The 60,642-nt window shown below is 42.8% G+C and overlaps 8 protein-coding genes and 1 long non-coding RNA gene across 12 annotated transcripts; 5 read left to right on the top strand and 4 right to left on the bottom strand.

The window, feature by feature from the left end:
* The first annotated feature begins 425 nt into the window (after positions 1-425).
* On the top strand, positions 426-2,958 carry LOC4328080 (transcription factor ILR3). The gene is made up of 5 exons (XM_015770880.3): positions 426-667; positions 1,343-1,405; positions 1,611-1,691; positions 1,814-1,976; positions 2,303-2,958. The coding sequence occupies exons 1-5, from the start codon at positions 558-560 to the stop codon at positions 2,594-2,596; spliced, it is 711 nt and encodes a 236-aa protein (XP_015626366.1). The 5' UTR covers positions 426-557; the 3' UTR covers positions 2,597-2,958.
* Positions 2,959-3,121: 163 nt separating this feature from the next.
* Positions 3,122-8,064, bottom strand: LOC4328079 (dehydrogenase/reductase SDR family member FEY). The gene is made up of 8 exons (XM_015770879.3): positions 7,710-8,064; positions 6,234-6,354; positions 5,821-5,938; positions 5,559-5,695; positions 5,229-5,330; positions 4,959-5,051; positions 3,794-3,866; positions 3,122-3,700 (listed from the first exon to the last, which is right to left on the bottom strand). The coding sequence occupies exons 1-8, from the start codon at positions 8,000-8,002 to the stop codon at positions 3,435-3,437; spliced, it is 1,203 nt and encodes a 400-aa protein (XP_015626365.1). The 5' UTR covers positions 8,003-8,064; the 3' UTR covers positions 3,122-3,434.
* Positions 8,065-9,620: 1,556 nt separating this feature from the next.
* On the top strand, positions 9,621-12,906 carry LOC4328078 (probable metal-nicotianamine transporter YSL8). Its single transcript, NM_001401751.1, has 2 exons — positions 9,621-11,429; positions 12,023-12,906. The coding sequence occupies exons 1-2, from the start codon at positions 9,900-9,902 to the stop codon at positions 12,575-12,577; spliced, it is 2,085 nt and encodes a 694-aa protein (NP_001388680.1). The 5' UTR covers positions 9,621-9,899; the 3' UTR covers positions 12,578-12,906.
* Positions 12,907-13,973: 1,067 nt separating this feature from the next.
* LOC4328077 (probable metal-nicotianamine transporter YSL7) lies at positions 13,974-16,638 on the bottom strand. Its single transcript, NM_001401750.1, has 4 exons — positions 16,179-16,638; positions 15,835-16,090; positions 15,602-15,736; positions 13,974-15,518 (listed from the first exon to the last, which is right to left on the bottom strand). The coding sequence occupies exons 1-4, from the start codon at positions 16,510-16,512 to the stop codon at positions 14,192-14,194; spliced, it is 2,052 nt and encodes a 683-aa protein (NP_001388679.1). The 5' UTR covers positions 16,513-16,638; the 3' UTR covers positions 13,974-14,191.
* Positions 16,639-16,939: 301 nt separating this feature from the next.
* Positions 16,940-18,848, bottom strand: LOC136355181 (uncharacterized). The gene is made up of 3 exons (XR_010739364.1): positions 18,750-18,848; positions 17,213-17,348; positions 16,940-17,105 (listed from the first exon to the last, which is right to left on the bottom strand). It is a non-coding gene; the product is annotated as an uncharacterized lncRNA (long non-coding RNA).
* Positions 18,849-19,032: 184 nt separating this feature from the next.
* Positions 19,033-25,113, top strand: LOC4328076 (transcription factor IIIA). 4 transcript variants are annotated; one of them, XM_066307468.1, is made up of 8 exons: positions 19,040-19,149; positions 19,449-20,805; positions 21,511-21,654; positions 21,882-22,022; positions 23,598-23,877; positions 24,020-24,255; positions 24,371-24,514; positions 24,611-25,113. In XM_066307468.1, exons 2-8 carry the CDS (start codon positions 19,492-19,494, stop codon positions 24,803-24,805), a joined length of 2,454 nt encoding a protein of 817 aa, XP_066163565.1. In that variant the 5' UTR covers positions 19,040-19,149; positions 19,449-19,491; the 3' UTR covers positions 24,806-25,113. The 4 variants fall into 4 exon arrangements, with proteins under 4 accessions (XP_015626855.1, XP_066163565.1, XP_025878920.1 ...); XM_015771369.3 differs by lacking the exon at positions 19,449-20,805 and having other exon boundaries at positions 19,033-19,149; XM_026023135.2 differs by lacking the exons at positions 19,040-19,149; positions 19,449-20,805; positions 21,511-21,654; positions 21,882-22,022 and adding an exon at positions 22,206-22,353.
* An 11,127-nt stretch (positions 25,114-36,240) lies between these two features.
* On the top strand, positions 36,241-40,171 carry BIP1 (heat shock 70 kDa protein BIP1-like). Its single transcript, NM_001401749.1, has 8 exons — positions 36,241-36,436; positions 37,157-37,424; positions 37,510-37,724; positions 37,816-38,058; positions 38,356-38,835; positions 38,931-39,085; positions 39,193-39,275; positions 39,361-40,171. The coding sequence occupies exons 1-8, from the start codon at positions 36,388-36,390 to the stop codon at positions 39,863-39,865; spliced, it is 1,998 nt and encodes a 665-aa protein (NP_001388678.1). The 5' UTR covers positions 36,241-36,387; the 3' UTR covers positions 39,866-40,171.
* An 11,187-nt stretch (positions 40,172-51,358) lies between these two features.
* LOC4328073 (catalase isozyme A-like) lies at positions 51,359-54,031 on the top strand. The gene is made up of 4 exons (NM_001401748.1): positions 51,359-51,443; positions 51,732-52,532; positions 52,619-53,221; positions 53,571-54,031. The coding sequence occupies exons 1-4, from the start codon at positions 51,429-51,431 to the stop codon at positions 53,628-53,630; spliced, it is 1,479 nt and encodes a 492-aa protein (NP_001388677.1). The 5' UTR covers positions 51,359-51,428; the 3' UTR covers positions 53,631-54,031.
* Positions 54,032-54,455: 424 nt separating this feature from the next.
* On the bottom strand, positions 54,456-60,018 carry LOC4328072 (uncharacterized). Its single transcript, XM_015769908.2, has 15 exons — positions 59,735-60,018; positions 58,238-59,003; positions 58,079-58,153; positions 57,887-58,004; positions 57,554-57,671; positions 57,257-57,355; positions 56,865-57,164; positions 56,681-56,788; positions 56,485-56,556; positions 56,333-56,419; positions 56,041-56,112; positions 55,847-55,936; positions 55,097-55,204; positions 54,916-54,984; positions 54,456-54,822 (listed from the first exon to the last, which is right to left on the bottom strand). The coding sequence occupies exons 1-15, from the start codon at positions 59,975-59,977 to the stop codon at positions 54,748-54,750; spliced, it is 2,400 nt and encodes a 799-aa protein (XP_015625394.1). The 5' UTR covers positions 59,978-60,018; the 3' UTR covers positions 54,456-54,747.
* Between the last annotated feature and the right edge of the window lie 624 nt (positions 60,019-60,642).

Below are 60,642 nucleotides of genomic sequence, written 5' to 3'. Positions count from 1 at the left end.
AAAAGAATTGTGCTAACAACTCTACAAAACGCATACTCAACTAGTCAACTCTATGTTTATATTATTAAATCACGAGTCACACCACTCTCTTTATGTTAGGCTAATTGACATGAAACAAACTTTTCTAAACCTAATCAGAGTAAACAAATCGAGAACAGATGCAGTAGCCAGTAGATGACACTGATCAAGTTGATCACATGAAACACAAATCCAAAAATAAAAAAAACACAAAAAAACATGATGAACAGGACCACATCCTGTGCTATACACGCTCATCATCTTATCTCCCCTTTTTTCCCAGCATCTTCCTCAGCCACCAACCTATTCTCACTTTTACACCCAACCCCTCCAAAAAAGTATAAAATCACAACATCACCCCTCTCCACCACAGCTAAAAACTACTAAGCGAGGACTCGTTAGACATTACAGTTATATCCAGGGTGCAATCTGCAAAAGTCTCATCCCCAAATCCCCAATTCTTCCCCGACCTCTCGCTCGCGGAGGAGGAGCGAGAATCCCCGAACCCTAGGCCCGATCTCCCGCACCCGCCGCGGGCGATGGACGGAGGCGGAGACCCCGTTGACGAGTTCCTCATCGGCGGCGGCGGCGAGGACGGCGACCTCGGCGTCTTCTGCGACGGTGTGCCGACGCTGCCCTGCGATGGAGGGTACGCTTGATCCGCTTCTGTTTCTTTTTGAGGAGTAAATTGAGCTCGAATTGGGGTTTGTTGCATGCGTTTTGTAGTGTTTGCTGTCCTTGTCGCTGCAGGTTTGTTGCTTAAAAAAATTGCGGTGATGTTTGATACTACTTAGGAGTATTTTTTTTCTTGAGAAAAAGAGGGGGATTTTCACATGTACACCGTCTAGTTGGTTGATTGATTGATCGATTAGGTTATAGTAGTATATGAACGAAGAATTGTGATTGCTAGCTGATTTATAGGCGGGTTCAGCAAATGCTGCTACAGTACCCATCGATTGGAGGGCAAAAACCGTAAATTACAATAGCGTGTACTAGTAGTTCTGGTGCTGTTGGTACCATTCCAATCGAGCTTATTGAAATCAATTAGCAATTTGATTGCGCCCTTATTGGAAAAGTGGGCGCCTGCGTGATAAACACCTAGTTGCCAACTACTTGCCATAGGATATGTTACATTGTTCTTTGCTCTCTGAAATATCTACACAAGTATGATTCTGAATGTAAAATGTTAGCTTTGAAGCACTTGCTAATGGAAATATGTATGGCAGAATCTTTTGTTGCCTACCTGAGCAGCTATACCTTGCTTGAATAATTTTTGTTCCCATCAACTGTTATTCACTTGGCGCTTACTTTGTAATTATTGCAGACTTGGGATTGATGATGTCAGTGGAGATACTTGTTGCCTTGACCAATCTGTTTTAGGGAAAAGGTCTGTCACTAGTTTCTGAATCTTACTTTCTTATGATTTTCTAAGTATCTTTGCTTACATACCTTGAACTGTTACTGATAGTTATAACTTTTCAACCATTACGGTATTACCATGAACAAATTTAACACAGTATTTAGACATATTATTCATTTTATTGCTGGGACCATATTTGATTTTCATTTGTAATGGTTCTGATTTTGTGCAGAGGTAGAGATGAATCATCATCATCTGGTCCAAAGTCCAAAGCTTGCCGTGAGAAAATTCGGAGGGATAGACTGAATGACAGGTGTGGGAATTAACAACGTGCCTCTTCGCCATCCCTCCATGTAGAAAAGATGAATGCACTCACACATGCATACATGATTTTCCACATATGTCTCAGCTGTGATCTATTTTTCTCAATCGCAGGTTCCTTGAGTTATCTTCCGTTATCAATCCTGACAAGCAAGCTAAGTTGGATAAAGCAAATATCTTGAGTGATGCAGCTCGTCTGTTGGCAGAACTCAGAGGCGAGGCAGAAAAGCTTAAAGAATCTAATGAGAAGCTACGAGAAACAATCAAGGACCTTAAGGTATTTTGTTCTCACAATTTTTTACCTTCTACCCCTGGATTAGAATGCCTGATGCCCTCCACAGTCATGTCCTGTGTCCTAAAATGATATATCGCATGCACTGTTCCCAGGAACAGAGTTCAAGCAGACACAACAAAGAAAACTTTTCTAAAGTGCGCCGAGTTTGATTTCTGTGCAATTGTTGGTTGGTTCACCAGATAATAATTACTAGGTTCACTACCTTCACTAATGGCAAGTCCGGAATTCATTGGTCAGACCTCCCATGCATCTACGAGAAGTCTTGATCTGACCAAACATGTATGTTTTATGGCTCTATTATTTTTCAGGTGGAGAAGAATGAACTCCGTGATGAGAAAGTTACTCTGAAGGCAGAGAAGGAGAGGCTGGAACAGCAAGTTAAAGCATTGAGTGTTGCTCCTACAGGATTTGTTCCTCATCTCCCTCATCCAGCTGCATTCCATCCCGCTGCATTCCCTCCATTTATACCACCTTATCAAGCTCTGGGCAACAAAAATGCTCCTACGCCCGCAGCATTCCAAGGGATGGCAATGTGGCAGTGGTTGCCTCCAACTGCTGTGGACACAACTCAAGATCCAAAGCTTTGGCCACCAAATGCTTAATTAGGTGCAGACTAGCTATGCTGCTATTCATCCATTGGCAGATCAAAATGTGTTCGGTCTTCCTGGAGAGTAAAATAGTCCGCGATGCTGTCCATTACGTGGTAAACTGTTCTTTTATTGGAGTTCTGTTTTTAACTCGTCCTATTGAGGGGCGATGCCTGTAATTAATCTGGATCGTAACCCTCTTGCCTGGTGAATGCTCCACAAACTCTCATGTCCCTCGCATGAGTTTGTTCAAGTGTGGAAGTTGTGACTGTGCTATTATTTTAGCATTGGCTTGGCAGTACTTGTTCTGTTTCTAGCAAGAGTTTCGCATGTGAGCACATGCATAGCAATATAGTATGTTCTAAATTAGTTCATTACATTATCCTCAAATTCAGAGCTGATATATGGTAGTATTTGCTTGTGATGTTGAAAATTTATCCATCCTTCTTGTATCGTCAGTTTTGGTATTCAGGACAGCGTTGCCACACCTATGTAAGTGCAGCGTTTTGAGGCACAGCAGAACAGGCTACAAACTGAAAATGTTTCGGTTAATTCCCCCAAACAATAATAAATATCTTGATTATCCCCAAAGAATGAAGGGACTATGCTTTTACAACTCAAAACTCTACAAACGTTTTGCCATTTAACAAGGGGCAAAGATAAATTGTAACGAACTTTGTTTTGTCATACTTCTATTTGACGCAGTTAGATTTACCAACCATATGAAACAAAAAAAAGGGTATGACAGATGTACTATTACAAAGTACTGGAACAAAACCACTGGCAAACTAATCGCATGATGAAATGGATCGAACATTCGAAATTATCACATATTTGCTGTCTACGAAATAGCCTATTCTGCCTTCTGTTGTCCATAACGACACTGAACCGATTCCCCTTCGATGAACTTGTCCACGGCATCTGGTGGGAGGCCAATCATCTCTAATGTCTTCTCCCATACTAGCTGCGACGTCTCGAGGTTATGTGATTCTTCAGATGCATTCATTGGATTACAGTCATATGAGATGCAAGCACAAACAGGCCAGTCTTCAGACTTGAGCATCTCGCAGTAATCTGGAACTTGGGGATCAGAAGCTGCGAACAGTGTACTTCTTGAACCTGCATTAGATCAGTAACAAGATATTGTGCATGTCAGAAGGTGGAGAGTTGTCAATTGATAGATAGCAACGTCTGAAAGGTCCTGTACATCACCTTCTTGAGCATCGAATATGAAGTACGGAATCAAATGATATGCAGCTACAACAAGCTTGGGGAGATCCCTTGCCTGCACCATTTATGGGCATTATTAGATCAACATACAAATAATAAACTAACAGAAGGAAATGAGAATAAGTTTGCCAATATATTCAGAGCTATAGCAGGCCAAACGGGCGGCCCGGCCCAGCACGACACGGCACGCCGACGGCACGGCCCACTAGGGCACGGCCCGTTAGGCACGGCTCCTATAGCGGGCCGTGCCGTGCCGGCCCACGTGCCAAGGCCACGGCCCAAGCACGGCCCAAGAAGGTGCTGGGCCGTGCCGGGCCGGCACGGCTACTGTAGTGGCACGTGGGCTGGTAGCCGGCCCACTAGTACATGTGGCCCATAAAAATTGAAATTTGAGGGGAAAAAAAGAAAAAAGGCAGAAAAAACATAATATAAAGGAAAAAATGATAAATATAGGATAAATGTGAGGAAAATTTAGGAAATATATCATAAAATATATGGTACAAATAGGATAAAATGTGGAAAAAAATAAAAAATATGAGAAATATATGGGAAAAATTAGAAAATCGTAGGAAAATAAATGGGCCGGTGGGCCGTGCCATGCCTGGGCCGTGCCGTGCCGGTACGCTACAGTAAACGTGCCGTGCCGTGCCAGCCCACGGGCTGAGGCATCGGCCCAAACACGGCACGGGATAACGGGCCGTGCCGGCACGGCCCACAGGCTGGCGTGCCGTGCCGGGCCTGGGCCGGCTACAGTACTGCCGTGCTCGGGCCGGCCCGGCTTGGCACGGTCCATTTGGCCAGGTTTATTCAGAGCACAGATTAATAGAGGTTCATTAGGATGCTCAAGAGAGATTCTTTGCTGAGTTGAACTAAAAATAGACATGACTAATCCTCTCGGAAAATATGTAGCCTTAGGTTGTGGTATTTCTTTTCAACTGTCCTTGCATTAAGTTACTACAAAATTCTTTGGCTTCCATTTTTTCCCCAATAGTGCATGTGTTTCTTTTCTCTTTATGGTAACACCCGAAAGGGGTTGGTCTGGCTAGAGGCATATGCAAAACTAATACCACAAACTTCTGGTTCTTTAATTCCTATGAAATAGCATGTTTCACAGGGCAAACATTGGACAGGGGGAAACGGAACTCACAACATTTGTATGAACAATCCCAGGAGAGGCACAAATAACATTAATTTCAGCCTCTGCCGGAATCCTCCTGTGAAGCATGCTGCTAAATTTTATCTGCAAGTGAAACAAGAATAAATCAGACCTACATAGCATGAAAAAAGTGCATGGACAGTTTAGATACTGATTGTTCCCTTGCAATAAAGCAGAATGAAAACAATACAAAGTACAATAAGGAAATTAACGTTGCAAAGGGAACAACTGCTAATTAGCAATCTAACACCTCTGTGATACCTGTGCTAACTTGCTATTTGAGTATCCCATCAAACTTGTAAATTTCCGTTTTCCAGATGTCAAGTTCATATCTTCAGCATCTACAAAACCTACTGTGTGCATCTGAAATTGCAGACAAGCTTGTTAGATGGCAGAAGTGTATCTGGAGGTATTTGTAAATTTTACACAGAAATGATTCTTAATTGTCATTAAAATAATGAATTCAGACAAGTTTTTCAAAATATTGAGGTTAGGATTAATAACCAATTTTATACATGATAAGGAAACCGTGGTCACTTTCCAACAATTCCTAAGTAGGCAGTCACAGCACAGGTAAGAGTAGAGACTCACAACTGAATTAACGTTTACAATTCTGCTAGGAGAACCACGAAGAAGGGAAGGTAGAAGCAACACTGCCAATAAAGCCGGTGCAAGATGGTTCACTTGCATGTGTTCTTCATACCCATCCTTTGAGAAACGCTGGGGTTCTACAGAAAATGAAAGAGTTAGTTATGTCTGGTACAATTTGAATTCTTTACCGAGTAAAATGCAAGTTGGATTGATTTGATAGACCAAAAACAAAAGAAACAGATTATCGTCGAAGCATACAGACCTCCTATAGAGAAAATGCCAGCGTTGTTGATCAATACGTGTAGGGGTGCCATACGAGCATTCCAGGCATCGGCAAATTTTACAACTGAATCTAGAGAGAGTAGGTCAAGCTCCATCACCTTAAAGAGTAATATATTAAAAAATTGTCAAATGATCTGCAGCTAAACCACATAAATGTTGGAGAAACATGTCTTTGTCTTTACCAATTAAGATATGCATTCGCAACAGATATCTTCCAATTGATTAGAAAAGCTAGATGTGAAGGACACACTATAGTATTTACTTGAAAGTTGGAATTCGATTTGAGCATATAAGGCCAGAAATTCAAATTTATGTGTGTTAAACAAGACAAACTAGTAAAATGCCATGAGACAACAATTGTGTACAGCCTGTAGATAGTGTCTTCATGATTACCTCAGCATTAAGGGGCTTTCCTATCTCTGAATTATCATTCTGCCATTTCTGAATGAGCTCCTGCGCCAATTTGGTTCTCCTAACAGCCATCACAACATGACCTCCTGCCAGTGCAAGTTGTCTGAATTGACCACAAGGGCAAATATACACTTATATTAGTTATAGGGAAAGATGTGAGATTTATAAGAAGTTTACACGTTTTCAAATTTGTAATACTTTTCGACATTAGAAGATGCAACACCAAATCTATTGAACCGAACATAAGTCTTTACAAATTTTACAGATACAATTACATAAGAACCAACGATATGACTCAGCTCCGATAAGAAATGCCGTTGACTAAAAAGTGAGGTCTGGCAAATTAGCCTGATAGATTTCATGTTTATTGATTGGAATCCTATCAAGGCACTCTCCAAATAGAGGAAGCCAAATGAAGACTTTTGACAGTTTTACTTATGAAGTAACAAGATGAACTGCAGTCAAGGACCAATTCAGTAACATGTATGAGTACCCCTAGTATTTTGTTCCAGAGCACAAGGGCAAATATACACTTGTATTAGTTCCAGAGATGTGAAATTTATAAGAAGATTAGGCATTTTCAAATTTGTAATACTTTTCTACATTAGAAGATGTAACACCAAATCTATTGAACCAAACAAAAGTCTTTACAAAATTCACATATACAATTATATAGGAACCAATAATATGACTCAGCTTCCCAATAAGAAATATCGCTGAATAAAAAGTGATATCTGGCAAATTAGCTTGATAGATTTCATGTTTCTTGATTGGAAACCTATCAAAGATGCTCCCCAAATTGATGAAGCCAGATGAATATTTTTGACAGTTTTACTTGTGAAGTAACAAGATGAAGTGCAGTCAAGGACCAATTCATTACTGTAACATGTATGAGAGTACCCCTATTATTTTGTTTCGAAAAATTTCGAGATATTTAACCATTTGCCACATTTAGATGTGGCAATTAACTTTTTGCCAGGACCCACATGTCATTGATATAGGGGTGGCAAATAGTTACTTGCCAAATCTAAAAGTGGCAAATAGTTAAAAGCCCCAAAAATTTCAGGTTAGCACATATAAATCTATTTTCACCATAGTATTGCCATCCCAAAACGATTCATCAAATAGTAAAAATAAGAACTTCACTAACTCTACCGTATCTGCCTACTACAAACCAACCAGCGAGGCTTGGATAAACTGACATGACATTTAAAGTCAGGAGAAGAAAAGAAGAGCTAAACCTCGTACCAGTGGGTGCCCACATTACACACACTATATTGTCGAGAACACTACGAATTATTTGGAATTCAGAAACCAAAAAGGCTATCGATAAATCTTGAGTTGATGGCATCCATCCAGAGAATCTTCGCATGCCCGAATTGAACCACCCATCATCTCTAAGGGCAAGGCAAGAGCAGCAGTAGAAGTAGAAGAAGTAGAAGGGATAAGAGATTGGACCTGGCGATCTCGAGGCCGATGCCGCTGGTGGCGCCGGTGACGACGAAGGAGACGCCGTCGAGCGGGGGAAGCTCGAGCGGGTTGGAGAGGTTGCTGGCGGCGATGCGCTGGAAGAGGAACTCCCCCACGATTCCCATCCACCCCCGCCCCCACTCCAGCCACCCCAGCGCCTCCTTCCTCCCCTGCCCCTTCCCCTTCACCTCCGCCTCCTCTCCCCCTGACCCCATCTTGCCGTCCCCCTCCCCGTCAGCCGCCGCCACCGCCCGGCGCTGGCGCAGGTCACCGCCGGCCATCTCGAGCTCCGGCGACGAGGAGAAGCTGGAGATGAGGGGAGATCTGCAACTGCTGCACTACTAAACTAAAACAGCTTAGCTGTGCACTTTTGTCTCTCCTCTATCACCGCAATATGATTCCTTTCAAATTCCTTCCTTTTTTTTCCTTTTTATTTACAAGTATTTCATCTGAATATGTTCGTATCTAGATTTATTAACTGAAAAATGTCATTTCTTATTTTAAATTAGTTTTTTATGGGACGAGAGAGCAGTGATACATGTGGATTTGTAGAAAAGCTTTTTGTAGTTCATCTTTTGTTAAGGTGAAAAACAAATGACAATGACCACCAGTACACCACTAGCCACTGCTCAATTGATTTCTTTGGCCAGTCTCGTTCAGAGTGAACAAGAAAGAAAGCAATGGATTAGAGCCTTAAAAAACGAAAACAATGGATGGTACTGTACATAGGACTGAACATTAAATTTAGTGGTCCATGATGGAGCATATTTGGCTGTTAAAAAAAAAGAAAAAAAATACAAATTAAATTTAGTGGACTTTACTAATTTAATTTCGTGGTCCATGACGAAGCATATTAAAATCTAGTGGATTTGGCTGTTAAAAAATAAAAGAAAAAAATGTAGATTAAATTTAGTGGACTTCGCTACAAGAAAAAATAGGAAAAAATGTTTGGCTGTTAAAAAAATGAAAAGAAATGCAAACTAAATTTAGTGGACTTTGCTAATTTAAGATTTGGCAAAGAAAAACAAAATAAAAGAACATCAGTAAAAATGGTGTTACCCAGACTCGAACAGGAGACCTTAAGTGCATTAGGCTGCGTTCTTTCTCTCAACTTGGAGTGAGGTTTTTAGCTACGTAAAATGAGAAAGTTCATTAGCACGTAATTAATTAAATATTAATAATTATAAACTTGAAAAATAGATTTACTTGAATTTTTTAAACAATTTATATATAGATTTCTTTTGCCAAAACACAAACAATTTTTTTGAGGGAAATGAGTGCTTTATTGATTATGTAATAATATTACAATCTTACTTCAGAGCCTGCATCACACAAGACGAAGCATGGTCACGCCAAACCGCGCAATATGCGGTCCGTTTAGCAAGTTGAGTAAGTTCATCAGCAACCCTATTACATCCTCGTTTTCTATGATGAATGCGCACTTTTTAAAGACTTCTTATTACTAATTTTATCGACCGATTTAGAAACGTCCATCTTGATCTTTCCTCTACTTTGGTTGACATTCTTTCAATCGCCGTAGCACAAAAAATTTAACAGTTTTAAAAAACGTGTTAACGGAAAACAAGAAGTTGAAGTTTGAAGTTGAAGAAAAGAGACCTTAGACTGACGTAATAACCTACTATACCACGACACCAATTGATATTAAATATTTTATTCTATTTTTTTAACTCTAGTACTTGATTGAAAATCAGAGTAACTCTAATTCCAAAGTATCACACTGCCAAAATTAGCTGGCCCAAATTAGCCGTCTGCAAATGGCACGAGATTGCATGTTGCATGACAACCGTCCACTACTCACCCCACATCATGACCGCAAGAAAAAATTCCAAGTTATTTTTTTTAAAAAAGGAAAAAATGAATGAAAGAAGAAGAAACAACAGAATAACAAAACATCATTACTACTGATGGCCATTTTAATCAATCATTTTTTGGCATTACTCTAGTATAGTTGAGTAATTAACAATTTTTTCAAAAAAGTAGACACTTTAATTACTCACAGCCACTAATCACACAAGTTTGCGTCATCTCCCCCATCTCCGGGTCTCCGGGGCCGGACAGAGATCGACCCAGGGAAGAAGCTAGCCCTCGCCGCCGCCGCCGCCGCCATCGTCGTCGAGGACTCAATCAATCAACCAACCAACCAATCAATCAATCAAGATGATGGCGGCGGCGGCTGGGGAAGGGGAGGCGGAGGTGACGCGGGAGGTGATATCGGTGTCGACGGAGAAGGCGTTCGAGGGGAAGGCGCTGCCGGCGTGGTCGGAGCAGATCACGGTGAGGTCGCTGGTGGTGAGCGCGGTGCTGGGCACGTTCCTCAGCTTCATCGTCATGAAGCTCAACCTCACCTCGGGCATCGTCCCCTCCCTCAACGTCTCCGCGGGGCTCCTCGCCTTCTTCCTCATGAAGACGTGGACCAGCGCGCTCGAGCGGTGCGGCGTGTTCCCCAAGCCGTTCACCCGGCAGGAGAACACCGTCGTCCAGACCTGCGTCATCTCCTGCTCCAGCATCGCCTTCTCCGGCGGATTCGGCACCTACATCCTCGGCATGAGCAAGAAGATCGCCGAGGGCTTCGACGAGGCGGAGGCCAAGACCAGCATCAACGTCGAGGAGCCGTCGCTGGGCCGCCTCATCGCCTTCCTCTTCCTCGTCAGCTTCGTCGGCCTCTTCTCCATCGTGCCGCTCCGCAAGATCATGATTATCAGCTACAAGCTCACCTATCCCAGCGGCTCCGCCACCGCGCACCTCATCAACAGCTTCCACACGCCGCAGGGCGCGATCCAGGCGAAGCACCAGGTGTCCATCCTCTTCAAGTCGTTCGTCGGGAGCTTCCTCTGGTCGCTGTTCCAGTGGTTCTACGCCGCCGGCCCCGGGTGCGGGTTCAGCTCGTTCCCGACGTTCGGGATGGTGGCGTACAGCCGCCGATTCTACTTCGATTTCTCGGCGACCTACGTCGGCGTCGGCATGATCTGCCCCTACATTATCAACTTCTCGCTGCTCATCGGCTCCGTGGTGTCGTGGGGGATCATGTGGCCGTACATCGAGAGCAAGAAGGGGAGCTGGTACGACGCGGGGTTACCCAAGAGCAGCCTCCATGGGCTGAACGGGTACCAGGTGTTCATCTCCATCGCCATGATCGTCGGAGACGGGCTCTTCAACTTCTTCTCCATCGTGCTCCGCACCGCCTACGACCTCTACCTGAAGCGCCGCGGCGGCGCCAGCAAGCAGCCGCAGGAGACGCCGTTCGCCGGCGCCACGGGGACGGAGCGGCAGGTGCTCAGCTTCGACGACCGGAGGCGGACGCAGGTGTTCCTCAAGGACCAGATCCCGACGACGATCGCCGCGGCGGCGTACGTGCTCCTCGCCGCCATCTCGGTGGTCGCCATCCCGCACATCTTCCGGCAGCTGCGGCCCAAGCACGTGGTGTGGGCGTACGTGGTGGCGCCGCTCTTCGCCTTCTGCAACGCCTACGGCACGGGCCTCACCGATTGGTCCCTCTCCAGCAGCTACGGCAAGCTCGCCATCTTCATCTTCGGCGCGAACATCGGCGCCAAGGACGGCGGCGTCGTCGCGGGCCTCGCCGCCTGCGGCCTCATGATGGGCATCGTCTCCACCGCCTCCGACCTCGTCCAGGACTTCAAGACCGGATACCTCACGCTCACCTCACCCCGCTCCATGTTCGTCAGCCAGGTAAGTACTACCGGACAAAATTTTAATTCTACTCCTATATGGCACCCGTTATTTGTTTGCGACTTAAAATTACTATAGATTTTCTTAAAAGAATAGTAATATCAAGTGCAATAATGTAAGTGTATAAATAAACATGCAAGACTAAATTTAATTTACAACTAACGAAATCAGATAATGAATAGTACTTATACAATGCAGGTAAATTTTGTTATTTTTGTTTTTTATGTGTAGACCGAATCAAGACATGTATGTTTTTGTGGTGTCTTATACTATCATAATATATCTTGTCAAATTCTATGACCTTTTTATATAAACATTTAAACCGCATGTGTACACATTTAGGTGTAATTGCACCTAGCTGTAGCAAATAATTTTCATGTAAGTGTGTATCATGCATTGTCAAATACGAACTTTATTGTATCATGTACAATATATTGTGCTGCATGTACTAATCAATTTTAAGTTGTATCATAATAAGTTTTATGTAAGTACTATCATGCGTTGCAACGAACGAATTTTATCGTATCCTGTACATTAAGTTGCATGCACCAACCAATACTTGTTTTAAGTTTAAGGTGTGTGATGATGATTAGGTGCTGGGGACGGGGATGGGATGCATAATAAGCCCGATGGTGTTCTGGATGTTCTACAAGGCGAACAACATCGGGATGGAGGAAGGGTTCCCGGCGCCGTACGCCAAGATCTACCGGGGGATCGCCCTCCTGGGCGTGAACGGGTGGGACCAGCTCCCCCGCTACTGCCTCCGCTTCTGCCTCGCCTTCTTCCTCCTCGCCATCGCCATCTGCGCCCTCAAGGAGGTGGCCAAGCAGCGCGGGTGGTGGATCCAGGACTTCATCCCCAGCGCCCTCGGCATGGCCGTCCCTTTCTTCCTCGGCTCCTTCTTCACCATCGACATGTGCGTCGGCAGCCTCGTCCTCTTCCTCTGGTCCCGCAGCGACCCCGTCCGCGCCCACACCTTCGCCCCCGCCGTCGCCTCCGGCCTCATCTGCGGCGACGGCATCTGGTCGCTGCCCTCCTCCATCCTCTCGCTCGCCAACGTCAACCCGCCCATGTGCATGCGCGTCTTCTCCACCGCCACCAACGACAAGGTCCAGCTCTTCCTCAGGACGCTGCCCACGCCGCCATGATCCATCCATCCACTTCAAGCTCAAGCTAGCCTTCCATCGATCTTGCCACGCGTACGTGTAGGTTGATTAATTAGTTCTTTAGTGATTATACTTAATTAATTAATTGTCGATTGGTTTATATATATTAGCCTTGTAATGTAAGTGTAGAAGAGAAGCAGCTGGTGTAGCATACATATGTACTCTCTCTCTCTCTCTTTACTGATTGGTTCTTAAATTCATTTGTTATACTTCACATGTACAAATTAAGGCCTTGGATGGATATATGTCCATGTAAAAGATTGATAGCATGCGTGCTTTGCATATTCATGATCAATTGTGAGACCAACTGCAATGGCAAATGGAAGTGGGACACTGACTTCACTCGTTTATTGCATGTCAAATAAATTGTTATAATCTTTTTAAAAGAATGACAAGATAGATTAATATGTAAATAGCATATTCAAAGTCAATTTTAATTTTTTTTACAATATAAATAGTCGAATTTGAATTTGTGGAGTGATATGTTACATACTCTCTCCGTTTTACATTATAAGTCATTTTTTTTCTAGTCAAACTTCTTTGAGTTTGATCAAGTTATATATAAAAAATATAGTACTATTTTCAACACAAAACAAATATATTGTTAAAATATATTCAATGTTAGATTTAATAAAACTAATTTAATATTTTAGATGTCTACTAATTTTTTCTATAAACTTGGTCAAACTTAATAAAGTTTGATTAGAAAAAAAATCATACTAATAATCTATTTTTTCAATATTTTTGAAGTTTTTTATAACTAATGAATTGACATGCAATGAATGAGTGAACAACCACTCAAGTGATTAAAAGTGTTTTCCCTCCTTTGATTCTTAGGCCCTGTTTAGATCCTCCAAAATAGCAAAAGTTTTCTGTTTTAGAAGCACTTTTGGTCAAAATGGATCTAAATACTGGTAGCAAAAGTTGGTAATTTGGCATTTGTCATTTGGGAGTCTAGAGTAGCAAATTTTGCTAAATAGTGCGTTGGGAGCCGTGCTCTCTCTCTTTACTAGTAAAATGACACATGCATCTAAACACCAACTAGCAAAACTTCAATACCAAAATTTTTGCCACAAAAACTTTTGCCAAAAAATTCTGCCACAGCAAATTGATCTAAACATGCCCTTAAATTCATTCATTTGTTTCTTGATACAATTAAATGTATAAATAAGGCGTTTGATGTCTGTCCATGTAAAAAAGATGGGTAGCATGCGTGCTTGCATATTCGTTGTCTGTCTGACTGACTGGTCAGTTGTGAAACTCTCTGCAATGTTCCTGTACTGTAGCTAGAAATTAACATTTTATCAGGTTTATTTAACAGTTACAGTACTAGTAATCTATGTGGACTCCAGTTTATCAAAGCAAACTTCTGGGTTCTGCCAAAATCAGTGCACGCATTCTCATATTGAACCATGGACTCAGTGAGGCAACTGTTGATAGAGGAGATCAAACTGTGTTTATAGACTGAACTGAAACTTGATTATACAGTTTGCCACGACTCCTAACTCAAGCCCCTATGACGTGGATACATATGTACAAAAGTTTTGACACCTGAGAAAATGATCTAGTTTCCCTACATGGATAGCTAGCTAGTAGCTATCTCATGTCATGGAGTGTTGCCAAGAAGGCGTCCAACTTGACATTGTCACCTCGAGACAAGAACTTGATGCAGATGGGCGCCCTGGCACCCATGAGTGTCAGCATGGACAGCAAGATCGAGCCGACGCCGTCGCCGCAGATGAGCCCCGACGCCAGCGCCGGCGAGAGCATCCGCCCGCGGCCGGCGTCCATCTTCTCCCACAGGTACGCCACCAGGCTGCCGATGCACATGCCGACGGGCACGCGCGGCGGCATGAAGAAGGTGATGGCCATGCCGATGGTGCTCGGGATGTAGCGCCGGATGCGCCACTCCTTCCGGCTCGCCACCTCCCGGAACACGCTGAGCGCCAGGGCGAGCACGAAGAAGACCTTGAAGAGGAGCATGCTGTGCCTGGGCAGGCCTTGCTCGCCGTCGCCGACGCTGAGCATGGCGAAGCCGCGGTAGAGCTTGGCGTAGGGCATGTCGCCCATGTCGCCGCTGCCCATCTTGTACACCCTGTAGAACACCCAGAACACGGTGGGGTTGACGACGCATCCCAGCGCCGTGCCGATCGCCTCGCTGATGAACACGGCGCGCGGCGACGTCAGCGTCAGGTAGCCCGTCTTGAGGTCCTGCGCGACGTCGGCCGCGTTGCCCAGGATCGACATGGTGATCCCGCCGGCGACCAGGGCGGCGACCACGCCGCCGCTCTTGATGCCGACCCACGAGCCGAACGCGAACATGGCGATCTTGCAATAGGTGCTAGCCAGGTTCATGTCGGTGACGCCGAAGCCGTAGGCGTTGCAGAAGGCGAAGACGGGCGCGGCGAGGTAGATGAGCGCAACATGGCTGTACCTCATCTGTGGGTAGAGGTGAGGGATGGCGGCGATGGAGATGATCGACAGGAGGACATAGCAGCCAATGGTGACCGAGTCCGGTATCTCGTCCCGGAGGAACACCTGCGCCCTGCGGCGATCATCGAAGCTCTTCACCGGCTGATCGGCGATGTCGATACCCTGGAATGGCTGCGCATTACCGCCACCACCTTGCATTGCCTGCCGACGCCGCTTGATCATGGCACATGTTGTCCGGACCATGATGCAGAGGAAGACGAAGAGGCAGTCAGCCATTATCATGGACAAGCCGATGAACACCTTGTAACCTCTGATGCCGTTAAGGCTGTTGGGCCCAAGGTTGCTTGGGTACCAGATGCCCTCCTTTGACTCGATGTACGGCCAAATTACACCGCACGAGATGATGGTGCCAATGAAAACGGAGAACACGATCATGTACGGGCACATCATGCCAATGCCGACATTGGCCATGGTGAAATCGAAGAAGAATCTGATAAAAGGGAACAAAATTAGTTTCCCAATCAACCACTACGCTAGCTGATGAATTCCATCCATGCATGTCTGATTGCGTACCCGTGTTTATATGCCTCGAGGCCAAATGTGGGGAAGAATTTGAAGCCACAGCCCGGCCCAGAGGCGAAGAACCACTGGAAGAGCGACCATGCGATGGTTCCTCCAAACGATTTAAACAATAATGTCACTTGCTTCCTGCAAACACAAATAGTCAATTTGATTGTGTAATCTAAGGCTTCGAATAGTACTTGATCCAACAGAAACATTTCCATGTAAAGTTTAATTGATGATACCTTGCTTGCTTGACACCTTGAGGTGTATGGAAGCTATTGATGAGGTGCGCCGTTGCTGTGCCGCTGGGGAATGTCAACCGGTGCCTAATGATCATGACCTTCCTGAAGGGCATGATGATGAACATGCCAGCAAAGCTGATAAGGAAGAGGAAGGTGATCATCCTGGCAAAGCTTGGCTCCTCAACGTTATTTTGGGCATTGACATCCCCTACAGCTGCTTTCTTTCCCATTGCAAGAATATATGTCCCAAAGCCACCTATGTAAGGAAGTACGGTTATAGTAAAGATAAACATAAAATAGTGCACACAATTCTATCAACTACTATTTTCAGATTGTCTATATACCGGTGAATGTGATCGAGGTGCATGCGACGACACAGGTCTGGATGATGGTGTTCTCTTGGCGTGTGAATGGTAGTTGTGCCACTGCGAAGTAGTCAAGAATGCGGATCGACGCACGGGATACACAAAAACCGAGGAGGCCGGCTGGGATGCTGAACGACGGAATGAAGCCAGAGCTCAAGGTGACCTTCATGGCGACGATGCTGAGAGTTACACTAAGGATGAAGCTCACCACCATTGATCGTGGCGTTATTGTTTCCGACAATGATGGCACAGGCTCTGCCTCAAAGGCATGCTCTGTTGAAATGCCTTCCTGGAAATCATTGACAGGCTCCATTGTATTGTAGGGAAACTATATATATGTATCCTTTGAGGCTAGGAAACCTTTGTTATTATTTGATTCTGTGTGTATGTCTTGGTTTTTGCAACCAAGACACACACACAGAATCAAAATGCTGGCAGCAATGGAAGAAGGGACTTGGGGAGGCCTTTTATAGAGAGCTAGGCAGTCAGTTACCAGCCAATTCTTTCCAAATATAGTTTATTTGTCTGGTCTTAATTTTGTCAATGTTTTATTTTTTCAGTGTTTAATCTATAACATGCACATGCAGATGTTTATTAATAGTACCATGAACCAAATAAAGAGCAATGAGCTCACGCAAAGAAAAGGAAATGAGTGTTGTGGAACTAAAAATAGTAGTAAAGAAGAAATAGAGTGAAACTGAAAAAACTCTACCATCCACCTTGCAATGTCCATAAATTACCTGTTACAAAAGTGACTGGTTCTGATTCTTGACCAATAGCGCACACACCAAACATGTAGCTTCTTCATCCCTACAAACCTCATCATTCTTGTCCAATTTCAGACTAAAGATCAATTTCTTGAACACGTTACCAGGGTGATCTACAAGAGAGATGATAAGGGCACAACTGCAAAGGGGAAAAAGCTTGGAGTCAGCGAGTGATCTGATAGAGAGTTCATTGACAGAGCATGCATTTGAAGGGGAACCAATTCCATCATAGACGGAGAAGATCACCGTGCAGTTGGTGGTGGCAAGGCGCTACCAGTCATCATTAATATGAATCCCGTATTCATGTCTGAGATGGCGGCATCGTTGAACATCCCAGCAAGCCATGCTGAGCCTCTTCTTCCTCAAGATATGAACACCGAGGCTACAACAATTCAATGTGTTCAAGAGGCCTTTCATCTGCTAGCAGAGCACCATCATCAAAGTTCCAAACATGTATAGTTGCCTATGCAAGCATCAAGTGGTGAATAGATGAACACAAATAGCTTGTTTCACTACGAGTACAAGAGGGGCAGATCTACAGTAGTATCACCGGGGTCAGATGACCTCGATGCCCTCCAGCCGACCTAGTGTGTTCACCAGTATTCTATATGCAGTGACCCTAGCAGCCAAAGCTTACTAGCCCCAGCGTGTTGAACTGCAGCAACTTACGAGCATAGTTCATTTATTTGAAAATTAATTACATAATTCAATTGGTATCAGAAATAGTAAGCCCGTTTCCCAGTAGTTGCTAGGGGCTTTGGCGTAGTCAGTCCACCACCAATACCACAGCTTAACATATATATTTGGTCAGTTAACCAATTAGCTAATTATATAGCTATGTAGTGGGTCTATGTATGCATTAGGCTACCGTTATTCTAATCAACTACTAGATGTCAAGCTTTTTTTAAGTTCGCAAATAACTTTGACAATTTGAAAACTTGCTTGTGTGGTTGAAAGAATTAAGTTTTGTTACATAGCTCCAAGCCCCCCAACTCTTGAATTAGTGCAAAATATAGAGTTTATCGTCTGAAATAAAAGTGAGTTAAACATTTATTTTAGTTCAAATGAAGAGAGCTCACTGAAACAAGAACTCATGGCCCTAACTCCAAACTTTTGGAGCTTAAAATACATAGCTTAAAAAAAAAGAAGAACCAACAAAGACAACAGTATTATAGAACCCCGGTGGCTCAGAATCATGGTTCCGCACATAAGGAAATAACAGCAGTCACTATGCATAACCAGGTAAAGAATAAGTAAATCATCATCGCTGATGTGTTGGCCCTCTTCATAGCCTTTTACAATGCCAATGGTGCTGGCATCACATATCTGAACCACTATGTTCTAATATACCAAGATTGTCTAACTTGACAGGCACCGTGATACTTGGGTTCTTGATATAACTGGTGGAAATGGCGAGGTAATTGGAAGTTTCTACAATCCACATCACACCCCAGGTGGTAGGTTGCATCTATCAACCCTGTAAATTTCTGGGTTCTCTACAGATTCAACCATGATAACCCTAGTCCTACAGGAAGCTATGACAAGTACAACACAAATCACCAAGGTCTACTGCACCATAGCCATGCCACTGCTGGATCCCAACACTACCCAACGCCGGAGAGGAAATTTTAAGGCTGCATTTTGAGTGTCCCTTGTTGCTTTCCATCCCTAACTACTAGAGCTAGATCCACCAAGCTACTGTAAACATCAACAATGGCAGTAACAAACAGGAGCCGAAACGCACGGCGGCGATAGATAGATAGGGAGATAGAGGTTTCCTCACCGCTGCCTGTGCGCACGCCGCCGCCTCGCCGTCGTGCGAACTCCGGCGAGAATGGCATCGCCGGCGGAAAGCAACAAGGAGGAGGCGTGTCCGCGTGTGGGGGCCACCTGTCATCGAGCCAGAGGAGAAGAGCGTCACGAGTGGGCCAGCAATGTCAGCCCATCAGTACAGGCCCAACTTAAAAATTGCTCGGCCCATTTTCGGCCTGCGAAAAAGCCCACCCACCCAGGCTCTAGGGTTTCGGCGCGACCGCTTATGAAGGCGAGGAGGAACCAAGAGCCCCAGTCCTCACTCCCCGCCGCCGCCGCCGCCGCTCCATCCTCCTCACGGAGAAGCGCGGGAAATCACACCTCGTCGCAGCCAAGATCTCCTCCAGTCCAAACGCATCAAAGATTCCAAGGTGGGCATCCAATCCTCGCTTGCAAACACAACCACCATGCCCAAAACCGATGCCTACTTAGGAGTTAGGAATATGTTTCTTCGATTTGGTTATCGCGTTGGTAATTCTTCGCTTTCGATTTGAGCAGTTAAAAGCATGAGATAGTATTAACCAAATCGATCCTGATCTGTGCGTTTAGATTCTGGGCTTGTGGTCAGTGTTCGTTGAAACAGCACGAAATTGTTAATAGTCTAAGCAGTGTGGATGTCGTATGAGTTAATTGTAGCTTTTTTTCCTAGTAATTTTAGCTCTAATTCCAGGTTGTGCTGTTCGGGAGAGCTTCTTGCGTTGAGGAGAGGGGGGATGAATAGAAGCGTTTGCCACCACCTTCTCACCCAGTGCAAAACCATAAGAGAGCTCCAAAGAATCCACGCCCAGGCCCTCACACACGGCCTCCACCCCAACCAGCAGTCCATCTCCTGCAAAATCTTCCGGTCCTATGCCGAGTTTGGCCGACCGGCTGACGCAGGCAGGTTGTTTGATGAAATCCCCCACCCTGACATTATCTCCTTCACCAGCCTCATGTCCCTTCATCTCAAGTTAGATCACCACTGGAAAGCTATATCCGTGTTCTCTCACGCCATTGCTTCTGGCCACCGCCCTGATGGCTTTGCTGCTGTCGGTGCCCTCTCGGCCTCTGGTGGATTAGGGGATCAGCGTATTGGTAGCGTGGTGCATGGCCTGATTTTTCGGTGTGGATTGGACTCTGAGTTGGTCGTTTGTAATGCTTTGGTTGATATGTATTGTCGATGTGGCAAGTTTGAGCCTGCACGGACTGTATTTGATAGAATGCTTGTAAAAGATGAGGTCACTTGGGGTAGCATGCTGTATGGTTACATGAAGTGTGTTGGTGTGGATTCAGCTTTGTCATTCTTTTATCAGATGCCTATGAAGAGCACTGTTTCTTGGACAGCACTGATCACTGGTCATGTTCAAGACAAGCAGCCTATCCAAGCTCTTGAGCTATTTGGTAAGATGCTTTTGGAGGGCCACCGTCCTAACCATATTACAATTGTAGGGGTGCTATCAGCTTGTGCTGATATTGGTGCTTTGGATCTTGGACGTGCCATTCATGGATATGGAAGCAAATCTAATGCCACCACCAATATAATTGTTACAAATGCTCTGATGGATATGTATGCAAAGAGTGGAAGCATTGCTAGTGCATTTTCTGTATTTGAAGAAGTTCAGATGAAGGACGCATTCACATGGACAACTATGATTTCAAGTTTCACTGTCCAGGGTAATGGGAGGAAAGCTGTTGAGCTCTTTTGGGATATGCTAAGGTCTGGGATACTTCCAAACAGTGTGACATTCGTCTCAGTTTTGTCAGCATGCAGCCATGCTGGGTTAATACAAGAAGGCAGAGAGTTATTTGATAAAATGCGTGAAGTCTACCATATTGATCCCCGGCTTGAGCACTATGGATGCATGGTTGATCTGTTAGGACGGGGTGGACTTCTAGAAGAAGCAGAAGCTCTGATAGATCATATGGATGTCGAGCCTGATATTGTTATTTGGAGGTCACTTCTTAGTGCATGCCTAGCTCATGGCAATGATAGATTAGCTGAGATTGCTGGAATGGAAATTATAAAGAGAGAACCTGGGGATGATGGGGTTTATGTGCTTCTTTGGAACATGTATGCCTTATCAAACAGATGGAAAGAAGCTTTGGATATGAGGAAGCAGATGTTGAGTAGGAAAATATACAAAAAACCGGGTTGCAGTTGGATTGAAGTTGATGGTGTCGTCCATGAATTTTTGGTAGAGGACAAGACACATGATGCTAGAAGGGAAATTTATGTCACCTTGGAAATCATGGCTAGGCATCTCAAGATGGATCCCATACCATCTCCATTAGTGTTAACTGATGGAGAACACATGCTCTAGAAACACATATTGTCCTTTTTTTTTCTTTCCTTTGATGACCTCTAACCGAACTGAGGATGATATGCTGATATTTTTTTCTTTTTGTTAGTGACAAGGCACCATAGTTTTGTTTTGATTTGTTTGATTAACCAATTAGTGATAGCCAGTTGTAACACACTGATGTTATTTCATTGAAAATGCAGAATTGTAGAGATTTATTTTAGATGTCGACCTGCAGATATGCTATACCTGTATTTTGTTTGGTCACTCTGTCAAAAAAAGAGTAAAGACTGCAATGCGTCCCAGTTCATGTTATGGACTTCTCCTCATTTTACAGCTATCTTGCTGACTACATCGCTACCTCTGAATGTTTTACTTGTTTACTTTTTTTTATATATAAATGACTTATTTATGTGTGCCGAATTTCTAACTATCTGATTTGCCTACTATTAGATGTGCTCTGGAGATGATATTGATGGAGACATGAGGGTTGAAGCAACACAACACAGGGATATAAGGCGCTACAAGTGTGAATTTTGCACGGTTGTTAGGTCCAAAAAATGTCTCATCCGAGCTCACATGGTTGCTCATCATAAGGTATAAAACTACTTAGATATTTTAGGAATATGGGCCATATTATGCCTTATGTTTTAAAGACAATGTGGACTGTATTAATTAAATTGAGTTATTTGACCGTTATGGTTCTCTGATTGGAGTTTAGGTCCATCAATCAATATATTTGTGCTTTTGTCAATTCCTTCTGCTCTTATCCATTTGAATCATTATATGAATATCTGATGCCCTCACTTCAAATTTATCTATAGGAAGAACTGGACAAATCGGAAATCTACAAGTCAAATGGGGAAAAGGTTGTTCATGAAGGTGACCACACCTGCCAAGAGTGTGGTGCTTCTTTCCAGAAGCCAGCTCATCTGAAGCAGCATATGCAAAGTCACTCTGATGAGGTTGGCATTTCTCATATGTGCATACAACATGATATTGCTTTTTTGTTGGAATGGTGCTGGGATTAGTTTTTTTGGAAACATTTAAACATAACATTCTTGTATGGTTTTTCTCCGTCCGCTGATCTGGTTGTCAAAGAAATTGTTCTTATCTACTTCAATTTGCTAAAAACAAGTGTTTTGCAGGATATAGATTCTTAACTGTGTGAAGCATTGGATCCCAAAGAACTCCAAAATGCGATGAGGCATATTTAATCTTGTCTGGACTAGTAACAGGTTGGGATGACCACCTGTGAAGCTCCAACAGGATTGCCTCCTCACGCTCTTTCAGGAGGTTTGTCCTTGCTTGTATTAGTTCTTTTCTTTTTTACTATTTTGATTATTATTCAACTTCATGGGATAGCCTGCATCTCCTTGTTTCCAATTAAGTACTAATGTCTCCTTTGTTGTATGCACATGTGCTGGAATTCATTGTTTATCAATTTGCCTTGTGGTATGCTATACATGATATCTTTAATTTTTATTAGTAACAAGGTTTTTTACAGCATACATATACATAAATAGTGTTTTTTTACAGCATGCATAAATGGTGAAAACTGATTACTGCTTAATTATTGACTAGTTGCTGGCTATTTTACATTTTTTTGATATTGCAAATCTTGTGAAATGGATCCATGCAGTGAATTTGGGAGGTTATCTTCTCCTTTGTTCTAATGTTCTCTCTCACTCTCTTTGGGCTTCTGGAACCTGGTTTTGGAGGTCCTTAGTTGGAACAAAGAGGGGATCCAAGATCAAAATACCATCTCAGAAAGCTAGGGCCTTCTGTAATAGGTTCATTTAGCTCGCTATGGTGTTGATATCTCCATCATATACAAAACTACAATATGTTCCGTTGCAAATTATATATGAATTGTTTTAGCTGATAAACACCTGTGCACAACTTTTTGCTGATAAATAGTACTACTTCTATTTCAGGTTATAAGATGTTTTGACTTTGGTCAAAGTCAAACTGCTTTAGGTTTGACTTAGTTTGTAGAAAAAAATAATAACATTTTCAACCCAAGACAAATTTATTATGAAAATATATTAAATTATTGATTTAATGAAACTAATTTGGTATTATAAATATTACTATATTTGCCTATAAAATTATTCAAACTTGAAGTAGTCTGACTTTGACTAAAGTCAAAACTTCTTATAACCTGAAACGGAGGGAGTAGGCATTGAATAGAATAGGTTATGGATCCTTTGGAGAATAAGGTTAGCAAATATCCTTCATTCATCCTACTATTTCTTTGGATCTCCTTTTGGGAGCTTTGAGAAGAGGTGAGAGGATCCAACATCAAAATGTCACCTCAGAAAGCTAGGACTATTCATCATTGGTTCTCAGCTCGCTATGGTGATTATACTCCCTTTTATCTCTATCATCTTAATGGAAAACACTGAACATTTAGGTATTCGTTGCATATTCCGTTAACCAGTTTACTAGATAATTTATTTTAGATAATTTATAAGTATGAAAGAAATGTGTAAGCTTACAGCAGCTTCAGTTTTGACTCGTTCCCTTCTTGACTGTAGAGATCGTTCATTTGCCCACTTGAAGACTGCCCTTTCAGCTACATTAGGAAAGATCACTTGAACCGTCATATGCTTAAGCATCAAGGGAAGTTGTTTACCTGCTCTATGGATGGTTGTGGTAGGAAGTTCAGTATAAAGGCAAATATGCAAAGGCATGTAAAGGAAATCCATGAGGATGAAACTGCTACTAAAAGCAACCGGCAGTTTGTTTGCAAGGAGGAGGGCTGTAACAAGGTTTTCAAGTATGCTTCAAAGATGAAGAAACATGAAGAATCACATGGTATCTCCTCAGTTACTTATAGTAGATCAGGCGCTGCCTTGTAAATTTCAGAACTAAAAAACTGCAGCTCAATCCATGCATTATATAATTAATCATGCTAATGGTATCCCCAGAATTAAATTAATTTGTGCTGTTCTGGCAGTGAAATTGGACTACGTGGAAGTAGTCTGCTGTGAACCAGGCTGCATGAAGACATTCACAAATGTTGAATGTTTGAGGGCTCATAATCAGGCTTGCCATCAATATGTTCAGTGTGATATCTGTGGGGAAAAACACCTGAAGAAGAACATTAAAAGGCACCTACGAGCCCATGAGGAGGTGCCATCTACTGAAAGGATAAAATGCAGTTTTGAGGGCTGTGAATGCTCTTTTTCCAATGTAAGTCTATTATCCCCAAATGTTCTGATGCATTGTTTGTTGTCTTCCTCTTGAACTGTAGCTTTAGTCGTATCTGGTGTGGATTGAAACTTGTTACCTGTCCCTCCTATTGCAGAAATCAAATTTAACCAAACATATAAAGGCGTCCCATGATCAAGTAAAACCTTTCGCATGTCGATTCACGGGGTGTGAAAAGGTGTTTCCATACAAGCATGTCAGGGACAACCATGAGAAATCCAGCGCTCATGTATACACTCAGGTGAGTTTTGCTAACCGATCTTTAGCTCTTCTGCGCGCGTCTTGTGCTTGCCCAAATCATTTGAGTGACAAACTGACAAGCTTTAACCACATCCAGGCAAACTTCACGGAGATGGACGAGCAGTTACTCTCGTGTCCGAGAGGTGGACGGAAGAGGAAAGCTGTGACTGTCGAAACTCTTACGCGCAAGAGGGTGACCATGCACGGCGACGCTTCGTCGTTGGACAATGGAACTGAGTACCTGCGCTGGTTGCTTTCTGGTGGGGATGATGATTCGAGCCAAACTCATTAGCCGTATCATCTTTGCATCTGATTGTGATGGTCATGGTGTCAATGGCTCAATGCTTTGTCGTAAAGGGGTGTGCTAGCCCACTCACGTTGGTAGTTAGATGGCCGTGGTGTTTTTGTTGTAAGTAGTTGGTCTGAATTTAGAAAGTGCAGCAGTTTTAGAGGAAGCCTACTAGTAGTATATATTTGTAGCATAATGGCGCAGTTTGAGTTGTGAGTTGTAAGTATTTTGATTCTTTACTGTTTTGACCACTGTTCTTGGAACCTCAAAATTATTTGACTTGTTGAATGCAAAAAATGATGTGATTACAAGTTTTGGTTCTTCTTGAAAAGGTTGTACCTGAAGCAATTGTTCCGACTTGTGCAAAAATAACTGTATTTGTCATGAGCATGTTTTTGTTTGGAAGTAATATCTTGTTGGATGGTCAAAAGAAGAGTCACATTTTCTGAAGTCGTAATGACAAATTGGGTCGACAGATGTCTACTTAAACTTGCGTCGTGTACTGCTGTTCGATGGGCAATGTCGACCTCAATTCGTTCGGTACCTGTCACGCCCAGAAATTCCTGAATAGAATTCAAGCAGAATGTGCATTAAAATCCCCGTCCAGGACCGGCCGGGGTACACAAACGACAATGTTGACATTCAGATCCACGTCTTACAAACATCATAAAAGTCTTACATAAATGCAGCGGAAAAACGAAAGACAACAGGAGCTAAGCCTTGACTAGAACTGTAGCGGGAACACCACTCCACAGGCATCCTCGACGGCACGGACGAAGCCTACTCCTCGGAGAAACCTTCATCTGACACATACTCGTGCTCTGGGGTTGGGAAAAATAGAGCAAGACTGAGTACTACCCACTGTACTCAGCAAGTCATACCGGAATAGGGGTATGATGCAGGGAATTATCAAAGAAGAGCTAGAGTGGTTCATTTGCATAAAACGAGCATTTATAAACAGAAGTTGAAAGATTTAAACAGTTGTAATAATTAATTAGTATTGACTATCCACTGTCCAACGCCATCCCACGTTGCAACAGGCCCAACCATCCACCCAAACTATCCAAATTCAAAAGATTACACTAGGGTGAGACTAATCACGGTGAATCTGGTTGACCGCCCATAACCGCGGGCACGACTATTCGAATAGTTTTACTCTGATCAGAGGTGTACAACTGTACCCACAAGACACAGCCCCACGACACGTTTCCGTGCGCCGACATGCCACCACGACATACCGGAAAGAGGCCATGACAGGACCTTTCGCATAACCCCCTCTAACCAAGCACACCACACCTCAGGTTTCACCCCCACTCCTCGCAAGGCAGCGGGCAGTCCCCTCTCGTGCCTAGGTGAATCCGGAAGCCGCATAGGCCGTCGCAGGGCCCATCCAAACTCCATCACGCCCACCCTTGCCTGGATGCGTCGGCTAGAGGAAAGCTACACTACAAGCCCAGCCGTTGCCCACGCTGGCTTGTGGTAAGTACGATAAGTTCTTCCAGGGCATCCCGCGAACCGGTCCTTAACTGCCATGGGTGCGACCAGCAAAACCATGCACCCACAGCCCACCATGTGATTTATTTTAATTAACCAGCACCAAAGCGGTGGCACTAATCCAACAAAACCATTAGAACCAACAGTCTAAACATTAATAAGATCTTCCCCATTGAACTAGTTGAACTAAGCATGGCTAAGCAATCCCTAGTCCAAACTCTAATCATGTTATAACCCCAAGCTGACAAAGGGACAAGGTACAACAATAGCATGGCTATGACAATAGGTAAACATCCCCTAGAAACATTATAAAACAATGCAGTATTTGAAAGAAAACAATAGAGCATTTGCAATATAGGATCAACATGTTCAAGTGACAAGCATGACTTGCCTTGCTCTGCTGCTGGAGGAACCTCGGCGACTATTTCGAAGTACACCGGAGCGTCGGAGGAACCGGAATCTAGCGACATACAAAGCAAACATTGCAAACAGGCTATAAGACTACTGAAACAGGGAACAAAACCATTTTTAATGGATTCTACACATTTTTCTTGATTTACTGAGACTTGAATGGGCTGAAACGGAGCTCGGATGAATTAGTTATGAATTTTAGAAGATTCACTGTGTTTATTACTATAACAAAATCCTTAAATAATTTATTGCGCAATATTTTCCAGGGCTGACGTCAGCACGGGGGAAAGCGGCGCCGACATGCGGGGCCCACCGGTCAGCGGCTCGGGAGAGGGAGGAAGGGGCGCCGGCACGCGGGGCCCACCGGTCAGCGACTCAAGGGGGAGGGCGGTTCACCGTGGACCAGGACCACGCGGGTGGTCCACCGCCGGTCCACGGAACCGACGGCCCAGATCGCCCTCGGGGCCGATCGGACGGGCGGCGATGGAGGCGGCCGCCGGGCTCGGCTCGGCATCAAAGCCGACCGGCCGGCCAGGGCTAGCGGTGACGGCACGCGGCCGACGACGGCGGCGACCGGCGGCATGGGAGGCGGTGGCGGCGGCCGAAGGCGACGGCGCGCGACTTGAAGCGGCGGCGCGGCACTAGGAGGAGAGGAAAGGGAAAAGAGGGGAGGGATGCCTCACCGAGGGTGGCCGGCGCGGAGGAAGACGATGGCGAACGGCGACGGCAAGCCACGGGAGGACGACGGCAACCGGCGGACGAGCTTCGGGGTGCCCTAAGGAAGGAGAAGAGAGAGATTAGAGGGGGGAAGATGAACCACGGCGACCGGCATTCATGGCCGAAGGCGGCGGCAGCGGTTGAACTCACCGGAGCGCGAGGGGATGCGAATTCCGGTGACGAAACTCGACGAGGAAGGGGCGGCCGGGGTGGAGCTTAGCCTCGCGAACCCGACGACTGCGACGGCGCGGTGCGGCGGCGACCCTAGCGGCGGCTAGCGGCGGCCGGAGTGGCGGAAACGGCGGCGGCAAGAGGTTGCACGGCGCGGGAGCGATGGGAGGCTCGGGAGAGTTCGGCGAAATGGGGAAAAAGCGAGAGGGGGCGACGGAGGAGCTTAAATAGGGAGAGAGGGGGCCGGACGTGGCCGGGAGAGGCGGGAATCGCTGGCCGACGTGGGGGAGTGGGGGAGGAGAGAGAGGCGGGATTCGAAAATCGAATCCCGGCCATCTCGGGCGCGGGCGCGGGCGCGAGAGAGAGGGGAGTGGGCGCGGGAGATGCGGCGCACACGCGGACGTGGCTGACGTGGCCCGGAGAAGGCGGAGGCATGGGCGCGGCGGCGCCGGCTGGAGGGAGGGGACGGGAGGTTGGGGGAGGACCCGACAGGTGGGCCCCACCTGTCGGCGACCTCGGGAGAGGAGGGCGGCGGGGCGGCCTGGCTGGGCCTCGGCCTGCGGCCGGCCCAGCAGGGAGGAGGGGGAGGAAAGGAGAGAATGGGCCAGCGGCCCATTCGAAAAAGGGAGGGAAAAAGAAAAAGAAAAAGGAAAAAAAGGATTTTCCCTGGAATTAAAATATTGCTTGCTCAATTTTAATTGGTTAAAATTATTTCTAGGGCTCTGAAAATTTCACTAAAAATTCTGTTAGTGAATTTCGACATGTAGAACTCAAGAAAAATTCCACATTCCCATTCCGATTATTACTTGCATTGATTTAAAAGGGGTTTACTCTTGCTTTGCACCGGTATTTTCTTAGGGTCATTTATAAATTAAATTTAGGCTTGGGAGGAGAACTTCGGGGTGTGACAGTACCAAAGAGCCTACTTGATTGATGATTACTTGTTGGTTTCCAAACTCTTTCCAACAAAAGATTATGATTTGGATTACGAGAATATCCATTGCCCATGAATGCAGCAGTACCGAAGGGCCTTGTTGTTTGACAATTACTTGCTGCTTGCTTTTTTCTTGCTAACATATCAAGATGATAAATCAGACAGAGCATGGCAGAAACATCTTTCCCACAAGCACCAAGAAAGTGAAAAAGGATGACGTAAATATAAATGTTTTCAATGAGAAAGCATACTTCTAGCATCTTTCTTTTTAATACTAGCAAAATGCCCTTGTCGATATATGTAATTTACCTTTTTTTCTTCTATCCATTTATATAATTTTGGAATTTGATCCACATGGATTGTAAATATATAATATATAATTCTCTTAACTTAATGACTTTCTTATAGAGCCACTGGGAACTGTTTATGTGAAAAGCCGCCCACATACCAAATCGCTTCACAAAAGTAACAAAAAGTAAAGGTAGAAATAAGTAACACAAACCTTTATCATGTAACTCTCTATCAGATGTTTTGTAAAATTGCAGTCATAGGGACGGCTTCAAGAATAAGAGAAAGAATAATACATGATCAAGAAAACTAAATGCAGAATCATTGCAAAAAAAAAGAGCAATACAGGTTTCTCGCATCAATGCCTTCTCTAGTGAGGCAAAACCCAAAATCCTTAAGAATAGATGAAACATGCTCAAGGACCTCGACATTGGGAACTGCATGACATTTATGCCTTTGTATAAGATAAATGAAAAAGGAAACGGGAGAATTCAATACATATATCATATAGACACATTTAATATATCATGCAATATCATTCATCATATAACCAATGGTTTCCAGGAGAGGGTGAAAAGAATGAATTTAAAGAAAATTGTGACAATACCATACGAGTTGGTACTTGGTAGGCAATAGAACAGTTTGCTAACATAGTTACAGGGTTACAATCACATCGAATGGAAGCGTATTGGGTTTCATGAAGTATGCCTTGTCTCGGCTTTCTGAACTGGAATCTAGAAGCATCAAAAGGTATGGATCATGAATCACAACGCACTCATGTATTTAAATTGAATCTTTGGTTATTCAATAATTCGAATTTCAGTTTTTACAAATGCAATGGATTTCATACAATATTAAGAAAAATGGACAATAGCATCTAAATGCACCTGATTTGTTTTGTTTGATTTTCTTGCAAATGAAGGCAACAAATTACGTCATACTTTCTAACACTAAAAAAGAACACAAAGATTTCAATAAGTTGCAGCAATAGCTAGCAGGATGAAATTTCTCGCACTAGTAAAAAAAAATCATATTCTAAATTTGTGGGGTACACGGTACCCGGGTAACCAAGGAGAGGCCCTTGGGCCACGTGGCATAGGGTGGGCCAAGAGCCCTAGGCTACTTGTAAATTAAGTAAGAGATATTCCCAGGATAAGATATAAATCCCAAGGATCATGCATATCTTTTATAAATAGAATAAGGAGATCTAGTTGCAATCAACTAGATATTTTCCTTGTAAACCCTCCCCCTCATCCTATATAAGAGGGGGTAGGGGGCCTGAGAAGAGGGCCCCAAGCATCTCCACAACCCGGGATAAATTACATAAGCTCTATGCGTAGTGATATAGCAATATATTAAATAGGGGACATGACTTTGCACCTTTATTTTGTACTAGTTTGCATTTCAATGGTTTTCTCTGGCTTTGATCATTTATATTGCGTGTTTCTGGTTCCTTGGTGCTTGTTAATCTATTGCAGAACAAAATAGCATTATTTTGGTGAAGCCATAAACGATGACAAAACTGATATGTTTAGTTTAGTTTGGGATCAGTTAAAATTCTAATTAGTCTCCAACTGAAAAGCGAGTACAACTGAAAACCAGAAGAAAAAAAACATGTCTCAACATTGGATTTAAGAGGCTGTTCATGTTATCTCAGCAGCATTTCTGCAATAGTTTTAGCTCATTTATGACATTTATACATTGATTAGTTTATCCAATGTATGTTAAGCCTTCATGCTGAATAAGTTTTCAAATTTTCTTGCACATTACTGCTGGAATTAGATAGGTAAAAATTAGTATGAGTTTCAGGTGGTTGCAGTTTCTACATCACGAGGTTTAGGTGGTATGTATTTAATTTTATCGTGAACATTTTCTTACTTTAGCTCATCGATAAGCATACCACCGTACATGCCACCGCATATGTATGCGCGAGTTCTTTTGCTTGATTATTGTTAGCTATTACAATGTTGAGTAATGTCTTTCTCTGCTATTACGTGGACTGTGCCGAGTGGGATCACTTCTTGAATAACATCAGCAATTGTGAGACTACGTTTTGACCATGGAATTAAAGGATTTCATAAATTAGGCAATTGTGAGACTGAGTTTTGACCATGGAATTAAAGGATTTCATAAATTATTAGTTGATGCATTGTTTCGTGATGGAGAAGCGGGAAATATTGGGAAAACAACAATTTAAATTACCATATGGTTTGAGGAGAAGTTCCAACTTGCCAAGTTCTTTAGAGATATTTCATGTAAAAATACTCATGAGCTTATGGAGTTGAATTTGGTTTCATAACATGTGAAGATATGGGAATTGACAACTTAGTTGTGTGGACAGACAATTCAAATGTGCATGGGTCTATTAATGGGTACTACACAATGAGACATAACAAAGGGGGTCGGTGACCTACTATTACTTATGAGGTTATAGGATAAAACACTGTATAAACCGCGTGAGCAACTCTTAATTGCTGATTATCTTGCAACCCATCCAAGGACATTTATTGATGTTGTTCTGAAAAAAATTGAGTATGAATTGAGCAACAAAGCTAATATATAGGCTATCGTTAGCAGGATCAGCATCGCAACTTACGAAAAAATTCAGTAAGTCATACCTTGTTTTGCCCTCTTTGTTTGTTTGATTTGTTGTTATTGTTTCGTTGTTTTGCCATCTTTGTTTGATTTGTTGTTATTGTTTCCTTGTTTTGTCGTCTTTGTTTGATTTGTTGTTATTGTTTGTGAAATATCAGTTGCAGAACGGATAAGTGACCTGGTGGAGCATCAAGGAAAGGCATACATGGAGGTAGATTATACCAGCGAATTTAATGTTGTTGTTGAAATCACCCAGACATTGCTACCCGTGTGTTGTACTTGGTAGAAAAATAGTCCATAACATAAATGAGAAGCTAGATTGAAGAGTGCCGGTAAGATCTAGGAAAAATAGTCTATAACATAAATGAGAAGTTAGATTGAAGAGTGCCTGTAAGATCTAGGAAAAATATGTATTTAGTGGAAATTGCAACCTACATGGAAAATTGTAAATTCGATCGTGGATCATTGGATCCAAAATGTGCAGCCTGTATGAAGACTTGTCAGCCCCGCCATCCCCACGATACATTTTACAAAATACTCTCCTCATCATGTTGTGTACATTTTTCATATACACCATTTACCCAACGCCCAAAGTGTTTCCAAAACACAATGGTTCCTTCTTTTTCCCTACTTTTCCATATATAATTACTTTTCCATATATAATGCTAACAACCCATTCCAAGAAGAATGTTAGAGGGTCATCCATACATATGGAATCTATTGATGCACCGAAACAATAATAAACTGCAATTAATTTCACTTATTAGGAAAGTATAACAACCCAACAAAGTACTTGGATTTTACTAGCAAAGAAAAGAAGAAAAGAAAACATTTCAGGTTTTCTTAATGAAAATAATATGCTTTTTCCCCAAGCAAGAAAGTCACAACAAAATGGGGGGCTCAAAGCAACCAAGACATCAACACAAACTGATCCCATCTTGTTTGTGAGAGAGATGGATTCATAGAAGAGTGTCAAGACTAGCTCATCACAAACTCAACGAACATCAACAATATAGAGGAACACCATTAATACCTTTTGTGTGGGAGCAAATTTCTGGTCTACCAATGAGGGAATATTCCAAGATAGAGGGAAGGACATGCGATGGAAGTTGTAGCTGTCTTGGCAGCATCAATAGTTCATATGAAATTGGGAGTGCCGGCGGCATTGAAACCCTAGCTCATTTGAAATTGGGAAGGTGTCCAAATCAACAAGAAGCATATCCCATGAAAGAACATGCATTCACTATAGCAAGGATTAAGAGGAGATAATGACCTAATGTTGGAGGAGCAAACGACAAATACTAGGCAACCCCGTTGGTAGATGCCTCGACATCACCGGAGCATAATGGGGATTGATTCGTGTTGCTGTGACTTGCGTGAAATGGTGGCGCTGCTAGCGACCACTGCCATCTCCTTTCCATGAGTGGCCACCCCCGCGCCGCAACCCTTGCCCTCACTACCACATCATCATATTTGGGGATATGTCTTTTGAATCAGGATACTGCTTGATGTGGGGACTGAGATGCTAAATGTCAGAATCAGGTGATGTTTTTTCTGAATATTTTAACTTGGACGACGTGGACATATATGGGATGTACATTTTCTATCCAACTGTAGTTTATATGTTTCCACGTAGGTTGCAGTTTCCACTAGACATTCTCTCTTTTAAATCTGCTCTCCATAGTGTAAGATTTGTTGAATCCATGCAAAAATGATGTGATGGCAAGTGCTTTTTTCTTTTTGACAAGGTCGTACCTGAAGCAACTGTTTTGTTTAAATTATCCCTACTTGTGCAAAAATAACTACTCCCTCTGTCCAAAAAGAATCAACCACTATCATGAGCATGTTTTTGTTTGGAAGTAGTATCTTGTTGGATGGTCAAAAGAAGAGTCACATTTTCTGAAGGCGTAATGACAAATTGGGACTGTATCCGTCAACACATGTCTGCTTAAACTTGCGTCTTGTACTACTGTCCGATGGACATTGTCAACCTCAATTTATTCAGTCGAATGAGTTTCTTGGGTGAAATTTCTTCCAATTAAAAAATGTTACCACATCTGTACCAGAATATAACTTTTTCAGACATTTCTAGCTCATATTTTTATACGAAGGTTAGTATAATTTGACCCATTTGATAGTAATAAAGTTATAAGTGTGATATTTCAAAATTTCTCCTAGTATAAGATAAAAGGGAAACTATTTTAAACTCTTGAGGGGACATCCCCTCGTTATTTGCATGTCACCTAAATAGTTATGATTTTTTTAAAAAAAATCAACAAGATTGATTAATATGTGATAAATCGCTCCACAAACATGCAATGTCAAAATTAACTTCTACAGGTTGCAACGAAAAACAAATTTGACTGCGAATATACATTAACTAGCCACAATTTAATTTTTTTTCCGTTGCAACTTGTAGAAGTTAAATTTTAACTTACATATTTGTGAAGTGATTTTTCATATATTAATCTATCTTGTTGATTTTTTATATTTTTTTCTCGTAACCATTTAGGTGACATGCAAACAACAAGAGGATATCCATCGAGAATTTAGAATCCACTACCAATAAATTAGTGATATGCTTAATAGGATTAAAAAAGGAGGCAACAACAACAAAGCCATACTACATCACCTGCAGGAGGAGGAGGAAGATGGTTGTAACCTTCTATCAATGTTGTATTGTGTAGTCAAGGTTGTCAATAGCTAGATTTTGGATAAGTTGTGTTAATCTTTCAATTTCATGGGAAAGGTGTTAACAGTGAAATTTGGTAATCGGCAAAGACGTCATCGGCTTAGAATCATTATCGGCTGCAGCATCTCGGAATCAGCCGATGGGAGTTATCAAGTCGCCAATAGTCGGATTCCTGCTATATTCGGTTAAGGAAATCAATCTATTAAAGGAAGCTTATCCCTAAGTGACCGAGTTTAAAGAGGATGCGGCGTGGCAAGTTATCTATTAATTAGAAATAGTTTGTTAGTTTCCTTTTATCTTTAGGAAAGTGTGTTTAGTGTCCAATAAGGACTTTATGTTTTCCTTTTATCTTTAGGTTAGTTTCTTTCTTGTCCGACAAGGACTTGTATCAACCCACGGGTATAAATATGTACACCCGGGGCCTATGTAATCTATCCTCACGATCAATACAATTCGTCGCATTGCCACCCCTTTTACCTTTTCTACTTTATTTTATTGTCCGGCGGGACTTGGCACCTGACGCGGGGCTGCATCGATGTTCGATCTCCAGCGAAGGGGTAAGTCCAATGTTCCGTCGGCCCAAGCAATTGTCTCATCTATATCGGCGTCGTTCAAGGCTGCATCAGTACATTCGACCTCTTGGATTGCTCTGGTTTCGATGATATATTTGCCTACCTATTTATCATATGTCTCTGTTAATCTAGTCTTAGCATATCAATTTAGCTCTATCGGTTGCTTCTCGTTTTAGGGTTTCTGCCGGTATCGGCTAAATCGTGTTGCTAGATTAGATTAGCTTAGACATCTACCACTCTGAAAACTTAGTCAACGGCTTGATTGTCTAGATATTATGTTTCTTTTCATACTTAGTGCTGCATCAGTTGAGTTTGATCTACTAAGTCGTGTTTAGAACCATAATCTCTAGCCTGCTTTTTGACTGCCAATAAGGGTTTCATCGGGGTTTGAGCCGATGAGTTATCTGGACGTTGCATCGGCTCATAATGATTGTATATACATATAAGTTGGATTTAGCCGATGACAACAGAGGTTTCACTGTTTAATATAATCTTGTGGATTTCATGACATCGGACCTCCAGCCGATATATGCTTTAACCTTCGGATCGATGCTTATTTATCATATCAATGCTAGCCGATTGGTTTATACTGGACTATATTATTGTTATATTTTATTATCAGTAGCCGATTGCCTATATAACATTATTTACTAAAGTGTTAGAATCTACATTGGACATATAGCCGATTGCTCTAAACCCTATCGCTATCGGCTGGTATCAGCATCGGCTATTATTGGCGATTAGCTATAACTACTCCATCGGCTTGTTAGCCGATCGGCTGTTTTGATCTACTATTTGCATATCTTGTTAGTTGCAGGATCAAATTGACTGGAACGCCCACATCTCATCAAGATTTGTACCTGCACAGGAGCTAAGCAGATCTCCCAGGTCAGTGTGCGATTTTTTCGTCAACAAAAAGGCATCTTTGCCCTAATCTTAATAAAAACCAATTTTCTAATGGTATTCGTCTAATCTGTCAGTTCAATAGCAAGTATAATGGGTTTCAACCGTTTTTGATGGAGATATGCAATTACACATTGGGCCTGTTGAGATTGTTGCAATTTTAAGACATAACATTGTTCGGTAAAATTGACAAATATATTATTGCATTGAAAATTTTGGCAACAACACATAATCCTAATTTACCAAATTGACAATATTACTAACTTGATTTTAACAGTAATCTGAACAACCCTTTATTTGTGATGGCAAATCCACGAAACCGGTTCAAACTAATGCCAAACTAGGAGTATCTAATTGGGCCGATTAAAAAAGTAGGTCCACATGTCAGCTGCCGGGGAGGCCACGCCCAGTAAACGGGTCCCGACCAGCCGCGAGCGGGGAGCCACGCCACCCAACCAATCCCACCACTTCACGCCGTGGGACGATCTCCGCCGTCGGATCGATCCCACGGACGGCCGCAACTCCCCCAGCACAGAGACCACCGCGATTGGTTGGGGCATCCACGTGTCGTGCTCGGACTGGTCCAGGTCAGACTCATGACGTCCCGGCCAACGCGACGGGGGCGCAACTAGATCTCGGCCCGTTCAAGTCATCTCCCCTTATAAATCGCCCACGAACCCATAAAACTCAAACTCACTTGAAGGTTTTCGGATCGCAACCCAAACTCGCACAAGGGAGAAGAGAAGAGAAGCTTCGAGAGAGAGGTGGAGGAGGAGACGAGCGCGTGGTGGTGGTGGTGTTGGCGGCGATGGATCGGGTTCGCGGATGCGCGTTCCTGCTCGGCGTCCTGCTCGCAGGTGCGATCTCCCCGTTCCTCGTTTGGATCTGTGCTTGCGCGCGCTTAGATTTGTCTATTTGATGTTGTGCTGGAGTTCGATCTAAGATGGGCTGTGAATGTTCGTTCCACTGGATCACGGATCCGGGAGTAGTTTTTTTTTTTCTCAACGAGATGGTCCGGTAAATGGTTTTAGAGTGACACTGATGGATCGTATGGATCGTGGTAGTTAGTTAGGAGATATTTGATATTTGTTTTTTTTGTACTACTTCACAAATTGAGGTGCGATTAAACTTAGATGCCACCAATAGGTGAAGGCGGCGAGTCTGGCGACTCCAAGAAATATGTGATCTGGGGTTTATTTATGATTTATCCTAGTAGTGCTCAGTGATTTTGTTGGAATTCGTTTGTTAGATACTGGTTTAATTGCAGTGATGCCATGATCTGTCCTGTGCATTGGTAGCGGTAGAGTTTTTACCTTCACAATTATGCTGAATATGCTAGTAGTAAAATATTTCTAGGGCAACACTGAATAGTTTAGAGGCGCAAAATGTGCTAGAATGGCATGAATGAAACGGGCTGCCTAGATTTTCACCTTAGAAACTTACTTGGTCTCATAATTCATGTTACTGTTTTAAAATCACATGAATTATATGCCTGTGTATATGTGTGCCAATACACGATAAATGGTGAATTGATAGAACATGTAGCTTACATACTGCCACTGCTCCTCTGTTTGCAGGATCCCTGTTTGCATTTTCTGTTGCGAAGGAGGAGACCAAGAAGCTCGGTACCGTGATCGGTATTGATCTTGGTACAACCTACTCGTGTGTCGGTGTGTACAAGAATGGTCATGTCGAGATTATCGCCAATGACCAGGGTAACCGTATCACACCCTCATGGGTTGCATTCACCGATAGCGAGAGGCTCATCGGTGAGGCTGCCAAGAACCAGGCAGCTGTGAACCCAGAGAGGACCATCTTCGATGTCAAACGTCTCATTGGAAGAAAGTAATGGCACTTTACCCTATGCTCGCTCTTATTTCCTGTTGTTGATCACTGCTGCCTGATCTGACCTGTATAATTATTCTTGCAGGTTTGAAGACAAGGAAGTTCAGAGGGACATGAAACTTGTCCCCTACAAGATTGTGAACAAGGACGGTAAGCCCTACATTCAGGTCAAGATCAAGGATGGAGAGAACAAGGTCTTCAGCCCTGAGGAGGTCAGTGCTATGATCCTTGGAAAGATGAAGGAGACTGCTGAGGCATACCTTGGCAAGAAGATCAACGATGCTGTCGTGACTGTTCCTGGTTAGTAATGACAAGACATTCATGTGCTTAGTTAACTCAAGCGGTGATTCTGTGGAAGCCATTGCTCACTTCTGCTCTTTCATGTTTTCAGCGTACTTCAATGACGCGCAGAGGCAGGCAACCAAGGATGCCGGTGTCATTGCTGGCCTGAATGTTGCTAGGATCATCAATGAGCCAACTGCTGCTGCTATTGCGTACGGTTTGGACAAGAAGGGTGGTGAGAAGAACATCCTTGTCTTTGACCTTGGTGGTGGGACATTCGATGTCAGTATCTTGACCATTGACAACGGTGTGTTTGAGGTGTTGGCCACCAATGGTGACACTCATCTTGGAGGTATGACTGCTTTTATTTGCCCTTAGGTACTAAATATCTGCTTCTGTACAACATCACAGTTGTAGAGTACTGTAGTTTGATTCAATGATTTTCATGCAACACATCATGGTAAATTGGTTATCTTATACCTGCACATTCTCATTAGACTTTTCAGTAAAGGCACGCTGTCTTTTAGAAGATTGGCACTATTCATTTGCTTTTAAACTAATGACATGCCTTTTGTAGTTAGTTGGTCGTCTTGATTATCTGGATAGTGCACTGTGATTCATATTTGACTGAACTGTCTCATCTCTTCAGGTGAGGACTTTGACCAGAGAATCATGGAGTACTTCATCAAGTTGATCAAGAAGAAGTACAGCAAGGACATCAGCAAGGACAACCGTGCTCTTGGAAAGCTGAGGAGGGAAGCTGAGCGTGCCAAGAGGGCCCTCAGCAACCAGCACCAGGTCCGTGTTGAGATTGAGTCCCTCTTTGACGGGACCGATTTCTCGGAGCCGCTGACCCGTGCCAGATTTGAGGAGTTGAACAATGATCTGTTCCGCAAGACCATGGGACCTGTCAAGAAGGCTATGGACGATGCTGGCCTTGAGAAGAGCCAGATTCATGAGATTGTTCTTGTCGGTGGTAGCACCAGGATTCCCAAGGTTCAGCAGCTCCTCAGAGACTACTTCGAGGGCAAGGAGCCCAACAAGGGTGTCAACCCTGATGAGGCTGTTGCCTATGGTGCTGCGGTTCAGGGAAGCATTCTCAGCGGCGAGGGCGGTGACGAAACCAAAGGTTCGACCTTGATCACATACATAGTCCTTTGGGTTGGTAACAACTGCGATCATCTGTCTTGCATATACTTATCGTGCTTTGATTTTGGTACGCAGATATCCTTCTCCTGGATGTGGCACCCCTTACCCTCGGTATCGAGACTGTCGGTGGAGTCATGACCAAGTTGATCCCCAGGAACACCGTCATCCCCACCAAGAAGTCCCAGGTGTTCACCACCTACCAGGATCAGCAGACAACCGTCTCCATCCAGGTAACAGACATAAGCAAACTTTCTTCTTTGAGTCCTGACATTACATCCTGGTCAGAAAATTTCAGCTCAGACCACCTAACGCCTCTGAATCTCGCCTTGTGGTGTAGGTCTTTGAGGGTGAGCGCAGCATGACCAAGGACTGCCGTCTTCTCGGCAAGTTCGACCTATCTGGCATTCCAGCAGCACCAAGGTTTGCTCATGTCCAGAAAAAAATGTTAGCTTACTCAAATGGATAAATGAATCCAGCGCCTGATATCTGTTGGTTAAACTTGCAGGGGCACCCCCCAGATTGAGGTGACCTTCGAGGTGGACGCCAACGGCATCCTGAACGTGAAGGCTGAGGACAAGGGCACCGGCAAGTCGGAGAAGATCACGATCACGAACGAGAAGGGGCGCCTGAGCCAGGAGGAGATCGACCGGATGGTGCGCGAGGCGGAGGAGTTTGCGGAGGAGGACAAGAAGGTGAAGGAGCGGATCGACGCCCGCAACCAGCTCGAGACCTACGTGTACAACATGAAGAACACCGTCGGCGACAAGGACAAGCTGGCGGACAAGCTGGAGAGCGAGGAGAAGGAGAAGGTGGAGGAGGCCCTCAAGGAGGCCCTCGAGTGGCTGGACGAGAACCAGACCGCCGAGAAGGAGGAGTACGAGGAGAAGCTCAAGGAGGTCGAGGCCGTCTGCAACCCCATCATCTCCGCCGTCTACCAGAGGACCGGTGGCGCCCCGGGTGGCGGCGCCGACGGCGAGGGCGGCGTCGACGACGAGCATGACGAGCTGTAGATGATGATGATGATGATCTGATTCGATTGATTCAAAGGAGACAGCCAATTTTTGTAAGAGATGGCCGGTTACTTTTAGTGGGGTGACTTACTACTACCTTGGGTTGGGGTTTAGGGGTAGCAAGAGGGGAGAGTTTTATTTGCAGAACACCAGAAAAGAGACTAAATCTCTCCTCTTGTTACTTGTGTTGCTCTCTTAGTTTGTTACTCTGTCGAGTGTAGAACAGCTCTTCCTTTTGCTACTTCCTTCTGATTTCCATGTGAACTGTGAAGAAGAAGAAGAAACATAAGTAAATTTTAATTACTATGTCTCCTGTCCTGTGGCCTGCTTACTGTTACTCGTAGTTCTAAATACTGCCTGCAACCATAATCTTGTAGTAGCTAGCTTCTGCTTCGATAACCATAAAAGTCATAGGGACCTAATCCATATATTAGTGTAGAGGACGATAATTAGGTCTTACTTTTTAGTTTTTATCATCAGCAACTTTCCAGTTACTGAACCGAGGAGGCTTCCAAGAACCACATCAACTGCATCTATTTTGCCCGATCAAACATGGGGATTCCTTGCCTGTCGAGTGTGAAGCAGATCATTGCAACTTGCACTTGTGTTTAGGTGATCATCGTATCAATTAATTTTCAGGCTCACCAAATATTACTTAAAGGCCGAGCTTCCTTATAAAAAATAAAAGTCAGCGAGATGATTTTCATTGGCGATAACGCGGGGTCGGAGAAGAAAACTCCGACCCTCTTTGAGTTGCCTACGCAGTATATAGTTGGTTGCATTTAGGATTTAACAACACGTACATATGAGCGTATGTAGCTTGCCATTGCAATTGCAGCCCTCTCTTCTCGGCATTGCATCTGAAACATCCATCGGTAAGGTGCTTATTTGAACTTGGCCGGTCTGAAGTTGTCAAGACTGAACTTGCACGTGAACTTTTTCCAGTTTAGATGGGCCGGGCCAAATTTACTTTAGGCTTAGTTTTCTCTCAAAACAAAAATTAGTCAGTGGGAAGATATCAAAGAAAAAATAATGGGATTCAAAGGAGGTTGGAGAATAAAACTCCGAACTCCTTTGGATATCTGATTACTTCCATTTAATCAGCATGTAGATCTCTCGATCGATTCTGTACTTGAAGCTTCCTGCACGCATCCATGACCGTCGTGTATGGATAGGAGTTCGGAGAAGAAAACTCCGACCCCCTTTGATCTCCGATCAAAGTTGTACGGTCAAGATTAGATGGATGAACACATTGGTGTAGACGCAATTTCACGTTACTGTTTTAGTTGGAACTTGCAGTCAATCGATCGATCAGTCAGCAGCAAGCATGCATCCATGCATGATCTTGAGGTACATAGGGGTGTTTGGGAACTAGGGACTAAATTTAGTCCCTCTCACAAAAGTATAAGTCTCTATGGTAGAGATTTATATTTTTGTGAGAGGGACTAAAGTTTAGTCCCACTTTAGCCCCTCCAACCAAACACCATCGTATACTGAACATAGCAAAGTCAATTAAAGTTGCAGAGTATATCTGGTTGTGTGCTCTAAAGGAAAATGGAGATTCCATGCCTCTCGAGTGTGAAGCAGATCATTGCAACTTGCTATTGTGTTAGGACACAGCAGAATATCTATTAGGCACAAAGGTGTCTCAAAGTTTCCGGCTTTGATCGAGCCACTAGTTCATATTGCTGCTTTTGTGCCTGAATTTAAACGGGCCTAATTTACCTTCCTTTCAAAAAAGAAAGAAAAAAAGCCAGTGGGAAGATCACAAATTGAAAAATTGGGGGATGCAAGAGGGTTCGGAGAAGAAAACTCCGACCCCTCTTTTGGGTTGCCTACGAAGCGTATGATTATTGAATTAGTTCCATTTAGCAACACGTTCGTACGCATCATATGTAATCTGTGATTGCAACCGTTTTTCTGCATTACACGATTGCCTATCAATGCAGAAAAAGATAGTTTGAAAAACGAACCGTTGATCAGGCGCAGATTTGAACTGTAAGAAAATGGGTTGGTCTGAATTTCTGAACTCTGGAGATATGCCATATCGATCAGTATGCATGGATATGGAAGCTGTTGCATGCATACATGCATCGATCTTGTGCATATTTATTTGGGCTTCGTTTTTTTTTTCTAAAAAAAAGTAGTGGACAGTTAGAAGATAATTTTTTAAAAAAGGAAGGGGGGGTTCAGACCCCCCTTGGGCATGCTAATTCAATCTCTCTATCAATTGTGTGGTTCCTACTCCTGCATGAGAAGTTCAGAGAGGGGTGGTGTACTTCAGTGAAAAATGGGGTAGCAAGTCTGAAGTATGTATCTGTACCGTCTATTGATCTGATTCATTCTGAACTTGAAGCCTCCTTCATAGCGGTGCATACATGCTCGTCAGTGAATCGTCAGGTAGGTAAATATATTCACCGAAATAAACATAGGCATTTTGGATTTCATTTTATTATACATACATGTCACGCATTTGGAATTTTATCGGGCCGAACTTACTCTACTGAGAGGAGAAATTACTGATAAAAAAAATTGGAGACCCAAGGTGTTCGGAGAATAAAACTCCGAACCCTCTTGGAAATCTTTGTATCTTCAGTTCTTCACCTACAAACCGAGCCGTATGGATGCATGCTGCCGATTGCAATAATCAGAACACATCCCACATGTATGCACACTTCCGATTGCAGACAAGATTTGCAGAAAAAACAAGTATGAATATGTATCATCTCTGTATGCGCAGATTGAAATGGGTCAGTCTGAAGTTGTGAACTCTGAACATGTGTAGTATATTTTTCAGATTTCAGCAAACCCCAAACAATACAGAACGATACAAGATACTTATTATTCTGATATATGCGATGCTATTTATGATCAATCTGACTAGCTATGTATATTCTTGTCTCACTTAATCGGGTGAATAATAATCCACCTGGGAAAACCGTGGAAATTCTTCCACAACCCTTTTTTTTTTTTGAGAAAATTCAATCCATAGCACAGGAAAGAAAGCGGTACCAAAAAATAGCACAAAAAGTTTCCGCTTTCGATCTATAGCATAGGCCACCGATTTTTCTTCGCCTTGTAACACTTCCGTCAAATTTTGAAGTAACGGCGTTAGATCGGAGTGGACAAAATTTTCGTCGGACACATTTGCCCTTCGTTCCCCACGTTACCCACCAGGTCTTCTCTTCCGCTCCCTCATGGACAGTGGCGCGCGGCGCCCGCCACTGCCGAGCGAGCTGCGCGTGCGCTCTTCAATGATGTGGGTGCGTGGCTCGCCGTCGCCACCGACGATGAGGTGGATCCCGTCTGGCACTCGGCGCTGCTGATCGAGGGCAAGCCTCCCACGCCGGCGGCCGCTTGACGACGATGACGTGGGCGGCCGTAGCTTCGACGTGGATGGATGTGGCCCGTGGTGGCCATACTCGGCACCGCAAAACAGCCTCTCCCTCGCCACGGCGCAGCGCCGCGCCGGCTTGCCACTGCTTCTACGTGACGACGACGACGATGAGAGCGACGGGGACGACAATGACGGGGACGATGACCTGCCGCTTATGCAGGCAGGTTGCAGCGCGCGCTGGCGGACGTTGGGATGATTCGCGAGCGGACGGGCGGGAAGCGCGGCTCCGTCAGCTCACCGAGCATCGGCGACACGGGCGCGGCAACATCGCTGAGGGAGAAGAGCACTAGCTCGGGGAAGAAGGGTAGATGAGTTTTTTTTCATATCAACTCACATGTTTGGATGACAAATGTGACGGGAGTGCTATGAATCGCAAGAAAATTGGTGCCCTGTGCTTTTAGTCGAAGTGGAAAATTTGTTGTGCTATTTTTTTTACCGGGTTTTTTATGTGCTATGGATCAAATTTTTTCTTTTTTTTTTACAGACTATGAAGCAGGACTTCAAGCTACTGTGAGAGCACAAGGATATGCCGTAGCATCTATTGCCCATTCTGAACTCTGAACCTTTGAGCCACCGCTTGCTTTCATGGAGCTCCTCACCCCGTCAATGGCGGATGCATGGCCGCCATCCAGAGAAAAGCGGAGACGGCTTTCCGGTGGCCGGAGTGGCGCCGTCGGCGGGTGGATCCACGTGTTAGCGTATATTCGTTACAGTAATACTCCCCGTCCCATTATAAGTGCAGCCATAAGTTTCCGTACCTAACGTTTGACCATTCGTCTTATTTGAAAAATTTATAAAAAATTTTAAAAGTTAAGTCATAAATACATAAAGTACTATTTATATTTTATCATCTAATCTTTACTATTATAAAAATTAAAGATGTTTTTGCCGGTATTTTGGTATGTCATCCGTATTTGAGTCGGTTTTTAAGTTCGTTCGCTTTTCAAAATATAGATCTGTATTTGAGTCGGATTTTAAATTTTTTTGCTTTTAGAAATATAAAAGGAGTCGTATAAGAAATATCTTTTAAAAAAACTCGCATGCTAACTTGAGATGAAAGTCAGACTCCTAATTGCAGTTCATGATTTTCTAAAAAAATATCCAAGCGAATTCCGAAAGTGAATTTCATCTTAACTAAACCGTATAACAATAATAAAATTAAAATAGCATTCACCCGTTGCAACGCACGAGCATTTTTTCTAGCAACAATAAAAATACTATTAATCATAAAAATATTTTAAATAAGACGGATGGTCAAAGTTAGACACTAAAACCCACATCTGCGCTTATTATAGGATGGAGCTACTCTCTCCATCCCATAAAAACCAACTTAGTACTGGATGTGACATATTCTAGTAGTACAAATTTAGACGTACCTTTTATCCAGATTCACTGTAATAGGATGTGGTATATTCTATTTTAGATTCGTTTGTTTAGGACGGAGGGAGTAGTACGTTATAGCGGTGGGGATCCAAGGGGGATCGGAGAGTAAAACTCTGACTCGCTTTGATCTCCGTGAGACGTTCGATCGAAGTTGTACGGTGCAGATTAGATGGGTGAATACATTGGTGCTGTCGTGGGCCCCGCTCTTGGCACCGCGCTTCTGGGCTCCCACTGTAGATGGGCCTCCCTAGAGAAGGCCATATGAACTGTAACGAACAGAAAGTATACACTACAGTGCTATCACTATGCAAAGCACGAGAATGATTCTTTATCCTGTTCATTTCTTGATTGCCCATCAATTCTCATAATGTTACATTGTTCCAATACAGTGAACTGGAAGTATATGAAACAATTTAAGGCTGTGAGTTATCAAAAAAAGAAAAAAAAAGAAAAAGGCAGTAATGGATGACTCAACAACTTATACATGACTAATTAATAAAGAATTGGAGATGATCAGATCGACATGACACCCAGATCTCTCAGTACATAATATGCATATATAGTATAAACTAGATAAGTACCTTTTCTATTATATTTCTACCATATCAATATAATTTTTGGGTGGTTAGTTTGCAAATTGCAATCAAGAGTACTACCTGATGTCTTTTTGGATCATGTTATTACGCACCCAGCCGGGAGAGAGAAAAGCTTGCTTTAGTTTTTGCAGTGTGAGATTGATTGGCTTTGTTGATTGAGATATTTGGTCATTTCCCACTAGCCATCCCCAATTATTTCCTGATCAAAGCGTACTTGATCATCAAGAACCCTTCTGTTAGTGCAAAGTATCAGGATGAGCTGGGCAACCAAATTTGGCTAGTCTACTGTGTTCTGATTTGAGGATGTCTGAATCTCCAACTTTTTCCTGAAGGAAGGGATTAATTACCAAAAGTGAGGGTCATTTAGTTGATGAGCAGCTCATGATGCAGGATTAGCATCAGCTTAGTGTAATTTCCACACGCAAATGCAATGCAATGCCGCTCTCTTGGTGACAGTGCCAACTTGCTTCACTGGCAGTGTGACACTGGCAGAGCTAGCTCGCTAGTGGTGGACGGCATGTGGTTGTCACTCTCCCTATCAAACGAGGAATTAATCAACTCGCACCTAATTAATCCAGACCACTCCTCCAGGATCGGACGGCTCACTAGTTACAACATTCGAGTGTTGTACCTAGGAGCATGGACTATGATCTTGTATATTGATTGGCGGTTCTTAACATTTTCCGTATTTCTTTTTTTTAAAGATAACTAACATATGCATTTGAGGTTTTTTTTCTTAATATGCATCTTAGTTATAGACATAGGCCAAAGGTATTTTCACTAGCGAAATGGCATGTAATGGTGCAGTAACATGAGTAGCACCCTAAATTCTTTGGTTCAAATTTTTATAAGAGCGAATTTAAGATTGGACTGTTTAGGGGGCCAAGTTCCTAATTTAAAAATGTTACATATATCCGGTTGAATGTAGAGGCCGAGTAAAAATACCCTTATCTAAAAAAAGTATTTTCACTATGATTGTATCACCGTAATGTAACTATTTGAGTTTAATAAAGCTTCCATCTTAAAACATCATATTTTTCAACTTCGTTTTTTTTCTACATGTACAATATCTCATGATTTGTGTGTCCATGGAGAAAGTCGGGTAATCTAGATAATTTTGACAGCGTTGTCCGGATGCTTGCAGGAAAATATTCCAGATGGTTACACTGCATACATAAACATGGAAATTAATCTACAACCTTATCACGATTGCATGACGATTGTCTTGTTGCTAAGTTGCTCTGCAAAGGTTTTAACTTCTATGTAAGGTCCCCGCAGATTATAAGTACTACACTAAACCACTTGTGCAACTAACTCGATCGGGACTCCATTATTTCGCTTATCGACGGTATAAGCGAAACGGTATATTTGCAAACGAAAAATAATTTATAAATAAAATTTTTATATACGTGTTCTTAACGATCTAAAAGCAAATGCTGAAAAATAAACTACGATTGAAAAAAATCCCAAAATCAACTCCAAATTTAATGTTGAAAATTTAAATTTTGGCTTATAAGCATAAGCATAAGCTAAAAGATGAGGCTGTCGGTATAATGCGACAATTTTTACATACATATAAAGATTTGAACTCAGAATTTCGTGGTATTTCGGTCACTGCAACCATTACATACCCTTTCGCTTTTACGGTGTCTCTATTGATAGTACGAAATACAGTCAGGCGACTCTACCACGCCAGTTGTAATGAATAGAATTTCAAAGAAAAGGAGAGTATGAATAATGGTATATATTACAAACAAAGAGATCCAAATTGCAGATAAGGTGATAGCTGGTGGTTCGGTCCTCCAATGGACCATCAGTCCATCACCTTAGCTAAGAATATGTCACCATCGATCCTTCGCAGCCGTGGCGTCTCTGTCACTGAAGATGAAATTGCAGGAAGGAGATCCAAACGCACAAGCAGGATGCATGAACAGTATCAGTAGGAGGCTGCTATCGTCTGAAAGAAAGACTTCTGACTGCTCACTCATTTTTGTCCATGAAGAAGATATCGTTCTGCTAATCAAGCGTATGATCGGTTTGAGATTTCTTGAGATCTTCAGAGTTCAGTACAGTCTGCTCATACTGCAACCGTGGAATTTGACAGAAATTTGGGATATGTTATTACCAGAAGCAACTGGTCCTTTTACTGAGATGTTTCTTATGCAGTAAAACTGAAACTTTTTGAATGGATTAAATTTAAGATTTGAAACCGAACAAACTGTAGCTAGGAGTAATGATGATTGAGATCAGACGTGTAATTGGTGAATAAATATCTGGCTCTTTGCAACATGATTAAGTTAGGTAGGCAGTAGCGCTACTGTACGGTCGATGCAATTCTTTTGGAGCATGCACGGTCCCACTTTCCTTCAGTTGCATTCAGCCCCAAACATTTTCGGCATCAATCAACAATCCAACATCCAACTTGTTGGATCACCACGTGAACCTATTGGAAAGCATTCATTCCGTGATTATATATACGTTAATTTTCTCTGTAAATCCTCAATTACAGTGTTATTATTTTATTCTCTTCTCTTGTTTCTTGTACTAGCATATGCTACTATTGTTAGGGCCCCATTGATTTATAGGAAAAATATAGGAATTTTGGAGGATTTTAACCCTATGAAAAAAAAAATCCTATGAAGGCCTTTGAAACAAAGGATTAAATCATATCCAATCCTTTAAAGTTCCTATGAAATGGGGTAATCCTATGCACATTTTAGAGAAAAGTTAGCAAGAGGTCTAACCTCTTGGAACATTTCCTCTGAGTCTATCTCTCTCATCTGATTCCTGCGTTTTTCCTGTGGTCCAATCAAACGGTCATTCCTGTGTTTTGCAATCCTCTGTTTTACAATTGTATTTTTGTCAGAATCCTGTGTTTTTCCTATTCCTATTATTTTTTCATTCCTACGATTCAAAGGAGCCCTTAATTTGTTACTGTAAAATTTGTGCTCTACTTACTCTTCTTATTTCATCAGAGGGCATTTACACACCGGTAATTGATAATTCAGCATTCCAATTTCGCTATATTTATCTTCAAGGAAAAAAATATTCCTGCGCTTCAAACAAGTTCTTACAAGTTACAAGAAACAGCTAATGATCACTGAAGAATGAGCACTGCTCAAGATAGAATCATGTAAGGAACAAACCATGCACGCAATAGAAGGAGAGATATTTTTTGGTGCTGCTGATTGATGATCTTATCTCACATCATGCGCTTCAACAGCAAGATTGGTTTGTTTTGTCATGTACCCACAGGTGGGGAATCTCACTCTCACACCTCACCTCAATTACTCCCTTTTTCCAAAAGCATTAGTCAAGCTCGTGCAGGATGACTACTCACATTACTCGAAATCATTTTCTGATTTTTTTAATGCTCTATATAGTGCAAAATTACTTTAGTTTTTTAATGTAAAGTTGAGTGGTTGCATTTGGTTTCTCATTTTTCGATGGGAAAATGATTAATATATATGGAAATGGGAGTACTCAACAGTTCACCAACTGACACTAATATTACTCGCAGCCATCTTCTGATTTTTCTAATGCAGTAAAATTATTTCAGATTTGCAATATAAAGTTGAGTGTCCGAGGTTGAATTTAGTTTATGTTTTTTTATGGGGAAATTATTAATATGGCCATCAGAGTACTGGACGGTTCACCAACTAGCATTAAAATGTAAAATTCAAGCCAAATCTGTACCAAATTGATAACCTGTTTTCTCGAACGAATAAGCAACTATCTTTTTATTTGAAATATATTCTGCAAGATATCGTAGTTCCTTTCTTTCCAATAGCTCATTTTGTGCATTTCTCCCTTTTGATTAAGATTGCAGATTTTTAGGAGCTAAAATCCAAAGCTTTTTCATTCACAAGGCAATTAGTCGTCAGAGACAAAAGCATACCCACCGATTGCATTATTGGTGTCTAGTGTTGTTTCATGAAAACCCAGATCTTAGCACCATTTGACTACTACTTCCTCCGTTTCACAATATAATACTTTTTAGCATTGCCCACATTCAATCTAGACATATGCATGCGTTTTGATTCATTAACATATATATATATATATATATATATATATATATATATATATATATATATATATATATATATATATATATATATATATATATATATATATATATATATATATATATATATATATATATATATATATATATATATATATATATATATATGCATCAACACATGACCCATTAATCAGAGTAATCAAGAATATCTCTCCAAGATCTTATGAGATTTGAGCTGTTCCATTATGTGGTGTAAAACATTCAAATATTCTCATTCAATTACAAAAGTAGAGGCTACAGGCTAGTACATAGTACAGTACTAGCACAAAGTGACAGCATATACCAGATGGGATAGATTCCCCTCAGCCACAAACTGCAAATTTGTAGTACTACGACTATAATTTTCAGTTTGTTCGCTAGTCTGTCAGATAATTGTACCTTCTTAATTTGCTGGGTTTTGTATAAATGGAGTACACATCTGAGATGCGCACATTTTCCTCGAATTAATCTTGTTTATGTCACTTCATCTTAAGCAACTTTCCCCTCAAAAAAAAAAAGAAAGAAAAAAGCTTGTGCCCACCACAGCACACCTATCGTTATCATCAGCGTGGACTAAGAACAGAACAATTTCTCATCTTTTGTTTCCTGAGAAGTTTAGACCACCAAGATATATGCTGATGATGCTGTAGATAGCTAGCTAGTTTTGCAATTACTTATGGGTTGCATCACAATCAGGGTCTGTTTAGTTCCCAAACAAAATTTTTCACGCTGTTACATAGGATGTTTGGACACATGCATAGAGTACTAAATGTAGAAAAAAAACAATTAAACATTTCGCCTTGAAATTACGAGACAAATCTTTTAAGCCTAATTGCGCCATGATTTGACAATTTGGTGCTACAATAAATATTTGCTAATAATAGATTAATTAGGCTTAATAAATTCGTCTTGCAGTTTCCAGACGGAATCTGTAATTTATTTTATGAGATACAGCTGCTTCGATCTTCCATCACATATTCAGACCGTACCTAATCTGAAAGGTTAGTAATTTGAACTGCGTAGTAATGCTACAAGGTAAATCAATCATCATCATCTTGAATTGGTTCCTCTTATAGCACTAGGTAAAAAGACAAGGGTGCATTCTGGCTGGGCTGTGTTCGATAAAGGAGTTTGACTGAGCTAGTTAGTGGCATGAAAACCGGAACAGGTGAATAGTACATGATAAACTCAGTATTACCTATTATAAACTTGAAAACTAAATTTATTTAAAATTTTAAAGACTAGCAAAGTAACGTGCTCTGCAACGGACGGATTTTAAAAGATTTATGTGAATTTCTTGATTTAGAAATTGTATTTGTCAAACATAATTGCAATCAAACATCCAATAGAAAACCAAACCACACACAAAGATGTATTTATGTAGCATTAGAAGATCTCACCAACTCTAAATGATGGTAGATTCACCATCACCATTAAATTCTTTTATATAGTATAAAAAGATTTTGTACGAAACACACTGTTTATAGCTTACAGTTTGAGAAACGTGTATGTTTATGATAAACGAGGGTGTAGCTGAGCCATAGCTAGCTAGCACAAAGAGCACCTCGTTCTTACAGAATAATTAAGCAGCCTGAAATTAATCTGAGAAACAAGAAAGAAAATGCAGAGACGTTAGCTGCAACTGCAAGCATGTCAAACTTTGGCCGACCGATCAAGAGAAAGGGGATGAGCTAAGCTATCGATGGCAGCAATTCGGCGCCGTTGAAATCAATCGAAGAGATATGATCCGATGATCTGATCTGATCTGACGATGGACATGCAGTGATGGCACGCAGCTAGTGAGCACTGATGAAGTGATGACACTCCATGCATCCAATCCAGGCAATGCATGTATTTCCTTTCCACACGAGGGGGGCCCACATCCACCTCACCTTATCCTCGTCCAGTTCCTGTGGGACCCAACCATGCAGTATGGCCACCCGGGCCCACCAGTCAGTGTGTGGCACCGGTCTCCGGTAAGCTCACCGGGGAGGTCAGTGCTCCTCACCACCTCCCGCTATATAACCTTTAGGCAGGCTGTCTCACCGAGCAAGCTGGAGAGCTAGCAGAAACAAACCCCTCTCACTCCCAGATACCTGCTGCTGCCACTAGCCCACTACCATGGATCCTTGCAAGGTCAGTCACTCAGTGACTAGTGAGACTAAATCTACTTAATCTTGTAGTTAATAATTGAGGTTTCATTTAGCTAGTTGTGTAGATTCAAGAGAGAGCTTAACTTCTTATAGAATATTTGGTCGATTATCAGAAACTTCCTGAAATAACCTAGATTATCGACTAGATTCTACGAATATTTCTTTTTTAGTCTCAAGCTCTTCAAACATGCATGGCTGGTTGATTCAGCTAGTCGATCATTAAGTATATAATTAATTAATTAATTAATAGTAATACGTGCTACCCATGCAGTTCCGGCCGTCGAGCTCGTTCGACACGAAGACGACGACGACGAACGCGGGAGCTCCGGTGTGGAACGACAACGAGGCGCTGACAGTGGGGCCCAGGGGGCCGATCCTCCTCGAGGACTACCACCTGATCGAGAAGGTGGCGCACTTCGCCCGGGAGCGCATCCCGGAGCGCGTGGTCCACGCCCGCGGCGCCTCCGCCAAGGGCTTCTTCGAGTGCACCCACGACGTCACCGACATCACCTGCGCCGACTTCCTCCGGTCCCCGGGCGCCCAGACCCCCGTCATCGTCCGCTTCTCCACCGTCATCCACGAGCGCGGCAGCCCGGAGACGATCCGCGACCCGCGCGGGTTCGCCGTCAAGTTCTACACCCGCGAGGGCAACTGGGACCTCCTCGGCAACAACTTCCCCGTCTTCTTCATCCGCGACGGCATCAAGTTCCCCGACGTCATCCACGCCTTCAAGCCCAACCCGCGCTCCCATGTCCAGGAGTACTGGAGGGTCTTCGACTTCTTGTCCCACCACCCCGAGAGCCTCCACACCTTCTTCTTCCTCTTCGACGACGTCGGCATCCCCACCGATTACCGCCACATGGACGGCTTCGGCGTCAACACCTACACCTTCGTCACCCGCGACGCCAAGGCCAGGTACGTCAAGTTCCACTGGAAGCCCACCTGCGGCGTCAGCTGCTTGATGGACGACGAGGCCACGCTCGTCGGCGGCAAGAACCACAGCCACGCCACCCAGGACCTCTACGACTCCATCGCCGCCGGCAACTTCCCCGAGTGGAAGCTGTTCGTCCAGGTAGGTGATCATCCAGAAATTAACGCCTATACGATCTGAGTTCGAAGCCGCAGTACTCCTTCTAATTAATTATTTAATACTGTTAGGTGATCGACCCGGAGGAGGAGGAGAGGTTCGACTTCGACCCGCTGGATGACACCAAGACATGGCCGGAGGACGAGGTGCCGCTCCGGCCCGTGGGGCGCCTCGTTCTCAACCGCAACGTCGACAACTTCTTCAACGAGAACGAGCAGCTGGCGTTCGGGCCGGGGCTGGTGGTGCCGGGGATCTACTACTCCGACGACAAGATGCTGCAGTGCAGGGTGTTCGCGTACGCCGACACGCAGCGCTACAGGCTGGGGCCAAACTACCTGATGCTGCCGGTGAACGCGCCCAAGTGCGCCCACCACAACAACCACTACGACGGCGCCATGAACTTCATGCACCGGGACGAGGAGGTGGACTACTACCCATCGCGCCACGCGCCGCTCCGCCACGCGCCGCCGACGCCCATCACGCCGCGCCCCGTGGTGGGGAGGAGGCAGAAGGCGACGATACACAAGCAGAACGACTTCAAGCAGCCCGGGGAGAGGTACAGGTCGTGGGCGCCGGATAGACAGGAGAGGTTCATCCGCCGCTTCGCCGGCGAGCTCGCGCACCCCAAGGTCTCCCCTGAGCTCCGCGCCATCTGGGTCAACTACCTCTCCCAGGTAATTCATACCAGCAATTTAGTATTACCTCCATTTTTGTTTTTATGACACTACTAGTTAAAGTTTGAACTAATCAACGTCATATAAAAAAAACGGAGGGAGTAGTTATTAGTAATGATTAATTGTTTTCTCTTAGTTAATCCACATGATTAACACCATGTTTAGCACAACAGTTTTATGAATCCATAGATAAATTATTTAATCCTATTTTATATGAAATATATAATTTTAAACCACTGTAGAGAATTTGAAATTAATATGACTTAATCGCTATTAATTTGCACTAATTCCGGCAAAAAAAGCTATTAATTTGCACTAACTATGTAATTAACTCATTTACTTCATGCAGTGTGATGAGTCGTTGGGGGTGAAGATTGCGAATAGGCTCAACGTGAAGCCAAGCATGTGAAGAAACTAAGGCACAAGAATGCATCATCTCTTGTTAATTAATTGGAGTACTACCAACCAAATAAGGCCAGACAATGTCAGATGCACGCATCTTCTGTTGTCGTTGGGCCATCTTTTGTATGCATCCTATTGTTAATTACTAGTACATGATATCCAAGTGATCATCAGCAAGGCTACAGAAATTCTGTAATACGATAAATTAAAAGAAACCAAAATGGAGCCTGCATATGTGTAACTTAATTAATGTACTGGCGTATTAATGCCACTGCTGCATGTTGTAATACTCCATCAAAGAGTCTATTACTATTAAGTATTTAAATTATCACTTCAATGGTCTCTTTTTTTTTTCCCAAACCATAGGTCTATATACGAACCATATCTACGACATCAGTGGTTTAATTATCATGTTTGACACCGCCAACTTCATACAGAAACTCTACCTCAACATTTTGTTTCTCCGCTATACTTACAATGACTTTAATTAGGGAATGTGATTGCTGTGATATTGAGAATGGTAATATGCCGTCTGACTTTGAGTTCTTTCTAATTTCTTAAAATCAATTTTTAAGCTGAGTTATATCATGATCCCAGCCTTACATAACCTTTTGGAGCGGCAATGAAACAACTGTGACCCACACAGCGAGTATATTCATTGGCGCTGAGTTGTTCGTGTCGATATGAAAACGAAATAAAAACAAACCTGTTTATGGTAATGATAATTAATATCTAGTTGGATGAATCATTAATTTTTTTTATCTTCATTCCAAATTTCAGATTAACCAATAAACCATGTTACCGGTGCTATCACCTATCATTTACTACGTTGTTCAAACAAAAATATGGTAGATTAATTCTAGCACCGTGAAAGATGCAAATCGAATTCTGTTGCAATTCCGTAGTAACGTATCAAGGCGATTTACACCTGTCATCCTCTACAAAGTTGAGCTAGGACTACATATCACCTGGTATTTTCAACTTGAAAAGGAAGAAAATCAGGTGTAAACGACTCAAAAGCATGCTACAAGGATGCAAAATTGGACTGCCACAACAATTCTGTACAACCATCTGCTTCGCAAGCTAAAAGAAGGAAAAATACTACAGCACGGAGACGCTGATCATCAGCTCACCCTGTTTGTGCACGCTAAAACTGCCTCTTTCAACTGTTCTTTGTCTAATGATGTCTCCACCATCACCTGCACAAGAGTTCAGTCCATGCTATGTAAGAATGACAACACACAATTTTCAGCTTGTGACTCGATCAAGCATTTAACATTAATTGTCCATACCTCTTGGACATTATTTCCATAGCGTGCAAGGAGTTTATATTTCTGACCAACCAAAGGTGCCATATACACCTAGCAAGCAATAGATTTAAAAAGGAAATAAGGTCAGGTGTCAATTCCAACAACTAAGGTGCAGAATTGTGTGAATGCTGAACATGAAACGTATCTACATTTTAGATTTTACCTGAAAGGTTGGAGCTAGTCCTGGGCTTCGCAAGAATCGTCCTTTATAAACATCCCTAACTTCCTCAATATTTTTCATCTCTTCCATGAGAGCATCCACTTCAGGCCACTAAAATAATTATGATCAAATAATGGAGTGTTAAAACAAGGATGCAACAAAGTGGATGGATAAGGAAAAGAAAGAAAATCAATGCCACAAGGCAGACGTATGAAACAAACATTGCATGACCCAAGTTCACTGCTATGTCTACAGCTCTCAGAAATGTCCACAAAATATCCAGAAAAGAAGTTTGAATGAAGAACAATAACTAATTAAACAAACTAAGAAGATAGGAAGGATCCAGGCTTGGGTAGCACAGACTCCCCGCATTCAAATACAGAGCTCTATCAACTTCTGTATGACAAAACATGCTTGCAATAGAAGGGAAAAAACTCAGGTATGCCCATATTCAATCACAGACCATGCAGGAGGCCCTACCAGCAAACCTACAAAAAGTTTCGATCTCTTTGGCACAGGCTAAGATATTATACATAACTCAGAAAATGGGATGCAACTGCCATGTAGCAGCTATACATGTTTTCATCATTTAGCCAGAAGTTAGAAAACAATCTGATGACGTGGTTTTTCCCAGTTGAATAGAGAGAGGGCATTAGATTTAGATTTCAGGCCCTCTAAATATGCATAACCTTCAAATCACAAACAATGAAAAATTTCAAGATGATGATAAATAATGCCATAAGTCACACAAACCTCAAAATCTGCTTCTGCAGGTTCAAGAGCTCCACCCAGTGATAGTTCCTCACCAATGACAGCTTCCAATGCGCCTACTGAAGGATTTGGCTGCATAGAAGGGGGAAATGACAAAAATAATAAATGAAAGCCTGAAATCAGCAATTCAATAAGCTGAACCACCATGAGGGAAAAGGGGAAAGGCCCCCAGGTACCTTTACATCTTTAAGTGACAAAAATATGCGGTTATTATTATAGTCCAGTTGAATAACTTTAGCATCCACAACCTGGAAATCAAAATAAATTTCTGTAAATCCCAGAAAGTTTGGCATTATGATCATTGTCACGTGATGTATCTAAGTTTCTAGACGATATAGAGAGGTATGTCAGTTTCAAAATGAACATGAGAACTTGCAACTCCTCCTTTATCCACACATGGGTGCACACACACTGTTAACAAAGCCAGATTGCAACAAAAATAAGGTCCATGCAAAAAACAAGTGTTACCTGACCAATTTTGTAAGAAACTGATGGGTCCAAGGTTTCATCCCAAGACACTTCCCACTGCTGAATTAATGCGGGAACTCCTTCAACCTTTGAAAGAAACAGTTAGCTGCTGATACTGAATGAAAAAGCGTAGAAAATATGGTTAGACCTACCTCAACAAATATCCCAAAGTAAACAAATCGCTTGATAGTGCATTCAACAATATCTCCCACATTGAGCTTAGCCTGCATGTTAAGAAAAACAGTGTGTGCAGCCGAACAAATAAATAAGTAATAAAAGGGAAAATGTTGGACCATGCTAAGCATAGCAAAAGAACTAAGCTAATAGACATTTCAACATAGTAAGTACCATGAGACTTTTCTTTTTCTGAATCAATTCTTCACTTTCTTTTGGCTTCATAGAGAAAAATATTTTCTTGGATTTTCTGTCAGCCAGGACAACTGAAACACGGAGTCTCTGCAAAACAAGCAATGGCATGTTAGCTAAAAGGGTTCAACTGAAGAATGTTTGGAGACTAACAAAAGATTCATACTTGACCGATAAATGATGATAAGAATTTAGATTTCTCAGTGTTATATGTTCGAAGAAGATCTTCAAATTTTTCCTTAGATGGCATAGAACCTTGATCCTGCACAGCAAGTTCTGAATCTGAGCTAGATACTGATTCTATGTTCCTGTCATTGACCTCAAAACTTTCTTCTATGCCCACACTCTGCTTGAAGAGTGAAGGATCGCCACCCTTTTGTCTTAACCAAGTCTCAAAAGCTAAGAATTTCCATTTTGTAGCAAGATTGCGATACGGTAAGAAACCTATCAATGAATCGAGTGATACCTGGCAAAGAAATGATGATAGAGGTCAGGTACCATCAGTTCATTATAACTTGATTAAAAAGGTGCTAATTCTAAAACTGGACAAAAACTTACAACAAATCCTTTCGAGCTGCAGTTTATCAGCTCCACCTCAACTTTTTCTCCGGTACTTGCATAATTCTCCAGCCTTGTCCAGTCACTCTCTGTGATGTCCTGCATTAGTGATTCCATAAACAAGAGTTATAATCAATATCTAGAAGAATTAAAAGGATGAAATATGACTCAATGACCCTTGAATAGGGAAACATCTCATTCCACAGAAGGCAACACCCACTCTAAGAACTACAGTTGTTGAGTTTGATAATAAGCCTATAAGATGCTGAAGCTCAAACATTATGAAATTCACATTACCTCTAATTTCGATGATAACACATTGCCTCCATCATCAACATAATTCATGTTATTCTCACTGGCATTCATCTTCTCAGCATCAACTTGAGATGGAAATGTTTCAACAGCTAAGTCTTTCCTACAATGTAGTAATTGCCATATTAGTGGTAGCTCGGCCAACATGCGAGAAACTGTAATGACGTGAGTTACTCAAAAGAAGAAGGGATACACCCAATTTGGATCAATGTAACAACATGAAGTACAATTAGTTAAGCAGAAATGTCAAATATATATTTTACAAGCGATGAAAATGTTATGCTAAAAATAGAAGTGCATAGTTTCATCAGAAAGTACATCTTAGGTTTTCCTTGCAAGAAAGCTTGCATAGAGAAATTACTGCTGACGGCTGATTGATCATCCACCACAGAAGGGTCGCCTTCTCGGTTAAAATTTTGCTCAGATGGCTGTAATTCTTGAAAATTTTAACATAACATTAGTATGATGGATGAATAGAGACTAGTCACTGATCTATTATGCCTTCCTTACCTGCACTAAGATCATCAGGAAGCACAGATGACTCACGATCATTAATACTGTCAATCACTACTCTTTCATCAAGACCTGAAGATTGAAAAATTTGCAATCCATCAGATCCAAAAGAACCAGCTCATCATGGCCTGTTGCATTTGGGATGTTGTACCTTACCATTTGTTTCTGGGTCAACTGCACCATTATCCTCTCCAGAAGCAACAGAGGCAGGTCCAGCATCAGACTTCTCTTGATTTGAATTCATATTATCTACTGAAAGCTCTGGCTTTTGAAGAAGAGAGATGTTGGCCAAATCCTCGTCCATATCTTTCCTCATTTTCAAGTCAATATTTGGTTTCAGATTCAGCTTCGACTTCAATTCATCATCATCACTCTGATGTATGGTGGGTTTCCGCAAGGAAACATCCACATTGTTCTTTCTTGAGGTGCTGCCAACATCGCTCGACTCTCTTCTGGCAGCTAAGCTCCCCTTGCTAGGCCAACTATCTTGCACCGGTTTACCCCGGACAATTGGTCTGCTTCCCATTGGCCGCACCAAGGTTAAAGAAGTGTTATTTTCCTTTGGCTTGCTCCCTACCGGTCGTAATGGAGCCAAAGAAGGACCATCTTGCTTGGGTTTGCTCCCTGCTGGTCGCTGCAAAGTCAAAGGAGGATCATCTTGCTTCAATTTGCTTCCTGCTGGTCGCAGCAGAGTCAAAGCAGGCTCATCTTGCTTTGCATTGGTCTGAACAGGTCTTGACATGCTTGGAGAATTTTTGTCTACCATTGGCTTGCTTGTTTCCTCTGGTGATTCAGAAGTCTGTTCCTGTCTGTTAGCATCCATAAACTCCCTCAAAATATCATCCAACTTGGCCTTTTTGTTGGCAATTAGATTCTCTACATCGAGCGATGAAGCATCTGGGTCTGCTTTCTTGAGAAGTATCTGAGGGAATAATTCAAAAACACTTAAGGCATGCTAATGATGAGAAAATCAAGTGACAGAAACATCGCTACAGAACACGTGTGAAATAACCATGTGTCAGTTTGTAGTGTACAGGTTCGCAGTTATCAGATCTTAGAATCCTAGCAATACATTTGGGCAGTACTACTACTTGGGAGTTGAGTCAAGGTTCAGCCACAAAAATAAAATTCAAAATTGTAATCCTCAGATTATTAGGCTCCAACTGCAATGAGCAATTGCGACTAGCCACATTGGTAGGAACATCCTAGCAAGACTGGATAGTATAGTATATAGGAGTACTAAACTACTCCATCTAGCGACCTTCTTATTTTAAACTAAAAATAAGTAAATTTAGCACAAACCATCCAAACTTAAGCATGGAGTACAACAATACAGTCATATTGGACAACATAACAACATATGCGGTGGTACAAATACTAGAAAAAAATAAGGCTGCAGTAGAACCTGAACACTAGTCCACAATTATGCACAAACATTTCTAGTACATACCCGCATGATACTCACAAGTCGCAACGATCGTTTTGCTACAATTAGAACACTCGTGACATCCTATCTATCAACGCAAGTATGAATTCGCATTGAATTTTTTTAAAAAAAACAAGGCGACATTTCCATCTTATTCCGAGAGCCTCTACTCTCTCTAGGGATGAGATGAGAGCAGTAGTAAGGCAGGCACACGGGAGGAAGGAAACCTTGGCGAGGGTGAGCTTGGGATCCTCGCCGAGGAAGCGCCCGAACTCCAGCTCCATCCTGTCCCACTCGTCGAGCGGGGGCAGGTCCCCTCCTCTGTCCCCACCGGCGCGCGGCGGCGCTCGGAGGAGGCGCACCCGGCCGGACCGGGGGGCACCTCTGCGGCGGAGCAGTACGGGGCGCGCAGCTGCGCCGGCGCCCGCGAAGACGCCGGCCGCGGCGGCGGCGGCGGCGAAGGCTTCCATGGCCGGAGCGGAGGAAGGCCGGCGAGGTCGCGGTGGGGTTTAGCGGGATGGGAGCGAGGTAACGGATAAGTTAGCGGGGGCTTCGGCCCCGATACACGCCACGTGGCACCATCTCAACCGTTTGTTCCTCACAGGAGAGAGAACCTGCCATAAATTGAATTTTCCTTCATTTTGGTTGGAATTTTCTACTCCGTTGTGGTGGAACAGGCGATTTGAAAAATTATAAGTTGAATGAAATTTGCATCGAACTTGTCACTTGTCAGTCGTATCAAACATGGGCTACTCTGATTCAAACATTCGTGTTATACTAGCACTTGTGTACTTGTGTGATGAAACAAAGGAGCTTGATCATTTTTTGTAAATCAAGCCGAAGTTTTAAGAGTTTATCGATCTGTTTGGGCTATTTAAATTCAGTTAGCTTTTTACTCCGAACACTTCGATTTGTGATCTGAAAACCCCAAAAGTCTTCGGAGACCTCTTTCCGATGAAAAATCTTTTTTGTGTAATTCCAAATGTGAAGCAAGTCTCCGTATTTTAGTGGTGAAACTGAATACTTGAAATTCAACATAACCCCAGTTTTCTTCTTTAACCATAAATCCAAAAAATTTTCTACCTCCTTTTTTTTCATGTATTTTTCTGATCAGGAAAAATAAAAAATTATGTCA

Source organism: Oryza sativa, chromosome 2 (assembly GCF_034140825.1).
Source record: "Oryza sativa Japonica Group chromosome 2, ASM3414082v1".
Taxonomy (NCBI): Eukaryota; Viridiplantae; Streptophyta; class Magnoliopsida; order Poales; family Poaceae; genus Oryza; species Oryza sativa.
Note: the sequence above shows the minus strand (reverse complement) of the source record. Positions and strands in the feature narration are given on the sequence as shown.

What these genes read in the sequence shown, in the direction of transcription:
- LOC4328080 (XM_015770880.3), top strand. Translation starts at nt 558, where the DNA reads ATGGACGGAGGCGGAGACCCCGTTGACGAGTTCCTCATCGGCGGCGGC. An exon ending in ACGCTGCCCTGCGATGGAGG is followed by an intron (nt 668 to 1,342) that starts GTACGCTTGATC and finishes TAATTATTGCAG; the next exon opens with ACTTGGGATTGATGATGTCA. An exon ending in AGGGATAGACTGAATGACAG is followed by an intron (nt 1,692 to 1,813) that starts GTGTGGGAATTA and finishes TCTCAATCGCAG; the next exon opens with GTTCCTTGAGTTATCTTCCG.
- LOC4328077 (NM_001401750.1), bottom strand. Translation starts at nt 16,512, where the DNA reads ATGGAGCCTGTCAATGATTTCCAGGAAGGCATTTCAACAGAGCATGCC. An exon ending in CAAGGTGTCAAGCAAGCAAG is followed by an intron (nt 15,737 to 15,834) that starts GTATCATCAATT and finishes TTGTGTTTGCAG; the next exon opens with GAAGCAAGTGACATTATTGT. An exon ending in CTCGAGGCATATAAACACGG is followed by an intron (nt 15,519 to 15,601) that starts GTACGCAATCAG and finishes CCCTTTTATCAG; the next exon opens with ATTCTTCTTCGATTTCACCA.
- LOC4328078 (NM_001401751.1), top strand. Translation starts at nt 9,900, where the DNA reads ATGATGGCGGCGGCGGCTGGGGAAGGGGAGGCGGAGGTGACGCGGGAG. An exon ending in GCTCCATGTTCGTCAGCCAG is followed by an intron (nt 11,430 to 12,022) that starts GTAAGTACTACC and finishes GATGATGATTAG; the next exon opens with GTGCTGGGGACGGGGATGGG.
- LOC4328079 (XM_015770879.3), bottom strand. Translation starts at nt 8,002, where the DNA reads ATGGCCGGCGGTGACCTGCGCCAGCGCCGGGCGGTGGCGGCGGCTGAC. An exon ending in CAAATAGCAAGTTAGCACAG is followed by an intron (nt 5,052 to 5,228) that starts GTATCACAGAGG and finishes TTTCACTTGCAG; the next exon opens with ATAAAATTTAGCAGCATGCT. An exon ending in CATATTCGATGCTCAAGAAG is followed by an intron (nt 3,701 to 3,793) that starts GTGATGTACAGG and finishes GATCTAATGCAG; the next exon opens with GTTCAAGAAGTACACTGTTC.
- LOC4328076 (XM_066307468.1), top strand. Translation starts at nt 19,492, where the DNA reads ATGAATAGAAGCGTTTGCCACCACCTTCTCACCCAGTGCAAAACCATA. An exon ending in GAGAACCTGGGGATGATGGG is followed by an intron (nt 20,806 to 21,510) that starts GTTTATGTGCTT and finishes GCCTACTATTAG; the next exon opens with ATGTGCTCTGGAGATGATAT. An exon ending in TGCAAAGTCACTCTGATGAG is followed by an intron (nt 22,023 to 23,597) that starts GTTGGCATTTCT and finishes TCTTGACTGTAG; the next exon opens with AGATCGTTCATTTGCCCACT.
- BIP1 (NM_001401749.1), top strand. Translation starts at nt 36,388, where the DNA reads ATGGATCGGGTTCGCGGATGCGCGTTCCTGCTCGGCGTCCTGCTCGCA. An exon ending in TGCTGTCGTGACTGTTCCTG is followed by an intron (nt 37,725 to 37,815) that starts GTTAGTAATGAC and finishes TCATGTTTTCAG; the next exon opens with CGTACTTCAATGACGCGCAG. An exon ending in TGGTGACACTCATCTTGGAG is followed by an intron (nt 38,059 to 38,355) that starts GTATGACTGCTT and finishes TCATCTCTTCAG; the next exon opens with GTGAGGACTTTGACCAGAGA.
- LOC4328072 (XM_015769908.2), bottom strand. Translation starts at nt 59,977, where the DNA reads ATGGAAGCCTTCGCCGCCGCCGCCGCCGCGGCCGGCGTCTTCGCGGGC. An exon ending in AGTTGACCCAGAAACAAATG is followed by an intron (nt 58,154 to 58,237) that starts GTAAGGTACAAC and finishes TTCAATCTTCAG; the next exon opens with GTCTTGATGAAAGAGTAGTG. An exon ending in TTTCTTACAAAATTGGTCAG is followed by an intron (nt 56,113 to 56,332) that starts GTAACACTTGTT and finishes TTTGATTTCCAG; the next exon opens with GTTGTGGATGCTAAAGTTAT.
- LOC4328073 (NM_001401748.1), top strand. An exon ending in AGTGGAAGCTGTTCGTCCAG is followed by an intron (nt 52,533 to 52,618) that starts GTAGGTGATCAT and finishes TAATACTGTTAG; the next exon opens with GTGATCGACCCGGAGGAGGA. An exon ending in GGGTCAACTACCTCTCCCAG is followed by an intron (nt 53,222 to 53,570) that starts GTAATTCATACC and finishes TACTTCATGCAG; the next exon opens with TGTGATGAGTCGTTGGGGGT.